This window comes from Hyperolius riggenbachi, chromosome 7, assembly GCF_040937935.1.
Source record: "Hyperolius riggenbachi isolate aHypRig1 chromosome 7, aHypRig1.pri, whole genome shotgun sequence".
In the NCBI taxonomy this organism is placed as follows: Eukaryota; Metazoa; Chordata; class Amphibia; order Anura; family Hyperoliidae; genus Hyperolius; species Hyperolius riggenbachi.
Window position 1 is genome coordinate 111,598,883 of NC_090652.1, and position 67,417 is coordinate 111,666,299.

General features: G+C 45.6%; 1 protein-coding gene across 1 annotated transcript; it reads right to left on the bottom strand.

Moving 5' to 3' along the window:
• Positions 1 to 10,152: 10,152 nt before the first annotated feature.
• TSR3 (TSR3 ribosome maturation factor) lies at positions 10,153 to 60,610 on the bottom strand. The gene is made up of 7 exons (XM_068246775.1): positions 60,482 to 60,610; positions 54,517 to 54,678; positions 53,470 to 53,686; positions 43,198 to 43,391; positions 17,485 to 17,658; positions 15,106 to 15,169; positions 10,153 to 10,461 (listed from the first exon to the last, which is right to left on the bottom strand). Exons 2-7 carry the CDS (start codon positions 54,629 to 54,631, stop codon positions 10,278 to 10,280), a joined length of 948 nt encoding a protein of 315 aa, XP_068102876.1. The 5' UTR covers positions 54,632 to 54,678; positions 60,482 to 60,610; the 3' UTR covers positions 10,153 to 10,277.
• Between the last annotated feature and the right edge of the window lie 6,807 nt (positions 60,611 to 67,417).

Consider the following 67,417-nt stretch of genomic DNA (forward strand, 5'->3'; position numbering starts at 1 on the left):
AACCTTGTAGAAACAACTCACCTCCTTCCAGGCCCAAGCGACCCACTTGCCGCTGGGCTCCTCTGTCTGCAACGCCACTTACTCTCACTATTTCCTGATTAGTGGAAGTAGTGAGAGTAAAGGGCGTTGCAGAAACAGGAGCCTGGCGGCAAGTGAACTTCGCTTGGAGCCCAGAAGGAGCAGAATTTTTTGTTCTAAGAGTTTTCCCAGCGCTATATCTCTTCAGCTCCAACCCTCGGCGCTGCCTGGCACTGATTGGCCAGGCAGCGCACGGGGTCTGGGGGGGGCGCGCGCCGCACCGGATAGCGGCGATCGGGCGCGCGGCGGCGATCGGGGTGCTGGCGCAGCTAGCAAAGTGCTAGCTGCGTCCAGCAAAAAAAAAATTATTTAAATCGGCCCAGCAGGGACTGAGCGGCACCCTCCGGCGGCTTACCCCGTGTCACACACGGGGTTACCGCTAAGGAGGTTAAGCGAGCTTAAGCGCGTTAAAGCGTAACCAAGAGCCCCTGTCACTGTTTTCTTGTTGTGTGCTGCAGCCCCTCTGTAATTATATATTTCTTATGGAGGTTGGGGACCTCCTGTGCTGCATGCATGCTTTACATAGAATAGCATAAAAATTTGGTTTGTGCTGCTTACCCCTTGGTATTTATTTATAATTTTCCCCTGTAAGCCTGCATAACCACGCCCACCTCTAGCACAGTTAAGCATATAAATGAGTGCATTGCACATGTTCAGAGAGTTCATTTGGTAGCTAGTGAAAGGTAAGGTGTTTTTAATTTCCTTTTTTCCCATTTAGTTGACTCTTGGGTTTTTGGTTTAGTTCCCACTAGACTGCTTATAAAAACTGACATTTTGCATGGTAGAGTAGGACTCACCAGATTGGGGACACTTTGGCGCAGTTGGTGAGCTTAAGCGCGTTAAAGCGTAACCAAGAGCCCCTGTCACTGTTTTCCTGTTGTGTGCTGCAGCCCCTCTGTAATTATATATTTCTTATGGAGTTTGGGGACCTCCTGTGCTGCGTGCATGCTTTGCATACAATTGCATAAAAATTTGGTTTGTGCTGCTTACCCCTTGGTATTTATATATATATATATATATATACTGTGTAATATATATATATACTGTGTATATATATATATTGTGTATGTGTATATTGTATATTGTGTATATATATATATATATATATATATATATATATATATATATATATTATATATATTTTAAGGTGTTTTTAATTTCCTTTTTTCCCATTTAGTTGACTCTTGGGTTTTTGGTTTAGTTCCCACTAGACTGCTTATAAAAACTGGCATCTTGCATGGTAGAGTAGGACTCACCAGATTGGGGACACTTTGGCGCAGTTGGTGAGCTTAAGCGCGTTAAAGCGTAACCAAAAGCCCCTGTCACTGTTTTCCTGTTGTGTGCTGCAGCCCCTCTGTAAATATATATATATATATATATATATATATATATATATATATATATATATATATATATATATATATATATATATATATATATGAGATTCCTGTGTACAAACCAGATACAGTGCTGCCCATAATTAATCATACCCCTGGCAAATTTTGACTTACTGTTACTTTTATTCAAACAGCAAGTAATTTGTTGACGGAAGATGACATAGGTGTCTCCCAAAAGATGATAAGACAATGTACAAGAGGCATTGTTGTAGAAAGAAAAAACATTTCTCAGCTTTTATTTACATTTGAGCAAAAAGTGTCCTGTCCAAAATTATACATACCCTTCACAAACTGTCACAGTCTGTGGGAAAAGCCAAAGTTCTATGCCATTCCAAATAGTCCAAGCTGCTCTAAAGCATCCTAATTACCATGATTACATTGAGAACAGCTAGTTTAAAGGGAACCTAAACTGAGAGGGATATGGATGTTTCATTTTAAACAATACCAGTTGCCTGGCAGTCCTGCTGATCTTTGGCTGCAGAAGTGGCTGAATCACATACCTGAAACAAGCATGCAGCTAATCCAGTCTGACTTCAGTCAGAGCACCTGATCTGATTGCTTGTTCAGGAGCTGTGGCTAAAAGTATTAGAGACACAGAATCAGCAGGAGAGTCAGGCAACTGGTATTATTTTAAAAGGAAAAATACATATCCTCCTCAGTTTAGGTTCCCTTTAAATCTTCAACAGGTGAAAAACAGCAGCTCTCTGCAGTTGGTTTGTGGACAGTCATGGCTAAGACAAAAGGAGCTCAGTGAGGACCTGCGGCTGCGCATTGTGGCTGCTCACAAGTCAGGAAAGGTCTACAATGCCATTTCTAAATGTTTTCAAGTTTCAGTGGCTACAGTGCAAAGTATTATTAAAAAATACAAGATGTTCCGCACTGTGGAAAATCTCAGAAGACACCTGTGCTGGCCAGGAGGATAGTGAGAGAGGTAAAAAAAAAAAAGAATCCAAGCATCACCACTAAGGCCATCCTGGTAAATCTGGGCTCTGCTGGTGGCAATGTCTCAAGGCAGACAATCCAAAAGACACTGCACACTGCTGAGTTCCATGGATGCAGACCAAGGAGGACGCCACTTCTCCAGATAAGGCACACAAAAGCTTACTTGGCCTTTGCATATGCTCATCTGGACAAAGAAGAAGACTTCTGGTCTTCTGTGTTATGGTCAGCTGAAACAAAAATTTAATTATTTGGTCACAATGATGTTCCTTCATTTGGTGTAAAAAAGGAGAAGCATTCAACCAAAAGAACACTATCCCCACTGTCAAACATGGTGGTGGGAACCTAATGCTTTGGGGGTGTTTTTCAGCTAATAGATCAGGGAACCTAATCACAGTAAACGGCACCATGAAAAAAGAGAAATACATGAGGATTCTCAACGGCAACATCAGGCAATCTGCAAAGAAACTTGGCGTTGGGCACCAGTGGACATTTCAGTAAGACAATGACCCAAAACACACAGCAAAAGTGGTGAAGAAATGGTTAGCAGACAACAACATTAATGTTTTGGAATGATACACACATTATTACAGCGCTAAGAATCAAACAAATGTCTTTAGGTGGTGCGCGCTATATACAGTTACCAATCCGTCATGTAAACTTATGGTCCAAAAAATAGCTGGCGCTCAATTCATGCATCCAGAGGTCCATACGTCTCTGTAGTCTTTCCCCTTGAGCATGGGTACACCTCAAATATAAACACACAAAAAAATGATAGTGCAGACTGTTTATCACAAACAGACACCCCTCTGGTGTGAGCACGTCCACAGGCTTGCTTTACTAGTGAAGGTTAGGGGGGCTGGGGATACCACCACCAACAAAATCATACTCTCCCCACCAATGCATATATCTTCCCTGCTCACCGTCAACCAAACTGGTACAGGGCTGGCAGGGTCACCTCCAATCTACCTTCTTTAACTTAGGATCAATACTCCACGCGTTTAAGTCTATTCAATAGCATAGCCGTTTATCCAACCTCAGGGCAAACACAAACACTTTCAATGTGTAAAACCGTACATTTAATAAAACATTTAAAAGTATTGCGCGTACATCAAAGATTCTTTAAAACACATGTCACAAAGTAAATACCGATCCCCAGTCTAGGGCCACGGCAGGACTCGTCTCACGTCGTCTGATCCGGCGTTTCCCGTATCCTCCTCCAAGCCACGCCCTACCGGTTTCGTCACACCTTGTGACTCATCAGGGACTAGTTGAGCATGTGCGCGGAGGATCATCTTATACCGTCTTCCCTTATCCGGGCGGAAGTTCGCATGGTACACTGCCCCTGTTTCACTTCCGCCCATCTCCTTGCTGTACCTCCTGGTTTACGTCTGTCACGAGACCAACAGGTCATGACGCAAGCCAGTTTTCAAACTATACGTCCCCGTATCTAGTTCCCTCTCCCAATTATATCGTAACACCACACATCCCATAGTGCACCTTCTGTGGTGCAATTGTGGATATAGATATGTGGGAAGGACCACCTGGACATTGCAAGAAAGGGTGGGGGAAACCATTTATAAGATCACAAAGGGACATGAGAACCACAGCGTATCTAGGCACTTTAAAATGAAACATGGGTGCAACCCGAAATTATTAAAAGCATGCACAATTGAAAGGATACAACCAAACTGGAGGGGGTGTCATAAATTGCGCAAATTATGTCAAACAGAAACCAAATGGATTTATACACTTAAAACCATGCACCCGGAAGGATTGAATATTGACCTGGACATGAATTGCTTCCTGACTAACGATTAGGCCCCTAGACTTAAAGAGAATCTGTATTGTTAAAAATCGCACAAAAGTAAACATACCAGTGCGTCAGGGGACATCTCCTATTACCCTCTATCACAATTTCGCCGCTCCTCGCCGCATAAAAAGTGTTTAAGAAGTGTTTTAAAAAGTTTGTTTATAAACAAACAAAATGTCCACCAAAACAGGAAGTAGATTGAGGTACAGTATGTCCACACATAGAAAATACATTCATACACAAGCAGGCTGTATACACCCTTCCTTTTGAATCTCAAGAGATAATTTGTGTGTTTCTTTTCCCCTGCAGCTATCTTCCACTGAAGTGTCAGGCTGTTTCTTCCTGCAGAGTGCAGACAGCTGTGCCTGTATGTAATTCCTCAGTATGTGAAAGCCCAGCCAGCTCAGAGGAGGATTTATCCAGCTTGTAAAAGATAATAGAGGAGAGAGAAGCTGCACTAATCTAAATAATACACAGGCAGTGTGCATAGAGGGGCCTGGAAGGGGGAATTCATAGCAGAACCACAACACTGAAGAACTTGGCAGCCTTCTAGACACAGGCCTGACAAGTCTGACAAGAGAGATAAGTTGATTTATTACAGAGATGGTGATAGTAGAACGTACTGCAGTAAGCCAGAACACATTAGAATAGCTTTTGGAACTTGCAGGATTAAAAAAAACAGGATGCAATTTTTGTTACGGAGTCTCTTTAACAGCGAAAGCTGTGTTGAGATTGATATGATAAATAACAGTGGTCTTATACACACAGAACCTATATGTGAGCCTACTAGCTAGAGTGGGAGATGATGTAATGGATGACTATTGAACACACACTATGTCAATGAATAGGAAAATGTTCGCTGATAGGTGGGGTTTGATGTAGCGCATATACCTGTGACCATAGGATCTGGGTCACAAATAATATAATGATCATGATGCTAGAAATGATAGGATATATGATAAACAATGTGAACTATAGGGGTATATATGTCTATTAACCTCAATGAGGGTTGCCATATAAGGGGTGTCGTCTATGTTATGGGATGAAATGCCCCCATGAGGAAGGGGCTTATGATATGGTATCCATATACATAGATTTACTTCAGTGACGGACACTCAGGACGCTGCCCATGGGGTATTAAATAATGGCGACTCAATGAACTAATATCCCTGATACTAAGAGGGGAGATTAATCCCTAAATGATCTTTATATGTGCTGGAGCTGGTGTGCTCTAAAAGCTAAGATACGGGCACTTGAACTAGTGAAATATAGGTATGGAATACCAGACTCCATGCCGAAAAATGCAATTGGTAATCCGATCTGGGTATAAATAAATCCCTTTGTGGAAAAGGGGAGGTGGAGTACCTCCTTAATAGTGAAGGCTACAAGCTTAATATGTAACAATATGTTAGCAAATAACCATATATTCTCTGTTGTGTCATAGTATGCCCTGAGGTTGGATAAACGGCCATGCTATTGAATAGACTTAAACTCGTGGAGTATTGATCCTAAGTTAAAGAAGGCAGATTGGAGGTGACCCTGCCAGCCCTGTACCAGTTTGGTTGACGGTGAGCAGGGAAGATATAGGCATTGGTGGTGAGAGTATGATTTTGTTGGTGGTGGTATCCCCAGCCCCCCTAACCTTCACTAGTAAAGCAAGCCTATCGACGTGCTCACACCAGAGGGGTGTCTGTTTGTGATAAACAGTCTGCACTATCATTTTTTTTTGTGTTTATATTTGAGGTGTACCCATGCTCAAGGGGAAAGACTACAGAGACATGTGAACCTCTGGATGCATGGATTGATGATTAATGTTTTGGAATGGCCCAGCCAGAGTCCTGACTTGAGTCCAATTCAGAATCTGTTGAGGGAGCTAAAGATCTGGGTGATGGCAAGAAGACCCTCCAACCTGAAGGATTTGGAGCTCATTGCTAAATATGAATGGGCAAAAATACCTGTGGAGACATACAAAAAGCTGGTCTACAATTATAGGAAAGCATTTGATTGCTGTAATATCTAATAAATGCTTTCTAATTGATTATTGAGAAGGGTGTGAATAATTTTGGACTGGACACATTTTGCGAAAATGTAAATAAAAGCTGAGAATAGTTTTTTTTCTACAATCATGCCTCTTGTACATCGTCTTATCTTTTGGAAGACACCTATGTCATTTCCCATCAAAAAATTACTTGCTGGTTGAATAACATTTGCCAGTGGTATGAATAATTATGGGCAGCACTGTATCTGTAATGTGGTAGGGGAGGTACATCGACGACCTTCTGATTTTCTGGGGGGGGGGGGGGGGGGGGGTGATATTTTGACCGCAGGTAATCTAGTTGACCACTTTAATCAGAATAATTAGAATTTACAATTCACCTATTCAGTGGATAAAACCACTAGTAGCTATTTGGATATTACACTAAGTGGGGATATAGACATTGGGGTCGTTAACACGAGCACCTTTAGGAAACCGTGTAGTGGAAATGCCACCCTCAGAGCAGACAGTTGCTATCCAGCCCACACAATACATGGCATACCTGTTGGCAAATTTATTAGAGCTAGGCGTAATTGCTCAGAGGAAGCCAACTTTTCACGTCAGCTGGATATTGTGGAAGATCGTCTGAGGGCATGGGGTTATCCATCATGGTCTATTAGTAGAGGGAGAACAAGAGCTTTGGAGAAGTCCCAAACAGAATTACTACAAATTAAGAGATATCTGGATCCAGAACAACATAGGCCCACTTTTGTAACCACTTATTCTGTCGAATATAATAGTATTACTAACATCATTACCAAATACTTCCCGGTTTTAGAAGAGGATGCGGGACTCTCCCCGATTCTTAGGAGTGGGGTCCGCTTTTCAAGCAGGAGGGCCCCAACTCTGGGACAAATCCTTTCCCCCAGCCTTTTTAGTTCTAAAGACAGTTCGGGGACGTGGTTGTCAGTGACTGGGTCATATAAGTGTGGCACATCGACATGCAGATATTGTCACTTGCATTGTAAATCGAGAACGGCTACCTCTGTCTCAAATGGTCGTCGCTTTAATATTAAACAGTTTATCAACTGTGGTACTAGATACGTTGTTTATCTGGTAGTTTGCACCTTTTGTTCCCTACAATATGTGGGGTCTTTGACGAGACCTTTGAGACAGAGGATAGCCGAACATTATTTGGGGGCAGGATGGGCTACCACAAAAATTTCAAATGTCGCTAAACACTTTAGAGATCAACATGGGGGGGGGGGGAGACATGAGGGGTGTTTCATTCCAGGGGATTGAACAGGTTACACTGCCCAAGAGAGGCAGAGATCTTTATAAAAACTTTTGAAGAGGGAAGCCATGTGGATTTACCGCTTGGACACCAGGGTTCCACGAGGCTTAAATGGCAAATGGGACCTGGCTCTCATCACTTGAACCACTGTCTAAGTCGGTTTCTCCTACATGACGTCTACCCTGGGTCAATCCCTGGGGCTCCAGTCGGCATTCTCAACCACTATGGACATGCTCATTACATTATGTTTCTGTTTCTAGGCAGAGTTTGAAGGATAAGGTGTAGAGACATCCCCCTATATATGGGAGGTTTTACCAATAGGAATGGTCATTGAAATGAAGATTCCTGCATTAATGCAGGTTTATGCAAATGTATGCACTTCCTTTGCTCATGAAATCTATTAATTTGATGTTGTTAAAATTGGGTTTAGTGACTACGAATTAAAATGTACCAGAAATGGAAGAAAAAAAAAAAAACATACCTGGCGCTTCCTACAGTACCCTCCACGCTGATCACTCCCTCACTGTCCTTCTCAGCCGCCAAGATCATTGGCAACTTTCCTTGGAAAGTCCTTCAGTCGGGGACAGTTGGTGCAAGTGCAGTCCGGCTGCGCTAGTGTCTCTGGGAACATTGTATGCCTGTGCAGTAGTACTACACAGATGCAGAACACTCCCAGCGATGGGAGCATGATGGGTGAGCCCGTGCGACCGGGCATGCGAAGAACACCCCAGACCGGAGGACTTTCCGGGGTGAATTGTGAAAGATACAGGCAACGGAAGATGGCGAGGGGGTGTACAGCCTGGAGGAAGCCCTAGGTATGTATAATTTTTTTTCCCCCGTCTCAGGCTCACTTTAAGCTACACAGTAGGACATATGCACTCCCCACAGAGCTGTAGTGAATCCACTGAGAATGTTGTGCACACTAATCGCATCACCTATAAACCTGGTTCAGATTGTGCATGAAGAATGTGTAATAAAGGAAGAATCCCCTCATTCTCCTGGAGAGTACCTGCACATCACTTCTAGATGCACCAACAATTAGATTACTTAGGGCCTGATTGATGTTTTGTTCCTGTCTGCACACTCTACAACTACTCTTACCAAGGATTAGTTTTGGGATATTGCTGTAGAGTAGCTGTTAAAAAGAAATCAAGTTTAGTTAAAATGCATCTCTGGTGTACATAGGTACGCCAATGCTTAAAAGTTAGTGTCCCAATGCATTGTCTGTTTAATAAGATTCACTGGTACCCCATATCAGCTAGGTTCCGGTGCATAGATCTGCCCCCCTACATCAGATATACAAAAGGTAGAGGTCTTTTTCTGCAAGGTGGCAGGGCTACACGCTGGTACCAAGCAGATATGGGGCTCTAATGAATCTTATTATACAGACAACGTATTTGGGCATTCACGCTGACAATGACAGGTCAGAATGGCTGACAGAGTAAAGTGGCAGTTTGCTGGCAAGGAGCTTTTTGTTCCCAAAAGCAGATGCCATCTTCATATAACTGTACAATTCCTAAGTGTTGGCAGTGGTGAGATACCTGTTATGTTAAATTCTTTCAATCAACAAGATTGTAATATACAAATTAGGGGAGTTGAGGAGTCTGAGAAATCCTAAACTGAGAAGTCAGAGGATTTTTGGACCAACTCCACAGCCCTGTGCATGCCTTGACCACTTAATATATTTGTAAATCAGTGAAACATTGTAAATCAAAACATTGGGAAAAAGCAAAAAGTGAGACTGTCCCGGAAAGTATGTGGCAGTGAGGGTTAATTTACCTATATTGCTGCCTTGTCTCCATCCTCCCTATTGTGAAGACAGAAAATGTCAGAAAAATGGGGAGCAACCTACAGCAGGAATATAGTCAAGTTAACCCTCTGTGTCGTGGGCCCATTTCCCTGTATCCGCCCAGACAGGTTCACTTCTCGAGACTCTAATCTCACTAGTCCCTAGAACACATCTGATGTTGGGAACTCTGCAGTGAATTTTATGGCAGCAATTTCTTATTTATGACCAACCTACAGAAGAAGCTACTTAAAGGGACCCTGAACAGTCAATAAAAATAAAATTAATACTTACCTGGGGATTCCTCCATCCCACCGTAGGCTGCAAGGTTCCCCTAACGTCCTCCTGGCTCCTCTCCAGGTCCCGGCAGCGGCTCGGTTACTGGCGACTTTCGGGCTGAAGGTCAGCAGTACACTTCCTGGACGGGCACTCTACACGTCAGGCGGCGTGACAGTCCTGCGCGGTTTTCTAACTCTGAACCGCGCATGCGCAGCACTGTCACACCAGCCAGCGTGATGACGCGTAGCGACAGGCATGACGACGCATAGCATGCCCGTCCAGGAAGTGTACTGCTGACCTTCAGCCCAAAAGTCGCCGGTAATGGAGCTGCCAGCGGGAGCAGGAGAGGAGCCAGGAGGACACTGGGGGACCTCACAGCCTACAGTGGGCTGGAGAAAGCCCCAGGTAAGTACCAATTTCATTTGTATTGACTGTTCAGGGTCCCTTTAATTGTATTTCATGGTGTCAAACAGTCCTGAAAAAGACAAATAGATGCAAAGATGATGTGAGTGGAGCGATGTCTATGCCTATTCCTGAAAACAACAACTAATCCTAATAATTGTTGAAAAAAAAACAAAAAAAACATCCTACTTAAAATTTTCCAATATATTTATTAGATTTTTATACAAGTTGTAACAAAGTTTACATAAATATAAGATTCTTGCTAGGCGATTCTCATCACTACTCAATGCTGCTATCACTGCATTGGCAAGGGTTTAGTCCCTCAGTCTTTTCTTTACACCTTTCCAAATCACAGGCTTGCTGGCTGCTGCCGCTTCTCCCTCTCCCTCTTCCTCATCATGAGATTCTTCATCACTTCCACCTGTCTCATTAGCACTGTCCTCTTCTTCGTCTGTCTCATCTTCATCAGTCTCCTCCTCCTCCTCCTCATTTGTCGTCCTGCAACCAGGAACAAACAAAGAACTCACCATTAACATTCAGACATAGGCTCACAATGCAGAGACTCTGAGAATGAATTCTAAACTCGATAATAGGGATGGTAAATGAAATACAAATACCGTATTTTCCGCCATATAAGACGCACATTTTTTTCCTCCAAAAATGGGGAGAAAAAGTCTTATACGGCCAATGCAGGGAATCCCCAACTTACGAACTCCAGCAGATATGATCCACACCCACATCAGGGATTCCCTGCATTAGCTCCCCTTGTGGTCCGCCCCCCGGTGTATTTATCTGTGTAGCGGCGTGTCTTAGTAGTGTGCCACCTGTGTGTATCCCTGGCTACCAATGTGGTCCGCTCTCCCCCGCTTGTGTGTAATTGTCAGGATAGCGGCAGTTTAATCTACTCCAGCGCTCTCAGGGATCACAGACCTGTCTCCTTTCTCACCGATCCTCTAGTGATGACTTCTGCTATATGCGTCATCAGTAGAAGCCATCGCAAGGAGGAGCGTCGAGAGAAGAGACTGGACTGCGATTCCCGAGAGCCGATGTAGTAGGTAAGACTGCCACTATCCTGACAATTATACCCAGGGGGAGCGCACACAATAAGGGGAAGGAGGGGGGGGGGGGGGGGGAGTGGACCACACGTGGAGCCAGGGACACACACAGGTGGCACGCTAATAGTTACATAGTGCTACATACTTAAACCGGGGGAACGGACCACACATGGAACCAGGGACACCTTACTAGATATATCCCGCTACATAGATAATTACACTGGGAGAGTGGACCACACAGGGAGCCATGGACACGCACTGGAAGGGGACGAACTGGGGACCCCAAAGGACACATAGGGTACACCTAAGGAAACATAGGAGACACATGGAGGACCCCTGAGGACACATGGGGAACACTGGAGGATATTAATTGGAGGAGAACATCAACAAGACGCTCCTGGAACATAGATGCACCAGTTTTAGTATATATGTATATTTTCCCCTTGTTTTGCCCTCTAAACCTAGGTGTGTCTTATATTCTGAAGCATCATATACAGTTGCAGCTTGAAAATGGACCAATTGAATACTGCCAAAGTGGAATTCAATTGGTCCACAGATGTCTAAAAGCATTTAGTACAAAAATTTGTCCATTTTACAATATGTTTTTCATAATAACTAGCATAATTCTGTATCAAAATAATTACTGTAGCATAATTTACATTTATCTCAAATTTATTGGCACCTGAATGACATCCCTACTGACGAATGCGGACTTTGGTACATGTAGATTTTGGCAAGACATTTAATGAACACAATTTTAACACAGCTGGCACTGGCATGTAGCCATTTTAAAAAACAACTGGCAAGCTAAGGGTTAAGGTGGCCACACATGATAATAAAATGATCTGATTTTACGGCAACTCAAAAATAATCAGTTTTCCAATAAAATCAAAAGCTTTTTTTTTTTTTCTTTTTTTCTTTTATTCGAGCAAGAAATATGATCGGATTTCCAGTTTTTAGTCAATTAAAGTCCATCGGGAGTGCTGGATTTTTCTGATCATTTTTTTGATGAAAATTGAATGGTGTAGGGTACATTATCAATGTCCTTATATATACTTCCAAGCAATTTTCTCAGAGTTTTCCAAAAAAATTTTTATAATTGTGTAAAAATTGACCACACGTGTATGGTACATTGGTCAGATTTTTTTTAAATGTTACCAGTCAGAAGAATTGATTGAAATTCTTATGCCGGGAATACACGGGTCAACCGGCAGCTCGATTAGCCGCCGGTTCGACCCCAGCCGCGTCCCCGCTCCTCCGCGCGTGCGGATCGATTACCGCTCGCCCCCGCCTCCTTATCAGCACTCGATTCCCTGCAATTGTCCGCAGGCGGGAATCGAGCGGGCGCGGGTCGAGCGGCTTGATCGGGCCAGCTGAATATAATCAGCTGGCCGGATCAGCTGGTCGATACACGGTACAGAAACGTACTGTGTATCCCCAGCATTACATTGAAGAGATATTTTAAAATTTGTATGGCGTTTGGCCACCTTTAAAGAGGATCTGTGAGAAATAAAGGTAGATTTTGCTACAGTGTGTACTTTTCACTTAGAACTGAGAAAATAACAGTAATTCTAATGTTAAAATTAGGGAGAAAAGGTTAATGGGGAAGGTTAATTAATTATATTATGTAGAGGGTTTGATCTTAAAAGAGGATATGGTCTTAAAAGTGGGCGTGATTAAACAGTATTTTATTGTAATGGTTTCCACTGCATCCCCATTTGCACATTTTTACCCTACTACATTTCCCCACTTGAACTGTGGTCCCGCTCCCTTATACAGATTACCCTGGTAGTTTAGTGCCCCCCTGTATGCTCCCCTGGCAGGGCCTGCCAAGGTTCCCCAGCAATAGAAATTTCAAAGTGCATGGGCACTTAGGTTCCCCCTCAGTATAGATAGGCAGATGTGCCGCCAGTATAGGTAGCCAGATGTGAATCCCCATATTAGCCCCCCTATAACTACATGTATGTATTAGGTCCCCCCCTCCCAGTATAGATGTTCCCCCCAGTATAAGGCCACTCCCCCAAGTTTCAGCAGCCAGATGTGCCACCACTATTATCCCCCCCATATAGCCAACTGTGCCCCTAGTATTAAGCCCCCCTGTACAAATGGCCAGATGTGCCCCTCATATTAGGCCTCCCCCATTGTAGTTAGATATCCAGTGTGCCCCTCCCCTGTATTAAGCAGCCCCCCCCCCCCCTCCATGCAGAGATCATGGCAATCAGCTGTTTGGAAAAGTATCTCTGACCTACCAGGATCCAGTGGTGATCATACAGCAGGAGCCTCTGTGTACAACACTGCAGTCGTCACTGCTGAATAGATCTGGTCCCTGTTTGATAATATCATCAAGTTGGGACCCTGCTGGCTACAGAGCTGATTAGAGATGAGAGAGATGCTTTTCCAAAGAGCGGATTACTATGATCTGTGCAGTGGGGGGGGGGGGGGAAGAGAGGAATGATCACTGCTATTGGCTATAGCAGTGATCATTCATTAATGGAGGGGGGGGGGGGGTTTACACATATTCCCTTTCATTAGTGCTGAAGCAGGCTGTGATGGGAGCGCGCCCGATCGTGCACAGCTGTGCTTCAGGGAAAAATCATAAATCTAAGTCCACATGGCTTGGATGAAGTTACAGAGGATGTAGATATGCTGTACTTGTGGCTAAAGTGGTTAAAGATGAATCTGTCTCTATATAAAGTGAAAGCAAAGCAATAATATTAGAGTGCAGATGCCAGTGGGAATCCATTTTTCTGAGTTTAAAACAAGTCCCGACAACCATTTAGCAATCCAGCCCTAAATCCTTCACAGCCAGTAAAACAGCATTACATGGCTGGTCATGAGACTCAAATTTACAATAGTAGACATGTACTTGAAATGTGTGTCGTAATATTTGCATGAACAGCTGTCAGCATAGAGCAGTGCAGCAATTGTTGGCAAATACAGAAAGATTTACCTACCACTGTGACTCTACCTTAATTAAATAAACCATGTCTTCTCCTGTAACCTGGCATTGACACCCACTAAAGTTAAATAGTATCCAACCCCCTTCAAAATAAAGCATTAAAGCACACGTAACTTCAGGGTAGAGTAATTGAATACTTACCTAAGTAGAGGGAAGCCTCTGATCCATCCTCCATGAGCCACTGCTGCTGTGCAGGGTGCCTCTGAACATATCCCACAAGAGCTCGTCAGATATTTTCTAGTGGCTGCACTCCCCACAGTGTACAAGCGCTGTAGTACTGCCCATACACGAGTACAGCAACGCCTGCGCAGTAAGCCGCTGCAGCTCATTCACAAGCTGCTCCGTGCTACTGCACAGGTGCGGCCGTATTCGTGCATGTGCTGTACAGCCATGCTCATGCACGGAGCGAGCTAGAAGAGGGTGCTGGTCAGTGGGGTTGAGGGAACATGGGAAGCCTCTGGACCATCCACAGTCTTTCCTCTACTTAGAGTATTTCACTTTTTTTCTGACATTACAGGTTTGCTTTAAAGGGAACCTAAATCCCCCCCCCCCCCCCAAAAAAAGCCAGATTTACTTACCTGGGGCTTCTACCGACCCCTGCAATAGTCCTGTACCCACGCTGGTACTCCATGATCCTCTGGTCCCCTGCCGTGGCCCAGTTTAAATTTCACTAACTGAGCCTTTAACCGAAGCTGCGCAGCCCTGGCCGCACGTGTCCTTATTCGCACTTCTATTGCCGGGAGTGTCCTGCGCAGGCGCAATACGAGAAAGTCTCTACTACACCGGAGCAGGAAACTCCAGGCGATGGGAGCGTGAACGAGAATGCACGCAGGCAGGGCCGTGCAGGCGCAGTGGCCGGCTCATTCAACAATATCGAAACTGAGCCGGGGCGGGGGAGCAGAGGATCGTTGAGTAATGGCGAGGGCACAGGACGACTGTAGGGGGCCGGTAGAAGCCCCAGGTAAGTAAAACTGGCTTTTTTTTCTTAGACTTTAGGTTTCCTTTAACTCCTGCACCTACTGAAGATTTAATACTAAACTCCTTCCCGGTGTTTCATACTGTACCTCCCCTGAAGCATACATTTAATGGTGATGTGAAGAGGTTTAGGAATACAGAGCTTGGAATTACCTTCCAGAGCAGATGACTCTGTTAAGGTTGGAAAATTCTCGTCCAGACTCAACATCAAATGGATCTAAAAGACAAACATCAATGAGTAAAGCTACATATACACTTCCAATTATTGTCACCCAAAGGGATTGGGACTGGCGGCAGTTTAGGGCAGACTTCTATATAGATGTGTCACTAAGCTGGCAATTCGTCTGTTGCTAAGGAAAGGAGGAGGGATGACCCCAGCTGTCAGGATATCAGGATTCAATGGTAACCGTGAAGAAGAAAAATGTGAAACTGCAACAGGCCAAGTACAATAACCAATCAGAAGATAGCCATTAGATTGTTGACATAGCTGTATTATGATGAGCTAAGAGCTGCTGGACTAATCAAATCACAAAAAGTCATTGATTAAATTATTAGAGTTATATGGCCACAAAATCCACCCTACCGTAGTAATCTCCACCCAATAGGTGTTAGGGTTTCTCAACATTTTTTTTGGTATGTACCCCTTTTAAAACACTGTAGTCACCAAGTACCCCCTAGCATAGTAAACATTATCACAAGTACCCCTTGAAAAAAATATATTAAATCGTAATATATGATAATTGGTTCTAAACCATATCCAAGCATTTAAAATTTCTTTTAATTAGCTAAAACACTAATTTTTAAATAAGATTTATCATTTTCTAAAACTCTAAATTTGTTATTTTTGATTAAGTATATCAAGTCAGAGTACCCCCTGGAACCATCAGAAGTACCCCCTGGGGTACGTGTACCACACGTTGAGAAACTAGGGTGTACAGCATAAAAGCTGAACTGCCAGGACATAAACCTGGGGGAACTGCCTAGACTTTGCATGCTGACATGTGGCTAAATGACAGTGTATGTCTATTTTGTTAAAGCCCCCTCCAGGAAAAATACAGTTATGGATAAAGTGGCAACAGAATTCATCATACATTGTATATTTATACAGGGCATGGTCGGGACCTGGGACTGAGTTTACTATAACCAGAGGTTTACTAAATCAGAGTTTACTATATTGAGATTCTACAGTGTATAGCACTTTAGACAACGTGTTAGATCATGCATTACCTCTTTCTCAGGTTCCTCAGTCCCCAGACATTTTAGTGTGAGCCTAGTGCTAGTGCTGCCACTGAGCGAGTGCAGTAATTGGCCCAATGACTGAGCTCTGCTCCCGTCCTCGGGACTGTTGGGTCCTGTTAGAAGTGCAGGCAGCAGAGATTGGCACATTCAATGCAGCGCATCCCACCTGATTGGCTGCACGCATCTCTCTGCTAAATCGAGTCCTTGGAAGCTGGAGCAGTGGAGTGCACAGAGGGAAATGGTGTGTCCACGCTGCTCAGAAGCTCACCCCCGGGACTCCACTCCTGCCCCCTTCAAGCCAATGTGGGATTCCACTCCTGCCCCCCTTTAAGCCGACCCTGACAAAACTCCTGCCCCCCTTCAAGCCGATCAGTAAGTATATAGAAGGCTAAATGGGGGGGGGGGGGGAAGAAGCACACATGCGGGGGGCATTAAGGACAGAAGGCAGCACAATGGGGGACAGAAGGTAGCACAACAGAGGACAGAAAGCTCCACAGAAGGCTGCACAACGGGGAAAGAAGCGACACAGGTAAAGGTCAAAGGAGACCACAGGGGGACAGATGGGACACAGGAGGACATTGGACAAGCGAGACATAGGAGGACATAAAAGGAAGCAAAGACAGAGGAGACACGGGAGGTCACAAGGGGGGGGGGGGGCAAAGGAGGACACAGGAGGAACAGAGAAGGGCTCAAGAGGTACATAAGGAAAATAAAATTTGGAGGGGGTTTAGGGGAGAAGATCAACAAGACTTCCCTGCACCATGGACGCAGCAGGTTTAGTAATTTATTTATTTTTTTACCTTGGTTTTGTCCTCTAAACCTAAGTGTGTCTTATGATCTGGAGCGTCTTATGGTCTGAAAAATGTGGTACTCACTCTGCTACCAATTTCCACCAACCAAATTGCTTATCCTGATATCTCATCCAGTCCAGCCTACCAGTTATTTAATAGCTGGTGCTACACTCCACCTAGAGCCTTCTTCACCTGAACATAAATCCAACCCTCCTGCTATTCATTGCCCAGCGTATCCTGTTCCAACTAGGGACTACGTACTGTGGTTTTCAGGAGAAACCGTCCTCTACTAACTGGTCTCTGAAGACTCAGGTAAATTATTCTGACAGAACCGTTTTCCATGAATTTCATAACAACCTTTTTACTTGAAAAGGGACTAAAAGAACCAAGTTTGATTGGAGATACCTTCAACTTCTACTTCCCACCCATCTGTATAATGGTGGTCTGGGAGACAGGTTGTTGTTACCTCTAAATCTCACTAATTGATATATAGGTGACAAACCTATTTCTTCCTCCTCTTTAGACTGTGCTCCGGACAGAAACTCCTCTTCCACCTTCTTAACTTCCTCCACATTCTGGCAATTGCTGTACTTCTCCAGCAAATCCTTATTCAGATCAAGGAAGACTTTCCCCCATTTAAACTTCCTCAGCAGAATTGTGGCCAGATCTGGAAATCCTGAAGAGAGATCAAAATGTAAATGTACTCTCCCCTTCAGACAAGAAAATGTTAGTCTCAAACGGGAGCTACAGTCAACTGTTTGCTCTACAAACTGTATTGCTCTACAATACTAAAAGACTAGGAGAAAATGTGTGTATGTGGCTAGAGAACTGCTTAAGGGATAGAAGGCAAAGAGTGATGGCAAACGGAGCATACTGAAAATGGGAAACTGTTAGTGGGGTACCACAGGGGTCAGAACTTGGACCTATTCTTTTCAATGTATTTATTAACCACCCTGGCGTTCTATTAAGATCGCCAGGGCAGCTGCGGGAGGGGTTTTTTTTAATAAAAAAAAACTATTTCATGCAGCCAACTGAAAGTTGGCTGCATGAAAGCCCACTAGAGGGCACTCCTATACCATATTTCTAGTCGCCTCCGGCGATCCGCAGTAACAAGGAAGGCCGCAATGAGCGGCCTTCCTTGTTTCGTTTGTCGCCATGGCGACGAGCGGAGTGACGTCATGGACGTCAGCCGACGTCCTGACGTCAGCCGCTTCCGATCCAGCCCTCAGCGCTGGCCGGAACGGTTTGTTCTGGCTGCGCAGGGCTCGGCCGGCTGGGGGGACCCTCTTTCACCGCTGCACGCGGCGGATCGCCGCGCTACAGCGGCGATCAGGTAGCACACGCGGCTGGCAAAGTGCTGGCTGCGTGTGCTGCTTTTTACAGGGAGCAAATCGGCCCAGCCGGGCCTGAGCGGCAGCCACCGGCGGTAACGGACGAGCTGAGCTCGTCCATACCGCTAAGGTGGTTAAAGAGAACCTGAGGTGTGTCACTAGCACGGCGTTTGATTTATGGGGGCATAGAGCGCAGGGGGGGGGGGGGGGGGCCTGGGAGGGAGCAGTATAGCAACAGAGGCTGGGCATTATATGCAGACCCAGCCTCTGTGTGCTGATAGCATTCTTAGAACCTACCTCAGGTTCTCTTTAATAATCTATTAGACGGAATACAGTAATATAGCCATCTTTGCTGATGATACAAAATTATGCAGAATTATCAACACCAAGACTGATAGTGACATATTACAACAGGACCTTAACAACATGGCCATACGAGCAGGCATGTGGCAGATGAAATTTAAGGTTGATAAATGTAAAGTCATGCACTCAGGGCCGTCCTAGACTTTCCGACCCCCCTCCCCGCCGCTCTAGCCAATACCCCCTTCCTGCACGCTACCCCCTCCAGCTCGGCGTCCCCCCACCCACGGCTGGGGGGGGGGGGGGGTACGGCGAAAAAGTCTAGCACTGGCTCTGGGAGCAGGGCACTACTTCTAAGATAGATAGATAGATAGATAGATAGATAGATACGGCTGCAGCTGAAGTTAAGCTAGAGGGGGAGCACACATGGGGGTCCCAGGTGAGGGAGGGGGGGGTCCGACACCCCTCCCCGCAGCTCTGCCCAATATCCCCTTCCTGCACGCTTCCCCCTTATGCGGCGTATGCTACGCCACGGGTCGGCTAGTATAAAATAAATGGCATACAGCTGGGAACATCTGACTTGGAGAAGGACTTAGGAATACTGGTCAATAACAAGTTAGGTAATCGTATACAATGCCAAGCAGCAGTAGCTAAAGCAGATAAAATTCTGGGATGCATAAAAAAGAGAAATAATGTCTTGAGATGCTAGTATGCTACTCCCTCTGTATAAAATCACATGTGAGGCCACATCTGGAGTATGGAATACAGTTTTGGGCACCACACTATAGAAAGGACATTGACTTCCTGGACCAGGTACAAAGACGGGCAACTAAATTAATCAGAGGGATGGAAGATCTCACTTACCAAGAAAGGTTGGACTAACTGGGCTTATTTAGTTTGGAAAAAAGGCGACTGAGAGGTGACCTGATTAACCTGTATAAGTACATCAGAGGGCAATACAAAAGCTTGGCAGATGAGCTTTTTGTCCCTAGGGTTGTACGACGGATAAGGGGACATGATTTGCAGGTGGAGGAAAAAAGTTTTTGCCATCTATTTAGAATGGGGTCCTTCACAGTGAGAGAGTAGTTAAGTTGTGCAAAACGCTAGAGGTTTTTGAAGCAGATTTCAGAGCAATTCTAGGCATGTTTAGAGACGTTTTCTAAACATGCCTAGCGTTTTTTGGAGCGTTTTTGTGTAGTAGATTACAAATATTGTTACACACCTCTTTTCCCGTCTCCCTTTGCCGAACGCCAAAGCCTGAGGGCCTATTTGTCATATAAGAAATGTGGCCACAAGAACACCTGATCTAGAGGATGAACCTTTGTATCAGAGGGAGAGAGGAAAGGTGAGGACCCACAGCTCTGAGCCATCCTGTGGTTGCCGGGTCTGCTCCTCTATAGTTGCGTCCCTGGTTAGGAATATAATATACAATTTGTCTATCTTTCAGATTACACTACTTTGTACCAATAGATAGACAAGATTTAAGCAGAAATCTTGCCTAACCCCTTAAAGAGAGCCCCGTTTTTCTGAATGGGGGGGGCGAACATGTCGAATACATCGCAGGAGATTTGGGAGCAGCATAGACGATAATAGGAAATACAGCTAAAGCAGCGTACAGTAACTTTGGCGCCGTCAAAAGACGGACCTGAAGTTACTAGAAGAAAAGAAAAAAAAAAAGAAATGTTACAATAAAAGCGGTTACTGAACAGCTTCTGTAATAAAAACGCCTAAAAAACCGCTCTGATCTAGCGTTTTTCAGCTCGGTTTTCCACTTTCCTATACTTTAACATTAAGGCAGAAACGCCTCAGAAATCTAAAAAATGCTGCAGCCCCCAAGTTTGCATTTGTGGAAAAAACGAACCGCTCTGGTGTGCACTATCCCATTCACTTCTATTAGTGAAGCGGTTTTCCCCCTGCAAGCGTTTTAAAAACCACCCCAGAACTGCTCTGGTGTGCACCAGCCCTAGCCAGTGGTTTGCAAAAGTATTCAGCCCACTGGAAGTTTTCCACATTTCCACAAACATGAACCAATTTTATTGGAATTCCACATGAAAGACCAATACAAAGTGTTGTACATGTGAGAAGTGGAACGAAATTCATACATGATTCCAAACATTTTTTACAATTCAATGACTGCAAAGTGGGGTGTGCATAATTATTCAGCCCCCTTTGGTCTGAGTGCAGTCAGTTGCCCATAGATATTGCCTGATTAATGCTAATGACTAAACAGAGTGCACCTGGGTGTAATCTAATGTCAGTACAAATACAGCTGCTCTGTGACTGCCTCAGAGGTTAAGAGAATCTTGGGAGCAACACCACCATAAAGTCCAAAGAACACCCCACACAGGTCAGGGATAAAGTTATTGAGAAATGTAAAGCAGGCTTAGCCTACAAAAAGATTTCCAAAGCCTTGAACATCCCACGGAGCACTGTTCAAGCGATAATTCAGAAATGGAATGAACTGTAAATCTACCAAGACAAGGCCGTCCACCTAAACTCACAGGCAGACCAAGGAGAGAGCTGATCAGAAATGCAGTCAAGAGGCCCATGGTGACTTTGGACGAGCTGCAGAGATCTACAGCTTAGGTGGAGGAATCTGTCCATAGGACAACTATTAGTCTTGCACTGCACAAAGTTGGCCTTTATGGAAGAGTGGCAAGAAGAAAGCCATTGTTAACAGAAAAGCATAAGAAGTCCCATTTGCAGTTTGCCACAAGCCATGAGAGGGACACAGCAAACATGTGGAAGAAGGAGCTCTGGTCAGATGAGACCAAAATTGAACTTTTTGGCCAAAATGCAAAATGCTATGTGTGGCCGAAAACTAACACTGCACATCACTCAGAACACACTATAACCACTGTCAAATATGGTGGTGGCAGCATCATGCTCTGGGGGTGCTTCTCTTCAGCAGGGACAGGGAAGCTGGTCAGAGTTGATGGGAAGATGGATAGAGCCAAATACAGGGCAATCTTCGAAAAAAACCTCTTGAAGTCTGCAAAAGACTTGACACTGGGGCGAAGTTTCACCTTCCAGCAGGACAACAACCCTAAACATAAAGCCAGGGCAACAATGGAATGGTTTAAAACAAAACATATCCATGTGTTAGAATGGTCCAGTCAAAGTCCAGATCTAAATCCAATCGAGAATCTGTGGCAAGATCTGAAAACTGCTGTTCACAAACGCTGTCCATCTAATCTGACTGAGCTGGAGCGGTTTTGCAAAGAAGAATGGGCAAGGATTTCAGTCTCTAGATGTGCAAAACTGGTAGAGACATACCCTAAAAGACTGGCAGCTCTAATTGCAGCAAAAGGTGGTTCTACAAAGTATTGACTCGGGGGGCTGAATAATTACGCAGACCCCACTTTGCAGTTATGTATTTGTAAAAAATGTTTGGAGTGATGTATGATTTTCGATCCACTTCTCACATGTACACCACTTTGTATTGGTCTTTCACGTGGAATTCCAATAAAATTGATGCATGTTTGTGGCAGTAATGTGACAAAATGTGGAAACCGTCAAGGTAGACGAATACTTTTGCAACCCACTGTGTGTGTGTGTGTGCGTGTGTGTGTGTGTGTGTGTATATTTGCTCAGCTATTACATATAAATAATAATCAATACAGTTATTCTAAAGAAAGAAATTTTGTTAAACTCTATAATTACATATAATATAATTTAATATTTTGAATTACAGGTTAAAGATGGATTCTGCTAGTAACAGTTTCGAGACGCATATTACCTAGAATATAATGTCATATTTGACTATGAAACATTCTGGAATGTAAATATTAGAACTTTGCCAGGTTGTCCCATATTTAGGACAATTATGCCACCTGGCGGGTTCATAGTCTTATAATATTATTAATACTGCCATTTATTTACATGATGAAATGGTGACATCTGCCGGTGGAAAGGCAAATATATAGAACATGATTTTATATTATTACATTTTAATGTGCAATTATATCTTATATGATTAATTGTTTTAAGAAGAATTATATAATAAGCTTTATATTTAAATAAGTATATTAGAAGCCCTGTATGTTTCAATAAACCCTAAATTGCTGAAGACTTTTACAGGTCTGTGTTAGTGTCAACCTGACCAATCTTATGTCTGGGAAAGGACAGACACATTCCAAACTAATTAGCAGAAGGACACATTATCAGAAATGTGTCATGAATTACATGGTTTAATGTTTGAAAGTCCCAATGTCAAACAAGTCAACCAGCAGGCAAGATGGCTGGTGACGTCCATTTTTAATCAACTGCGTCAGAAATAACCCAATATCAAATGTCAGAATGTATAAACATTCCAAATGATGTTAATTCTCACAAATAAAGGTAATTAAGGAATTTATAAACAAAAATGTTATGGTTATTTTAAATGTCAATTATTTACGGTATTCAAAACATGATAGCATTTGACGCACAGAAGTTTTAGCCAATCAGAACCTGGGATTTAGGGAAATTCCAGATTAGGCAGCCCACTGTCAAATATGGTGGTGGCAGCATCATGCTCTGGGGGTGCTTCTCTTCAGCAGGGACAGGGAAGCTGGTCAGAGTTGATGGGAAGATGGATAGAGCCAAATACAGGGCAATCTTCGAAAAAAACCTCTTGAAGTCTGCAAAAGACTTGACACTGGGGCGGAGTTTCACCTTCCAGCAGGACAACAACCCTAAACATAAAGCCAGGGCAACAATGGAATGGTTCAAAACAAAACATATCCATGTGTTAGAATGGTCCAGTCAAAGTCCAGATCTAAATCCAATCGAGAATCTGTGGCAAGATCTGAAAACTGCTGTTCACAAACGCTGTCCATCTAATCTGACTGAGCTGGAGCGGTTTTGCAAAGAAGAATGGGCAAGGATTTCAGTCTCTAGATGTGCAAAGCTGGTAGAGACATATCCTAAAAGACTGGCAGCTGTAATTGCAGCAAAAGGTGGTTCTACAAAGTATTGACTCGGGGGGCTGAATAATTGCGCACACCCCACTTTGCAGTTATTGATTTGTAAAAAAAAATGTTTGGAATCATGTATGATTTTCGTTCCACTTCTCACATGTACACCACTGTGTATTGGTCTTTCATGTGGAATTCCAATAAAATTGATTCATGTTGTGGAAGTAATGTGACAAAATGTGGAAAACTTCAAGGGCGTCGAATACTTTTGCAAACCACTGTATCTACATTTAAAGAGGGCTTGGATGCTTTTCTTGCATCGAAGGGCATCCATGGCTATAATTTTTAGGTAATTCCTGGAAGCATTGATCCAGGGATTTATCTGACTGCCTTCTGGAGTTGGGAGGGAATTTGTACCCTTTTAAGGCTAATTGGCACAAGCCTTTTAAGTTTTTTTTGCTTTCCCCTGGATCAACTGGGATATGTGCAGGTTTAGGATGGGGTCTTATTTTTATTTTATTTTTTTTCTGGTTGACTTGATGGACGAATGTGTTTTTTCAACCAAACTATGTAACAATAATGTTAATGTATGCAATTGTAAAATGGGCCTCACAGCCTTTGCTCAATACTATATCGATGCACTTTTGGCAGCAATTACAGCCTTAAGTCTTTTTGATTATAATTCCACAAGGTTGGCACACCTATCCTTGGCCAGTTTCGCACATTTTTGTTTGCAGCATCTCTAGCTCCATCTGGTTGGATGCCAAGTGTTAGTACACAGCCATTTTAGGATCTCTTCGGAGATGTTCAATTGGGTTCAAGTCTGGGCTCTGGCTGGGCCAAAGACATTCATAGAGTTGTCCTGAAGCCACGCCTTTGAAATCTTGGCTTTGTGCTTAGGGTCATTGTCCTGCTGAAATATGAACAGTCGCCCCAGTCTGAGTTTAAGAGCGCTCTGGATCATCTTTTTATACATGATGTCTCTGTACATTGCTGCAGTCATCTTTCACTTTATCCTGACTAGTCTCCCAGTTCCTGTAAAACATCCCCACATGCTACTACCATGCTTTACTGTAAGGATGGTATCGGCCTGGTGAGGAGCGATGCCTGGTTTCCTCCAAACATGATGCCTGGCATTCACACCAAAAAGTTCAATCTTGGTCTCATCAGAGCAGAGAGTTTTGTTTCTCATGGTCAGAGTTCTTCAGGTGCCTTTTGGCAAACTCCAGATGAGCTGCCATGGGCATTTTACTAGGGAGTGGCTTCCATCTGGCATATTTACCATACGGCCCTGATTGGTGGATTGCTGCAGAGATGGTTGTCCTGGAAGCTTCTCCTTTCTCCACAGAAGACCTATGGAGCTCTGACAGAGTGACCATTGAATTCTTGGTCATCTCCCTGACTAAAGGATTGATTCATTAAACATTGGTAATATTACTGTGTACGCACAACGCACGACAATATTAAAGTTACTTCCGTGCATAAGTACAAAGATATACGCTAGCAGCATGACCCGTGGTACTGCAGTAGCCTGACTGTTACTATGGTGGGTCATGCTACTAGCGTATCTTGCGGTACTTACGCGCAGACGTTTCAGTAATATTACAAATGTTTGCTCAGATTAGATGGCTGGCCTGCTCTAGAAAGAGTCCTGGTGATTTTTAACTTCTTCCATTTTTGGATGATAGAGGCCACTGTGCTCATTGGGTTTGGGGTAAGGTATGATCTTTCCCCATTGGCAGACTTGGCTGCGGATTTGTCTCTGGCATTTATATGTCAGGAGGTGGCTCCTTTTGCAGTAAATTTGCTAAAATGTTAGAATATCCTTTTTCAGGTGTTTGGCACAGGTGCCAGCTAGCAGTTCCTATGGTATTGTAAAGCAATTTATGCGCGGTCCTAGTAAGTATTTGCAACGGAGCCGTGTAGGGCCCCTTTATCAAGGCAATATTTGCTTAGAGAAAAATCTGTCTGCCGCTACAAATCAGCTTCTGTCAGGGAGGTGGGACTCTGGCTCCTCTAAACACTCGCGGCCAGCGATGTGTTCTCAGTGGGCAGCAACAGCAGATGGCGGAGATTTGTGTGTTGAGGTTTACATGATCAATGGGTATTGGTGATAATAAATTCATGATTTCTTGGTGTTTTAAAAGCGAGGTTTACTTACGGTAAGGCCTGTAACATCTGCGGCTGCGGGCACGCAGGGTGTCTCCGCAGCCGCCTCAGTTCCCTGCTCGGAGGATTTTTCCGTTCCGCCGGCGTCTAGCACGCCGGGGACGGAATGGTCATTAGCACATAGGGTTGCTGTATCACGCGGATGCGCGCGTAGACAGGATCTTTATGCTGGGAGGAGGCGCGTCAGCTGACCCGTTGGTCGGCTGACGTCAGAGGAGAATCATGCCGCTCAGGATTGGCTAATTGTAGTGGGCACGGCTGTGAGCTCTCCTCTGCTTCTTAAGCCTGCACGATTCACTCGCAACCTGTCTGCTGTTGCGAATACATACGTGTTAGCGCTCAGACCTTAGACTAGTATACGGTGTGCTTTAATCTGGGAGGAAACCAGGGATTTCACACAAGACTAGGACTATTGTTTATTGTATTATTATTGATATTCTGTGTATGACTCTGGCTTATCTCTGACTCCGCTATTGCTTAACGTTTCTGTACCTCTGCCCATCTGATCTAGTTGCTGAACCTCTGCCTGAATACCTACTACTCTTTTGCCTACTGATTCTGTACTGTATCTGCCTCTCAGTTGCCGAACCTAGCCTGTCTGACCTCTCTACTCACCAGTGGGCCCTTGCCACTGGTGAGGTGCTTTTCTGATAGTACCCACCAGCTCCTCTGGTGAGGTTTAGTTAAATCTACTCAGTTACTGTTTCTGATAGTACCCACCAGCTCCTCTGGGGAGGTCTCATTAGACTAATCAGTAACTGTTGCACCAAGCACATCTCACTCTGTGTTCCTGTTAGCTATACTTGCATTATTGGTGATTCTGCAGATCACCACATAATCAGAGGTCTGTGTTGCTACACCAAAACATTATTACAATCGTTACAGAACAGCAGACCAGATAAAATATGGATACACTGTGCAATCGGATTGAACTTTTGACCACGACTGTTACCAATCTCGTCAAGACGGTTAACGTACAGAAGGCCCAGATAGATCATTTGCTTGAGTCAGTTAATCGTCTGAAAAGTCCGAATGCACAAGTGTCATCCCCTCCTGTTAATGAGCCCAGGATGCCCCCTCCTGAAAAATTTTCAGGGCATCGCTCTGACTTCAGAAACTTTAAGCACCGATGCCTTTCTTATTTTGAGTTACGCCCAGTATCTTCAGGCACAGAGAGTCACACTGATAAAGACCTTATCATCAGGTGATTCGCAGTCCTGGGCCTACAGTCTCCCTGATGGGCATGAGGCCTTGGCCGCTGTTCAGGACTTCTTTAACCTCTTGACGACCAGCTAACGCCGATTGGCGTAAACTGGTCGTCTGCGGGTTACCATGGAAACTTCCATGTCAGTTCACGGAAGAAATCCCCGCTGTTTACATCATACGGCGCTGCTGCGCAGCAGCGCCGTAAGGCAGCTCGGCGATCCCCGGCCTCTGATTGGCCGGGGATTGCCGGCATATGATAGGCTAAAGCCTATCCTTCAATGCGCAGGACGAAAATCCGTCCTGCGCAGCTCACAGGGGGAGGGAGAGGGAGGGAGCGGGAGAGACGGCGGAGAACGCTGCGGAGGGGGGCTTTGAAGAGCCCCCCCCGCTAAGCAACTGCAGCCGGCGGCGATCAGACCCCCCCAGCAGGACATCCCCCTAGTGGGGAAAAAAGGGGGGTAGTCTGATCGCCCTGCTGCACTCCTGATCGGTGCTGCAGGCTGTAGAGCCCACGCAGCACCGATCAGTGAAAAATCCCCTGGTCGGCAAGTGGTTAAAGCGATGGCAGTTATATATGATGATCCGGATTTAGCAATGACGGCAGAGAGGAAGCTTAAGACTCTCAGGCAGGGGCATAACTCAGTTGAAAATTATGCCGCTGAGTTCAGAAGGTGGGCGGTGTCAGCCAGATGGGGGCAGTATGCATTATTAGATTGTTTTATGTCAGGATTATCCGATGCAGTGGCTGATCTTATGTTAGGTCACCCTGAGCCTAAATCAGTTGATGAGGCCATTTCCCCGGCAATTAAAATTGATCGCCGAGTGCGATACCAGAAGCAGACTCGAGGCAGAACTCCAGGGAGACTTGCTTCTGGCATGTTCTCTCCTCCTGTTCCTCCCTCTCCTCCGCCAGATGAGCCGATGCAAATTAGACAGTCCAAGCTCACTGAGGTTGAGACGAACAGGAGGCGTACCGAGAGATTGTCTTTATTGTGCAGAGAAGGGGCATATCGTAGCAAATTGTCCCAGGAAGGCGGAAAACTCCATCGACTAGGTGTAGCTGGAGGTACTACCCTAGGCGATCCAGTCTTACCTCTAAAGAATAAGCGTGTACTGCTCCCGTGTTCTATTACCTGGGAGGATCAAGTCCATTCCACCCAGGCCTTTGTAGACTCGGGTTCTGCAGTTAATGTAATGGCATATGACTTCGCCATTTAGTTTGGTTTTCCTCTCCTTCCTGTGGGACGTCAGATTATAGTGACTGCAATGGATGATTCACCGTTGCAAGGGAATTTACCACTCAGACTCCATTATTGTTGTGTCAGTTGGGGGTGTTGCATAAAGAACAGATACAGTTTTTGGTTCTAGAGATGTCTACCTTCACAGTGATTCTCAGTATGCCGTGGCTTAGAAAACACTCCCCTCAGATTGACTGGAGTTCCAGACAATTGTTAACCTTGTCCTCCTACTGTCATCATCATTGTTTGGAGAAAGTCACAGTAGGAGCTACCGAGATCCAAGTGGAAGGGTTACCATCTCACTCCTCTGGTTCCACTGATATTGAGGCCTGGAAGGACTGGGCAACTATGCTGAGTCCATTTCAGCAGGAAGCCCCAGAAGGGAAACCAGATTGAGTTCTATTTGTACCTCTTCAGTTCAGATTTAAGATTCTTCATATGTTTCACTCCCATAAGAATGCAGGTCACCCTGGTGTTGCCCGTACGCAGGAGTTATTGGACAGATGTGTTTGGTGGCCCTCCATTGTATCTGACTGTAAGGACTTTGTGGGGGGCTGTTCTGTTTGTGCCAGGAGCAAACCCTCCAGACAAGCTCCCGTTGGCACTTTACAGTCACTAACCGTGCCAGAGCAGCCATGGACACACTTGTCTATGGACTTTATAGGGGAACTGCCCAGGTCTCAGGGAAATATGGGTGGTAGTCGATAGGTTCAGTAAAATGGCCCATTTCATTCCTTTGGATGGACTCCCCTCTGCTCAAGAACTGGCAGAGCTCTTCATTCACCACATTTTTCGTTTACATGGTATCCCGGAGAATGTGGTGTCAGATAGGGGAGTCCAGTTCGTCTCCAAATTTTGGAGGGCCTTTTGTAATCATCTGGGCATGAACCTATAATTTTCCTCCGGCTACCACCCACAGACAAATTGGCAAACGGAAAGGGTTAACCAGTCTCTGGAACAGTTCCTGAGGTGTTATGTGGCAGACGCCCATACTGATTGGGCCAAGTTCTTGCCGTTTGCAGAGTTTGCCCATAATAATTTGAAGAGTTCCTCCTCGGGGTTCTCTCCGTTTCAGGTTGTGACGGGGAGATCTCCTAAGTTCTCTTCTTTGCCTGTGGTGGCATCTCCTTTTCCAGCACTGGAGGAGTGGCAGGGAACCTTAAAGGAGATCTGGGCCTTGGTTCAGAAAAATCTCAAGGAGGCTTTTGTAACCCAGAAAAAACAGGCAGACAGGAGACGTTCGGGAGAGTGGAACTTTGCACCTGGGGATCTGGTGTGGGTGTCTACTCATCATTTGGCTCTGAAGCAGCCCTCTGCCAAATTGGGCCCTAGATATATAGGCCCATGCCCTGTCTCCAAGAGAATCAATAAGGTCACATATGCTGTTTCACTTCCGTCCAGTTGGAGAGGTGTTAAGACATTTCATGTGTCCTTGTTAAAACCTGCAGTACATGTGGATTCCCCCCCCCCCCCCCCTACCCGTGGTAATTGATGGGGAACCTGAGTATGAGATAGAACAAATTTTGGATTCTCGGTTTGTGCGCAACACTATACAATACCTGGTTCATTGGAGGGGGTATGGGTATGGGCCTGAGGAGAGGTCTTGGGTTCCCACTCATCGTATGCATGCGGAAGAACTTAAAAAAAGAGTTTCATAGGTTGCATCCTGACAGACCTGGTGGCCCGTGTCCGAAATCCACGCCTCAAAGGGGGGGGGAGGGGGACTGTAACATCTGCGGCAGCGGGCACGCAGGGTGTCCCTGCCGCCGCCTCAGTTCCCAGCTCGGAGGATTTTTCCGTTCCGCCGGTGTCTAGCACGCCGGGGACGGAATTGTCATTAGCACATAGGGTTGCTGTATCACGCAGCTGCGCGCGTAGACAGGACCTTTATGCTAGGAGGAGGCGCGTCAGCTGACCCGTTGGTCGGCTTACGTCAGAGGGGACTCACGACGCTCATGGTTTGGCTAATTGTAGTGGGCACGACTGTGAGGTCTCCTCTGCTTCTTAAGCCTGCACGATTCACTCGCAACCTGTCTGCTGTTGCGAATACATACATGTTAGCGCTCAGACCTTAGACTAGTATCTGGCTTATCTCTGACTCCGCTATTGCTTAACGTTTCTGTACCTCTGCCCATCTGATCTAGTTGCTGAACCTCTGCCTGAATACCTACTACTCTTTTGCCTACTGATTCTGTACTGTATCTGCCTCTCAGTTGCCGAACCTAGCCTGTCTGACCTCTCTACTCACCAGTGGGCCCTTGCCACTGGTGAGGTGCTTTTCTGATAGTACCCACCAGCTCCTCTGGTGAGGTTTAGTTAAATCTACTTAGTTACTGTTTCTGATAGTACCCATCAGCTCCTCTGGTGAGGTCTCATTAAACTAATCAGTTACTGTTGCACCAAGCACATCTCACTCTGTGTTCCTGTTAGCTATACTTGCATTATTGGTGATTCTGCAGATCACCACATAATGAGGTATAGCGTCTGTATTATTGGTGATTCTGCAGATCACCACATAATCAAACGTCTGTGTTGCTACACCAAAACATTATTACAATCGGTACAAGGCCTTTTCCAGAAGTCAGGAAGGACAGCACCCCTCATGAGACTTGTCTCTCTTCCCTTACCATGGACAGGAAGCTAAAGATTAGATTAGAATAAAAAAAATAGGCAGACAGTATATAACCTGCTCCTCTGCAAAGTTACCTCAGTTATAAAAAAAAAAAAAAAAAAAAAAGACGACCCGGAAAAAAATTCTATACATCAACCTTATATATTAGAAACCATATACCACAAACATTAGGACGGGTAGTAGGGGTGCTGTCCTTCCTGACTTCTGGAAAAGGCCTTACCGTAAGTAAACCTGGCAGAACATCATGTCAGGACAGCACCCCTCATGAGAGGATAAACTAGGGTGGGATCACAGCTTGTAGGACCTTTCTTCCGATGGATAGATCAGAACTGTCCAATATGTCCAGTCTATAATGCTTAACAAAAGTGTTATGACTGGACCAAGTTATGCTCTGCAAATCTGCTCAATAGAGGCTTCCGCCTCCTCTGCCCAGGATGCTGAAATACTCTTTGTTGAGTGAGCTTTCACTGAAGATGATAATGACTGTCCTTTGGCTAGATAAGCTGTCGAGATCGCCTGTTTAATCCATCTTGCTAAAGCAGGTTTAGAGGACTGCTTTCCCTTGAATTTGCCTGCAAACAAAACTAACATAGCGTCTGATCTTCTCCAAGATCTGGTCTCCTCTAGGTAGTGTAGAATACATATCCTAACCAGGGGTGCTCGGATACCCCTTTTCAAAATCCGAATTGATCCGGATACCCAGATATCCGAATCCAAACTTTCAGATATTCACTTTCATGCGGATATCCGAACGCATTATCCGGGCTACCCGGGTGGATTCGAATATCCAGATAGAAAAACCAGAAGTGCCCTTTAAATTGCTTTAAAAATGCTTTTTAGGGTAAATGAGGCATGTAGCAACATTATTTTTTAAAGGGGAACACTAATTGATGATGTGGGGACTTAAAATCCCCTCCCCCCCCCAAAAAAAATGGCTGTCAATTAACATTAGGCCTAGGTTCCAGACAGCGGTCGTGCAGCCCACATTGTGTCCAAAGTTCAACCGCACAACTGGGACATGACAGTTTTCAGCCAAGACACATCCAAAAACGTACGCAGCAATTGTGTTTTGGGTTAAATATAGGTGGTATCAGTGGCCTGTGGCACCCTGGCCTGGTGGTGGGAGCTGCACAGGCAGCAGCAGCAGGTGTAACGTGTGCCAGAAGCATGCCGGACGTGGCAATTACCACTTAGCACGTGCCACTTGGCAAGTGTCACGTGGCACTTGGCAAGTGGCATGTGGCAAGTGACACGTGACATGTGCCAAGCGCCACATGACACGTGCCAAGTGACACGTGCCGAGTGACAGTCAGACAGCAGAGGAGAAGACACTAGTGCACACTAAATGTCACACTGGCACTGCTCACAGCACAGCAGTTCTGTAGAAAGCCAACACAGTAGTACTACTACTCTAACAACTACTAGCACTGACTGCAGTACTACAGTACTAACTACACAATAACACAGTAATCCTATCCCCTAATCCCTAACCTATACCTAAGGCTAATAGCTGGCCAGCAGGCAGCAGCTGGCCTGTGCACAGCACACACACAGACACATAGCAGCTGCCTGCAGCACACACTGACTGTCGCACAAATGACATCAAGCTAATTAATGATTTAACAATAGTGTAGTGATAGTGAAGGGATTAATCACTGAACAGCTTATTATGTACAGCCCTTGCTAGGCCCAGCAGCACTGGAGCACACACTCTGTCACACTATGACATCAATCAAGCTAATTAACGATTTAACAATAGAGTAGTGATAGTAGTGAAGGGGTTAATCAGTGAACAGCTTTAGGTTTATAACTGTGTACAGCCCTTGCTAGGCCACCAGCACTGGAGCATGTCTCTCAGTGAGCATTCAGCATCAGCAAGCTAAGACGATAGGTCTCATCATGGCAGCCCTCATTATACAGGGGGGCTGGCCAGTGTTCCTTTCTGTGATTGGGTGCCAGGGTTTAGGCTGGGAGCCCTCTGATTGGCTCAATGAGGTCAGGTGGGGCTGGCCAGGGTTCCCCTCTGATTGGTTGCTAGCGCTTCTGCTGGGAGCCCTCTGATTGGCTCCAGGACGTCATCTCCTTACAGTATTTCGGATCCGGATATCCGCAATATCTGCGTTATGCGGGCAAATATCTGCAGATAGCTATCCAGATTTTTAAAAAAAATCCGGAATCCGAATCGGATAGCGGAAAAAAGTTCGGATATCCGGGTTACCCGGATATCCGGATGAGCATCCCTGCTCCTAACATCCAAACAATGCAATCGTTTCTCCTTTTCATTAGCTGGATTATTGCATTTCATTAGCTGGATTATTGCAAGGACGGGAGATAAATTTCCTGAGTCCGGTGAAACTTAGACACCACCTTGGGCAAAAAAGAAGCGTCTAACTATAAGTGACTGTCATCAGAAATGATATAATAGGGTTCTCTGATAGAAAAATCCTGTAGCTCACTAATTGTTCTAGCCGTTGTTATGGCAAGTAAGAAAACAGTTTTCAAAGTTAATAATTTTATAGATCTCTCATCTAAAGGCTCAAATGGTGGGTCACACAAAGCCTGAAGGACTGCATTTAGGTCCCAAGAAGGTACCTTTGATCTAACTATTGGTCTTAGTCTCTTCAAAGCCTCAAATAATCGGATGAAATATTCATCCTGAGCTAACTTTTGCTCCAAAAAAAACGCTAATAGCAGAAGTCTGAACTTTTACGGTACTGATACTAAGTCCTTTTTGAAAACCACAGTGAAGGAATTCTAGGACTGAGGATGAAGAGTGCACATCAGCCGAATTCGTTACACACCATTCATTGTAAATTCTCCAAGCTTTCTGGTAGATTTGTCTCGTGACCTACTTCCTACTCTGAATTAGTTTATGATAATTTATCCGAAAAACCCTTATTCTTCAGAATGCTCCATTCAGGCTCCATGCAGAAAGATAAAGCATCCTTAGATTTGGCTGGAAAGCTGGTCCCTGTAGAAGAAGGTCCGGACGGTCTGGTAATAATATTGGATCTGTACTGGCTAAACTCTTTCGAAGAGTGAACCAGGATCTATTTGGCTTCATGGGAACCTGCGCTTGATCCTTCCGTATTTTTATCAATACCTGGGGTAGAAGCGATAGAGGTGGAAAACAGTACATCAGACCCAGATTCCAAGTCACTGAAAATGCGTCTATTACATCTGGATTGTCCTGCGGGCACAGGGAGCAAAACCTTGGACATTTTGAATTCTCCCTTCTGGCAAACAGGTCCATAACTGGAATTCCCCAGCGCTTCGTTATATCCACAAATACCTCGTGGTTTAGTGTCCATTCGTCCTGATGTATGCTGTTCCTGCTTAGATAGTCAGCTAGATGATTTAATGTTCCTTTCAGGTGAATGGCTCTCAAAGATTTTAGGTTGATCTCGGCCCAATGAAGCAGACGAGATACCCGATTCCATAACGAATAACTCCTCGTTTCTCCCTGACGATTGATATATGCCACTACACAGCTGTTGTCTGTCCGAATCAGTACATGCTGATGGGAAACCTCTGTGCTGAAGTGCTGCAGTGCTTGCCAGACTGTCTGTAATTCCCGACTGTTTAAAGATTTCTTCCTCCAGACCTTGCTCCAGTGACCCTGAGCTGGAATCAAATGCAGGTGTGTTCCCCATCCCCTGGTACTGGCATCGGTTGTGATGATTGTCTGTGATGGAAAATTCCATAGACGACCATCTGAAAAATGTTGCCGGTCCAGCCACCACATTAGGGAAACTTTTATGTTGCAAGGGATTTTTACTCTCTAGTCCAGAGATCTGAGATCCTTGTTCCAAGTTTTTAGGACCCATAACTGCAGAGGTCTGGAATGGAACTGACCCCACAAGATTGCCGTTATGTTAACATTCCCAGAATCACCATGGCTTTTCTTAAAGTAATAGAACCTGCATTCTGAAAAGAAGAAAATGTTAAAATATTGTTTATCTTTATTTCAGGAAGAAAAAGTGTCTCACAGTTTGAGGAAATCAAAACCCCCAAAAATTCCATGTTCTGTAAAGGGACCAGGGAGGATTTAGACCAATTAATTGACCATCCCAGTGACTGCAAACAGCTAAAGAAGTGTCTATCTGAAAATTAACAGATTCAATCGACTGTCCCCATATCAAAAAATCATCCAAATAACCCAAAATGTTGATGGATCTAGCCCTCAGAATCACTAAAACTTCGGACAAAATTTTTGTAAACAACCAGGGAGCTAGCTGATGCCAGACCAAAAGGTAAATTGAAAATGTCTTACCTTCCAATGAAGCTCTATGGCAAACGTAAGATACTGTTGAGATCTTAGGTGAATTGGTATATGCAGGTAAGCATCTTTTAGATCCAATGAGGCTAGAAAACAGTATTTTTGTAAAAGATTTGTTACCGATTGGATGTTGTCCATACGAAACTTTCTGTATTTCACCGACTTGTTTAGGCGTTTCAAACTTAGGATGAATCTGTATTCCCCTTGTGGTTTCTTTACCAGAAACACTGGTGAATAACACCCCTGACCCATCTGACAGGTAGGAACTTTCCGAATGACTCTATTTTGAAGGAGTGAGGCTACCTCTTTTTGAAGGGCTATTTGTTGAGATAGATCCTTTGGGGCTAGAGTGACTGTAAAGTTTTTTACTGGAGCCTGGTCGAACTCGATGGTGTAGCCCTCTAGAATGATGTTTAACAACCACTGAGTCTGAAAAACTTGAACCCAGCTTTCGTAGAAGTGGGAAACTTTCCCTCCCACCGGGCTGCTGGAGTCATTGTTTAGAGGACTGATTGACAGAAGTGGGTGTGGTTTTTCCCTTCTGTGATCTATTAGGGGCCCACTTTCTTCTAATGGAATTTTTGTTGTCAGATTCTGTTCTATTGGAAATACGAAAGGGCCGTTTATATTTAAACTGTCTCCTTTTAGTTGGAAAATTCTTTCTTTCCAGAATGTCATCTAATTTTGAACCAAAAAGTAAACCTCCTTCACAAGGAATTCCACATAATTTGGATTTTGATGAGTTATCTCCCTGACAAGTTTTAACCCAGATACCTCTTTTAGATGAATTAACTAGAGCGGATGTTCTGGCTGTTTATTTAACTGTGTCGTCAGCAGCATCAGTCATAAAGTCTGTTGCATTAAGAAGATTAGGAAAATCATTGAGAATCTCTTCTTGAAGTACTCCTGAAGCAATCTTATCCTATGTCTGTAAAAGCCAGGTTTTCAGAGATCTACCCACAGCTGTGGAAGCCACGGCTGGTTTAAAGGTTGAAGTAGAAGACTCCCAGGCTCTTCTGAGTAAATTTTCCATCTTTTGGTCTATGGGATCTTTAAGATTTCCAAAATCTTCAAACTGCAGATCTGTCTTTTTGGACACCCTGGATAATGATGGATCAAGTCTAGGCACAGGCCCCCAAAATTTGTGGTCGTCAGGGTTGAAAGGATAACGTTTAGAAAGCGAACGAGGCCAGAACGCGCGTTTTTCCGGCGCATCCCATTCTTTCTTGATCATGTCCTTCAAGGAAGAATGAACCGGGATAAAAGAAGTTTGGATTTCTGCCAGACTGATACATTCTAGGGGAGTCAAAGATTTTTCCTCCACACTGTAATACCCATGGTAGTATGCATAGCTGATAGTAAATCCTTCATTAGATCAGGTGAAAGAGCAAACTTCTGTACTTTATCCTTTCTAACAGTTTCCTCTGAATCGGATTTCTCTTCCAAGGAAGATATAGCCAATTCTCCTTCAGATAACTCTGAACATTCAGAATCCATAGGTTTCCTTTTCTGCGTCTGTTTCACATAATCAGGCGGAGGAGAAGGAGGAGGTAAAGAAGATGCTTCTATTGCAGCACTAGCAGGAATGGATACTGAAGTAGCGGGTTGTTCTGTGGAAGCTGGGGAAGAAATAGCTGAATCTTTAACCCTCTGGGGGATAATCCCGAGCTGAGCTCGGGGTAAGCCGCCACAGAGGTTTTCTCAGGCCCTGGTGGGCCGATTTGCATAATTTTTTTTTTGTTGCACGCAGCTAGCACTTTGCTAGCTGCGTGTATATACCGATCGCCGCCGCTCCACGCTGATTCGCCGCGCCGTGCCGCTCCCCCCCCCCCCCCATGGCCAATCAGTGCCAGGCAGCGCTGAGGGGTGGATCGAGACTCCCTCTGACGTCACGACGTCGTTGACGTCGATGACGTCATCCCGATCGTCGCCATGGCGACGGGGGAAGCCAAACAGGAAATCCCGTTCTGAATGGGATTTCCTGTTTGCTTTGTATGCCGGAGGCGATCGGAGGGGGTGGGGGGATGCCGCTGCACAGCGGCTATCATGTAGCGAGCCCTGGGCTCGCTACATGATTTAAAAAATAAAAAAAATTTAAAAATAGTGCTGCGCCACCTCCTGGGAGATATAATTGTATCCCCCAGGAGGTTAATCTCTTTAATGACAGTGGACATTTCAGCTTTCATCCATCCCATTAAATCCTTAAAGACCATAGGTGACTCATCCTTTACCACCTTATTAGTACAATATTGACATAGCTTTTTAGAATAGGATGATGAAATACGGGTGTTACAAATAGCACAACGTTTTTCTTAAAGCTGGCCATACACTAGGCCGATTCCCCGCCAATCGAAAGCAGATTCGATCACTGGGATCGGATCTACTGTCACATCGTTCACGCTACACGCTAAATTTCGATCTATTTCGTCCCGAAATAGATCGATCCAGTCGATCGCTTTGTGCGGGAAATTACCGTCGATCACCCGCGGGTAGGGAGCGCGTCGCTAGCGGCGTTCGAGTGCCCGACGACCGGCGCAATACATTACCTGCTCCACCGCCGCGACTCCCCAGGTCTACGCTGTCTTCTTCGCTCTGGTCTGGTCTCCGGCATGCTTCACTTCTACCTGTCCCGGCAGGATGTTTAAACAGTAGAGGGCGCTCTACTGTTTAAACTTCCCCCAGACAGGAAGAAGTGAAGCATGCCGGACCCGGAGACCTGGGGAGTCGCGCCGGCGGCAGCACCACCACAGATTGTGAACAGTTTCATGCTGAAATCGATTCACAATCTGTTTGCAGTAAAGGCAGCCATTCGATCCCTCTCTGATCAGATTCGATCAGAGAGGGATCTGTTGGTCGAATCTGATGGCAAATCGACCAGTGTATGGCTACCTTTAGTCTCAGAATTAATTTCAGATTTAGTTTTATCCGTCTTGTCAGATTTTGCTGGTTTGGGCTATAAGACAAAGCAGAAAAAAACTAATCAGTATCCACCCCTTCTATATACAAATCAGATTGTCTCAAAAGGAAGCCTGCCTTGCAGCTTACCAGAGAAGGGTCAGAGCCAGACTCCGCAGACTGCAGAGGAGTAGGGCCTGTAGCGTCCTCCATGGTCTCAAACAAACAGAGACCAAGGAAAAAGTAAATCTTTTAAATACCTGCTGATCATGTGCCAAAATAATTCCATAATGAGTTGCAGCTGGCGCTCCTCACACACTGCCGAATCGCATGATTTCCTGGTGTGGGCGGTCATGTGGGACGCTGTCATGTGACCTGCTTCCGTCACTTCCAGTTGACGGACTTCTGCGCGCCCCTGCACTCTTAAAACTGCCTCTGAGTGGAGAGAAGCCTCCGATGCGCTAAAGGAAAGGAACCCACCAGCCACATGACCGATTCTGCTGGTCCTCCTCTCAGCGCTGCTCCTGTCTCCAGACATGGTTGGCCCCAGCGAGACTCCGCCCCCCCCCCCCCCCCCTCCCTCCTGTCCATGGTGAGGGAAGAGAGACAAGTCTCATGAGGGGTGCTGTCCTGACATGACGTTCTGGGAAATTAAAGATTGTTCAGTTCAATTAAGAGGGATTGAAATCTATTAATCTGTATCCATTTATTGGTTGTCTGTTTCTTTGTTATTGTATAGATGATAATTTGGTAAATATGGTGTAACGGATAGCACTCTCGTCTTGAAGCACTCGGTCCCTGGTTCAAATCTCAGCTGGGCACTAGCTGCACAGAGTTATACAAACTGTTCTCCCAGTGTCTGTGTGGGTTTCCTCTGGGCACTCCAGTTTCCTCCCACATTCCAAAAACATATAGATAAGTTGAGGCTTTCCCCTAAATTGGCCCCAGACTACAATAAACATACGATAATGGTAGGGATTACATTGTGAGCTCCTCTAAAGGAAAGCTAAGTGACATAACTATCAACTCAGTAAAGCGCTGCAAAAGATGTCAGCGCAATATAAATACTAAATAATAATATACTTTGGAATGAAAAGTTCAGATCAGCACCAGAACTGTAGCAAATGACCTTGTGAAGATACTGGAGGAGACAGGTAGACAAGCATCTGTATTCACATTAAGCAACAGCCAGGGCAGGATTGGCACTTTTTACCACCCAAGGCCACTATCACCAGCCACCCCCTTTTATTATACGTAGCAAGATGCGCCCCCCCCCCCACCTTCCAGTATAGAAAACCAGACATACCTCCTGATGCCAACACTAGGGTTGCTTTGCGTACTCTAAGCGACACCATCTCAGCATGGGAGACGTCCCTCCCAGATTCCCTCTTAATAATCTGTGGTGACTTCAACAGCGCGAACCTCCGCCAAGAGATGCCTCAATACAAACAACACATTACTTGCCCCACCAGGAACCAAAATACTCTGGACCACTGCTACACAGTCCTCAAGGATGCATACAAACCTACACGATGGGCTGCCCTAGGCAACTCAGACCACTGCCTAATCCACCTAATACCATCCTACAGAAGGCGCCTCGAGACATCCAAGCCAGTCATCAGGACTGTGAGGAAGTGAACCGATGAAGCTAAGCTGCAGCTACAGGCCTGCTTCTAATGTACCAACTGGAAGGCCCTGGAGGCACCTTGCCTGGAGCAATGGACTGAGAACATCACCTCCTATATTAGCTTCTGTGAGGAAATGTGCATCCCCAAAAAGTCCTTCAAGGTCTACCCTAACAATAAGCCCTGGTTCAATGGCAAGCTCCGCTGGCTCCATAAAATCACGGAAGCTGCACACAACTTCGGCAAACCAGAGGAATTCAAGGCAGCCAGGTACACCCTCAAGCGAAAGCTTAGCTCTGCTAAGAAGGTCTACTCCTACAAACTGGGCCTCAGCCTTAGGTCCAACAACTCACGTGAAGTCTGGAAAGGCCTCAGAGCAGCCATAAACCTTAAAGAGAACCTTAACTGATTATAAAAAGTAAAAATAACCATACACAGGTCATGCTTACCTCTCGTGTAGTCTCCTCCTCAATCTCTTTCTCCTCTCCTGCATCCCATTTGTCCACAGTGATCAATGGAATTCTCCATCCTCCATTTTAAAATGGCCATTACCCCATAACAGCTTCCTGGTCAGCATACTGTTAAACTGTAATATCACCTCCTTGAGCCATAGGGAATCATGGACATTACCTTGCACATGCAGTTGTAACTGGCAGCTGCTGATATATAACTGACAGTAACTGGTATATTTCAGTTCTGACAAAATATTGTCAGAACTGAAAGGGATCACTGTAAGAAGAAAATGGTGAGCTTCAGAGAGATACTGATGGTGAGGTTAGTATGTAATATTCATTTGCAGCCACATCACGTGTTTACTTTAAATAATTCTACTCGCTACAGGTTCCCTTTAAACAGCCACCTCAACATGCGCCTCCGAGCCTTGCTCTAGCTGAAAAACTCAACAAATTCTATTGTAGGTTTGAGCACAAACCTAATCATCCAGCGGTCCAGGTGGCCACACCTAGCATGCCTCCAGCATCCCCCTCTCTGGAAACGGACCTCGGCCTCTCAGAGCCGGTTGCAGTCCAGGAGGCTAAGGTACTAAGGCACCTCCAAAAGCTGAACCCCAGGAAGGCCTCAGGTCTGGACGGCGTGTCCTCTGCCTGCTTGAGAACCTGTGCCAGACAGCTGGCCCCTGTCCTCACCTCCATATTCCAGAAGTCCCTGATGGTGGGTACAGTTCCCACCTGCCTTAAAAAGTCGACCATCATACCAGTCCCCAAAAAAACTGGCATCACAGATCTTAACAACTACAGACCTGTTGCCCTCACTTCAACGGTCATGAAGATCTTTGAAAAACTGGTCCTCACTCATCTGAAAGAGGCCACTGACACTCTCCTAGACCCACTTCAATTTGCATACAGAGCAAACAGATCCATAGAGGACGCCATCAACATCAGCCTGGCCTTCATCATGGAACATCTAGACAGGCCCGACACCTACGCCAGAATCCTCTTCCTGGACTTCAGCTCTGCCTTTAACACAATCTGTCCAAACATCCTGTATGACAACCTAGTGCAATTAGGGGTCAACCACACTCTCTGCGCTTGGATCAAGGACTTCCTCACCAACAGGAAGCAACTATTCAAGTTTGGTGACTGCTCCTCCCAGGTGAGAACCACTAACACTGGTGCCCCTCAAGGGTGCGTACTGTCCCTGATCCTGTTCTCCCTGTATACAAACAGCTGTGTCTCTTCCACCCACCGCGTTAAGGTCATTAAATTCGCTGATGACACCACTGTCCTGGGCCTAATCAAAGGAGAGGACGACTGCGCCTAAAGTAACGAGATTGAGCGTATCTTCAATTGATGTAAGAGCAACAAGCTTGCCCTAAACACTGCAAAGACTGTTGAGCTGATTGTGGATTTTAGAAAGCGCCCTCCCACTCTCAATCCAGTCCTCATCGAGGGCACTGAAGTTGCCAGAGTACCAAACGTTCGGTTCCTGGGCACAATCATCACCAATGACTTAAAGAAATACTTAAGTCAAAAAAAAAAAAATGACATTTACTCACCTGGGGCATCCCTCAGCACCCCGAAGCTGGATGGTGCCCTCGCAGCCCCGCTCCGATCGTCCTGTCCCCGCCGGCGGCTACTTCCGGTTCGGCGACAGCCGCCGACAGGCTGGGAACGCGGCTGATTTTCCGCGTTCCCAGCCGCTGCTATCACTCTCTATGCTGCTATATATATATATATACGCTATAGCAGCATAGAGAGTGATAGCAGCGGCTGGGAACGCGGAAAATCAGCCGCGTTCCCAGCCTGTCGGCGGCTGTCGCCGAACCGGAAGTAGCCGCCGGCGGGGACAGGACGATCGGAGCGGGGCTGCGAGGGCACCATCCAGCTTCGGGGTGCTGAGGGATGCCCCAGGTGAGTAAATGTCATTTTTTTTTTTTTGACTTAAGTATTCCTTTAAGATGGGGAGAAAACACCACCAAATGTCATAAGAAAGCCCAGCAAAGGTTGTTCTTCCTGCGACAACTGAGGAAGTTCGGCATGCCCCAGGAGTGGATGACAAGCTTCTACACGGCTACCAATGAGTCTATCCTTTGCTCCTCTATCATTGTATGGTATGCAGGCGCTACTGAAGGCGACAAGCACAAACTACAAAGAGTGATCAAGGCTGCGGAAAGAATCATTGGGACAGCCCTGCCACCACTGGACCTCCTTTATGCATCCAGACTAATAACCAGGGCAACCAGGATCGCGCAAGATCCCCACCACCCTGGCAGTCGCTTCTTCCACTGCATGCCTTCAGACCGCCGCTACAGAGTCATCCCCACCAAAACCTCCAGGCACAGGAACTCTTCCCCCCCCCCCCCCCCCCCCCAAGCAGTGCTCCTCCTCAACTAGGGCCCACCATTCAGCACAACCTCCTAGCATGGCTCCCAGCCCCCTTGCTTACTGCCACATAGGCCTCCATATCCTGATGTTTTGCTTGTATATTTTTCTACATTGTCTGTGTCTTATGTACTTTTGCACTGTGTGTTATTTCTCCACGTTTTTGTAATTTGTCTTGTAATTTTGCACTATGTAAGTACTGTTTTGTAATTTTTGCACTATGCCCACAGCTGGTGTGTACCACAAACAATTCTGGGTGTGGCATCTGTCACACTTGGTGAAATAAACCTGATTCTGATTCAGATGATCCCTTCCCTCCAGTATAGGTAGCCTGACCACACCCTTACCTATCAGCTGCCTCTGTAGATCTGGCATCATAGATATGAGACACAGCGATTGCCACACAGGAAGAATCCCCGCTGACTCATTGCTGGCACACTCCGCTCCACAAGCCAGGGGACACAAGTAGTCGCACTCTGCACACCATGTTGCAGGGGATGGGGGGCACGGACACAGCAGGGAGCCAGATGGCGAGATCAGGTTCACTAGTGCAAGATCCATACGCTCCTCTGCCAGTAACAAAACCGACTCCACCATCCATTCTGATCCACTGACTTGCATATAAGCCGAGGGGGTAACTTTTAAGCACATTTTTTTGCACTGAAAAATTAGGTAAGCGCAAAGACTAGTAACCTATCGGACGGGAGAGTAGTATAATATATGCTTTCTGGCTACAGAGGGTTTGCAGAATTTTTTCTGAGCTTCTGACATTGGCACAGGACTCATTTACACACACACTTACCCACAATGCAAAATGTTGCAGCAAAAGCTTCCACACAAGAGAGTTTGCATGGCCTCCCATAATTCACTGGGTTTGCTGCAACCAGGTAAGGCAATAAGCGAGGATGACTTCCTTTCATCTTAGCGAATGGCGTATCGTCCAGCTTGGCCCAAGAACAGTCAATGACGGCGACGCCACTGTCAGCAACAAGCTGCCTGTAAGAAAAACATACATTGCAGTATGAGGGTGGAAAATGAGTGCTCACTGCAGTGCATTGAACAATGACTATTATAAATGTAATCACGCAATTCATTTTTAGGTGGAATTGTGGGAAAATATTGAGAATTGGCACATACCATAAGCAATGTAATTAAATATATGAAAAAGACAACTTTACTTACGGTAAAGTCTTTTCCAGTAGTCATGAGGACAGCACCCCTGGATGAGACTTGTCTCCCTCCCCACTGTGGACAGGAAACTGTTAAAAGAAGAATTTGCATAAGCAATAGGCAGCCACATATAAGATACTACACCTGCCACAGTACCTCAGTTAATAAAAAGATGACACGGACATTTAATGATGCTTACACAAACTTATTTCTCTTTCCTACCCAAATAAGGGCGGGTTGCAGGGGTGCTGTCCTCATGACTACTGGAAAAGACTTTACCGTAAGTAAAGTTGTCTTTCCCAGAACGTCATTTCGGACAGCACCCCTGGATGAGACGATATACAAGAGTTAAAACCTTAGGGTGGGACCACAGCTTGCAAAACTTTCCTTCTGAAGGATAAACCTGCAGAGACAGATACATTAAGGCAATAGTGCTTTACAAACGTATTGTGACTTGACCAGGTCGCAGCTCTGCAAATCTGATCTATAGAGGCCCCTGCCCTCTCTGCCCAAGAAGTCGAAATTCCTCTTGTGGAATGAGCCATGATAGAATTGAATTGCTCCCCCTGTGTCTGATATGCTAATGAAATAGCCCAAACAAATGTATACCGTAATCTGTGTAGGATTTAATTAAGGAAGATTTCTCCCAATTAATGATCCAACCTAGATCTTGTAGTAAGACTACTGTCGTAACAATCTGATCTCTTACCGAATTGGGAGATGTCCCCCAAAACAGAAAATCAAGGTAACCCAAAATGTTAACCTTTCTCTGTCTAAGTGTAGCCAGAACCCCAGACATTACCTTCATAAACAACCCTGGAGCTGAGGATAATCCGAAGGGCAAAGCATTAAACTGATACATTCTTACCTCTTCCTCCATCTGGATGGCAAACCTTAAGTATTATTGAGAAGACAGATGTATCGGTAATTGAAGATACGCATCTTTTCAGTCTAGAAAGGCTAGGAAATCGTCCTTCTGTAAGAGATGAATAATAGATCAAATCCATCCTGAATTTTCTGTATTTTACCTTCTGGTTTAGACTCTTTAAATTTAGTATGAACTGACAATTTCCCTGTAGCTCCTTTACTAGAAAAAACACAGGGCAATAGAATCCCTGTCCTCTGACATTTCGGTACTTCTCGAATTACCCTTTTTTTTTCTAAACAGGGAAAGGACTTTCGATTGTAGGGCTGAAAACTTTATTTGGTCCTGCAAGCGGGGAGTAATGCAAAAGCTCTTAAAAGGAGGCTGGCTGAACTCTATTCTGTATCCCTCCAAAAAAAAAACACCTTAAGGGCTCTTTCCCACTAAGACGTTGCGTTAGATGCGACGCTAAGGTCACATAACGTGCCCCCAACGCAACGCATGTGAGCTTTGAAGTTGGATGCTATTTAGAGCCACGTTATGCGTCTCCTGATGGGTCTGTGATGCGTACTTTTTGACGCATACTATCGGACGAAAACGGCGCATGCGGCAAAAGACTGGAGAGCACATGATCGGAAAACTCCGCATCACGTGGTCCTGCCAGCCAATAAGCGGCCGCTCCAGGAAGTTAACACTGCAGTGCATATTAATTAGTCATGTGGCTGGCCACAACAGCGGACTCTCCCCTCCTCTCCTGCAAGAAAAAACAAAAAACACACATTATTGAGCATATGCAAACAGTCTAATGCGGCTAAAACCGTGTATAACGCACAGCATGATGCACTTTCTTTAAACGTCCAGCGTTAGAGTGTAACACAACGTGGGCACTGTGAACAGCCCATTGATTTGTCATTACTGTGAGCTGGGCTGCGTTACAAGCTGCTCTAACCTGCGCCCGTAACGTCCCACTGTGAAAGAAGCCTAAATAACCAATATTTTGTGCACTGTAGTTGCCATGTTTTGAAATTTGCAATTCTCCATCTCACTGGAATACTAGCGTCATTGCTTATCTGACTTCTTGGTAAAAGTGAAGTTGGACTTAGGGCCGGTTCACATTACAAACGCGGACGGCCACGCATGCGGAACGCAACGCGTACGAACGCACGCCATCCGTGTTTGCATGCGTTGCGTGGCTGATCCCATCACTGAAAAGTGAATGGGACAGCCGCGCGTTTTTGCTAAATCTGCGTGCAGCATGCGTTCCCGGACCGCACAGGTCCGGAACGCATGCAGTGTGAACATCAGACAGTGCACTCTGTGCACTATCTGATGTCGTGCGTGTTGGCCTTCTGCACGCGTTTCCAAAACGCAGCTGGAAACGTGTGCAGTTTGAACAGGCCCTTAGGCTTCTGTGACTTCTAGAGAGCCCATCTCCTGCCCTTAGAGGACTAGGGATCTGACTTATTCTTAGAAGGAGGGACGAAAGGACCGTTTACTTTGAAAAGGTCCTTTCTTAAAGGAATACTATCGATACCCAAGTGTTCTAAAATGACAATGTACAAATAATGTCTAAGTTGCTGTGTAAACATTTTCCTACCTTTCATGTTAAATATCAGAGGCAAAAGCTGTAATTTACTGAGGGTAGGATTAGCTATATTGGGACAAATCAATTGCAGAAGGGGTGTCTACTTCAATGCACAGCCAGAGTTGCATATCGGACTACAGAAAGCAAATATCAAACAAACTCTGAAAGCAAAAAACAGTATGAAAAGCTGTAACAATTAGTTACATTTCCTCTGCTCTCTACAGACACTTCAGTCCGAAACAGGACACAGAAGCTGCAGCTGTTCTCTCTGTCACACACAGTTACACAGAGTTATCTGATCAAGTGTGAGGGGAATTTCCCCTTTCCTCATGGCTCAGAGTCAGTTTTGTCAGTAAAGTTTGAAAGCATTTTGATAACAGTAAACAAAGAGGTTGCTACTAAAATGTATACACCAGTACTTAGCAACACTTCCCAACAATTCCTGTGTCAATTGAAAATATGTGAATCGATAGAATTCCTTTAACAGGAATACTTTTTTTTTTTTTTTTAATGTGTGTCTGCCGTTCTGTTTAGAGGGTTGTCTAACTGACTCAAACAGCAGACCCCCTTCACAAGGTACACCACATAACTTGATTTTGAAGAATTGTCATCATTCCAAGTTTTTACCCATACACCTCTTCTGGCTGAATTAACTAATGCCGTAGTTCTGGCCATAAGTTTAACCGTATCATCTGAAGCGTCCACTAGATAATTGGAAGCATTCCAAACTTTAGGGAAATCATTCAAAATTTCCCAGAAATCCTCAAAAAAAGTAGGTCAGTTTTGTTTGATACCCTTGAAAAATATGAATCTAATTTAGGCGGGGTTCCCCAAAACCCTGATCTTCAGGAGAAAAAACAACATTTAGATAATGATCTGGGCCAAAAAAAAACTTTTCCTAGATTATCCCACTCCTTAATCCTAATCTTAAGAGTAGAATGGACTGGAATAAGGCGAGAATGAGGATCCGCCAAACTCTCATACATTTGATCCAAAGGTGTCAAAGATTTCTGCTCAGACTTAATACCTATTAGTAAGTCTTTCATTAATTCAGGAAAAAAACATTGCGGTTAGGGCTCTTTTCCACTATGAAATGCGATCGCAACCGCATTTGCGATCCCAATCGCACTTCAATTTCCACTATGCGATTGCGCTACTATACTTATAGTACAGCTCAATTGCATACAATGCAGGAGGATGACGATTGTGCTTTGTCCAAATCGCATCGCAATCAGATTGCACTAATGGAAATTGCTGCTGCAGTTTCCATTGGTTTAACGTACCTCGTGATCAGAATCAAATCGTAACTCGCAGAGTAATGAAAAAAAGGCCCTTAGTCAGTTTTACTCAAATCTTCCTCCTAGTTTGATACATTTTCTCTGTGCAGAGAGAGTTACTATAAAGGAGGCAGCCCCAGCATTCCTTTACATGTGCATTTTTGTTTAAATTGCCTCTCCTTGCCCTGAATCTGTCTAGTTCTTTTAAACAATCTATTTAATTGCTGCAGCTTAGAAGAACTTCAAGAATGTTACACATGCAGGCTTTCTAATGTGAAATTTATCTGAAAACAGGTACCCAAGGGGTTAAAAACACAGCCTGGGTATTCTGGGATGCAGTTTGTTCTGCTCTCACTGCAGCTGCCTGGGAGGTCTGTCTCTCCATTAGCTTGCCTGTTATGGCTGGCTTATCGCCTTCTCTAAACAGCCAGGGTTTCTCTGCTCACATTTGCCTGCTTTAATTTTTATGAATTAACCTTCAGTGACCTGTGTTGTGATAATCTCCGCACAAGTTGTTAATTTCCCGCACCTGCTCAGGAATTATAGATTTTCATGCGGACACAGGTTTTATGAATGCACACTTTACTAAATGGTGGGTAAAGTCAGCTGTTTTGAGCATTACCGCATGCAGGAATGCTCAATAAATAGAGGCCTATGTCTCTTGGAAGCAGGAGGCATAGTTAGAGGTGCAGACAACATAGGAGATGATGGATTAGCTATAACAGGTAGATAAGCCATAGCAGTACTAGTCCCAGGCCCATCTGAAGCAGCTGAGGCGGTAGAAGCAATAGCAGAATCTTTAATTTCCTATTGCTGTGGGCCTTCTCTGTACAATACTGGCACAATTTCCATTCAGAGTTGCCAATCCATGCTGACTGGACTGAGTAGAAGATTTTTCAGACTTTTCAACCTTCTCAGTCTTATGTCTTTTGGGGTATAAAACATAATAAACGATAGCCAGCCATTAGACAAATCCCTCTATACATAACATACATCCAGCCAAGCAGAAGAAACATAATCACATCTACTTGCCAGAGAGGGATCCTGGGCAGATTCAGCAGATTGTGCAGGAGCTGACCCAGAGGCGTCCTCCATGATCCCAGCCACAAACCAGAGTGCATCATGGACTCTACAAACTTATACCTGTGCTGCTGATTTGATGCAGCTGATCCAATTATGCATGCGGCCCCTGCCGGCTAAGCATATGCTTAATCAGCTTCTTACCTTAAGGAATCAGCTGTATGCCGATTCCTAATCACCGCCGCAGCCCCTGCCGCCCGGCTCAGACTTCAGATCACGCGGGACGCCAGCGCGTGACTACCTCCGGTTCAACTGGAAGTGAACTCTCTCCAATGCACGCACCTGCGCGCATAAAGTTGCTGCCTCCGATGGAGAAGCCTCCTCCACGCTGCAGGGCTCCGACTGTTCACTGAACAGTGCTGCTTGGAGCCCTGGAAACCGCTGCCCCTGCCGCCTGACATGGATGGCACTCCTGGAGACCTCTCCCATGCATCCCGTCCGGGACAGGAAACTAAACTGAGGTACTGTGGCAGGTGTAGTATCTTATATGTGGCTGCCTATTGCTTATGCAAATTCTTCTTTTAACAGTTTCCTGTCCACAGTGGGGAGGGAGACAAGTCTCATCCAGGGGTGCTGTCCGAAATGACGTTCTGGGAAAAATACAGTAAAATAATAAACTATCAAAAGAACCATGAGCTTTTTCCTTGGTCTGGCTGGACAAGATGTCGCTTAAGTGAGAGAGATATCAAGGCTGCCAAATGTATTTCCTTTTAACCACTTCAGCCTGACAGCAATATCATCACTGCTCCTATTCACTTGCCAATAACTGTATTACTACTTATCACACCTAATATATTGGTTTTTTTTCAGGACAAAATAGGCTTTAAGTGAATGATATTTTTGTTTAGCAATTACAGGTAGTGCTCGGGTTACGAACGCTCGACTTACAAACGACCCGCCGATACGAACGGCCCAATCCCGTTGCGATGACGTCATTTTTCCGCGTGGGGAAGTTTGAAGAAGAGGCTTCAAACTTCCTCCAAGTGCCGGCGCATGCAGCAACAGCATTAGACTCACCTCCGAACCAGACCAACTCTGTCTGTCCTCCTCTCGCCGCATCCAGCTTCCTCTAGCCGCGTACAGCACCGCTTCCTGTATGTCATGTGACTCATGACAGGCAGGAAGCAAAGCGATGCTGTACCGATAGAGGGAAGAGGAGGCGGAGTGGCTAGACGGACAGTGTTGGACTCGTGGTGGAAGGTGAGTCCAGCTCTGCACGGGGGGGGGGGGGGGGGGGGGGGGTCAAACTGAGGCACATGGGGGGCAAACAGAAGCACAGCAGGAGACAAACAGGAGGCACAGCAGGGGACAGAGGCACAGAAGGGGGGGGGGGAAACATGTGGAGGCACAGAAGAGGGACAAACGGAGGCACATGGGGGGACAAACAGAGGCACGTGGGGGGGGCAAACAGACACAGTGAGGGACAAACAAGCACAGAGGGAGGACAAACAGGCACAGTGGGAGACAGAGAGGCACAGAGGGGGGCACATAGGAGGCAAAGGGGGCAGAAACTGCATAGCGTTCGACTTAAGAACGGATTCAGGTTAAGAACAAGCCTACAGTCCCTATCTCATTCGTTAACCGGGGACTCCCTGTACTTTATATTCTATGCATTTTAAAAGGAAAATAAGGGAAAAATTATTTAAGAAAACCCACACTATTTCTTTATTTACATCCATTATAGCTTTACGATAAACAGTGCTAACTGTAAGTTAAACCCAAAAATTGTATTTGCTTATCCATCCTGGTTATTACAACAATTAGATTATGTTCCTAGTACAATGTATGTTGACAATATTGAATTTGGAAATAAAAAGGTATTTTTTGTGTTTTTTTTTTTGCTTTCTCATTGTACACCATTGATGACTACAAGACCTTATTTGCAAAAATAATAGTAATATACCCTCATAGCATACATATTTAAAAAGCCAAGTTTCTAAGGTAACAATATATGTATTTTCTTTTAACCGGTTATGGGTGACCCTAGTTGAAATCTACGCCCTGTTATGATAGGGCGTAGATTTCAGCTCACCGATGCCGCGCATTCTTGCTCAGCTCACTCGTTCTGTGGTGTCTATAACAACAGAAGAGAAAAAGAATACACAAAACATGGATCTGAACCCTAAACTCTATTCTACTACTTATTAAGGTTAAAATTTTACCACGTGTCTCTTGCAGGTTTGCTAAAACTTGCCAAGTTTTATCATAATTTTGAAAATGACTTTTTATGTTGGATAGAGTTTTGTCCATACCTATCTTTTATGTGATGTGGGCTTGAGCTTTAAAAACACACAAAATGTATTCTACAACTAATCACGGTTAAAATGGTACCACATGTGCCTCATTTAATAACAAACTGGCGGTGCACTCTCCACAAATACACTGGATGTATATTTATGTCTAGTTTGCATTAAGTGGTTAAACAATACCAATTTGCCTGGAAGCCCTGCTGATCTTTTTTAGCATCAATAATGTCTGATTCATACACCTAAAACAAACATGCAGCTAATCCAGTCAGACTTCAGTCAAACATCTGATGCTTGTTCAGGGTTTATGGCTACAGGCAGAGGATCATTAGGAATGCCATGCAATTAGCATTGTTCTAAAAGGAAATAAATATGGCAGCCATCATATCCCTCTCACTTCAGTTGTCCATTAAACACACCACATAATATTTTTCTTGGACAACCAGTAGGATAAAGCAAGCTTGGACTCAAACACAGGGCAACCATGATAAATAATATATTTAGTTAACTAAAAGGGAAACATAGTAAGCAACTACTACGGGAAATAAGAAATATTGACAAAGTGTAAAGCTCAGTAAGGTTTTATTTCATGAAACCTAAAACATTTGAATATATCAAATAACAATTGTGACATGCACAATCGCTAGAACACCCTAGTGACAGTACTTAAAGACATCAAACTTAAGATAACTGGAGTTGCCCTCACTATACCAGAGTAACCCAGCACGTCTGTTGTACTGGTCCAAGCCCTATCTCATACAGCCTTATCAATTCCTGCCATGTACTGATGAGGACCAAAAGTCCGAAACAGGCTGTCTACATGTGGGTTTGATATGGCTGTGTAAAATGTAAAGCTATAGGATTGCTATACACCAGTGGTTCTGGATGCTTGCTTGGCTTACCAAGGGCAAAAAGGGATAATTTGCATATTCAGTAGTAGTGTATTGTAGGTAACCACAAATGTTCACTTATAGCTGAATTATTGCAAATTTCCTTCTGTTTTAAGAAGGCAAATTACACCAAACCTCACTATACCGTAAGTACAGGCATCCCCCGTTATCTGTGCCCAGCTTGTTGAAAGCAACAAGCTGAGCATTTTTGGCCGATACTTTTTCCCCAGGATGCATCCTGCCTTCTTCCCCTTTCCATAGGACAATATGCTATGTGAATGTCATGACCTGGCTAAACTGTTGGGAAAATGAGCACATATGATTGATTCAGCTAGCATAAGTAAACTTATTAACCTTTTCAAGGTCACATCAAATGACCATTAATAAGTGGTTGTTTGATGATAATCCAGACATTTGTATATCGCTTTTCTCGTCAGACTGAAAGCGCTCAAGGGACGCAGCCACTGGGACGCACTCAAAAGTGTTAGGGAGTCTTGCCTAAGGACTCCTTACTGAATAGGTACTGACCCTAGCCAGGATTCAAACCCTGGTCTCCCATGGCAAAGGCGGTGCCCTTAACCAGCACACTATCCAGCCACCATGATCATATTATCAATATTGATTATCATATTATCAATATAATTTTATTTATACGTTTGTATGTGCGTCTAAATAGAGGTTAAAGCGGACATGTACTCTGAACTTCTGAACAATATAACCTTTAGGGGCCTTTCATACTGGGCTGATGTAATTTTACCACAACCCACTGAAAGTCTATGGGGCCATTCATACTGTTGCGGTGCGGCGTGACAGAAGTGATGTTTTCGTCGCATCCACTATGCACCAAAAGATCTACGTTACCGAAAAGTTCTACGGCGACGTGTGGCGGACCAGAAGTCATATAAGTCTATGGAGCCGTGTACGTGTGAAAAGCTGACGCAATTTTTTTTACACCTCGTGCATGCGCAGATGCGTAGTTTTAGCAATACACTTCCGTGCATGTGATAGCTTCGTCCACAGGAAGTGAGTGTCACTTCCTCCTTGGCCGGCTGACAGATGAGGATTCCTGCGTACTAACTAGGTAATCCTCGGAGGCCTGCTTTGTGTGGTGCGGTCTCTGGTAGTCTGAAACCGGCCTCACGGAAAAAAAAACATTTCATTGTTACAGCTTACAGAACTCCTACTGAGATTCTTCAGTGTGGTTATTTCCTGGTTGGCTGGGAGCAGAGAAAGGGATAAATTCCTGTGTTTACATATTAGGTCAGACTTCATCGGCAGACAGTTCACAGCTCAAATTACACTGGCTCATTACTTGCTGAGAAAAGAGAATTAGACAGGCTGTTCTCTATAAACACACAGGATGGACACAGGGTGGATTTCCCTGTGTTTTCCTTCTCTCTTGTGCAAGAGTTCAGGTCCATTTGAAGATGTTTTAGCAAAGTATTCATAATTGTGGATGTGCAGCAGAACATAAAGGAGTCATCAGGGGATATATCGTAAAATAAGTGGTACTTACCGGGGGCTTCCTCCAGCTCCAAGCTCCCAGGAAGTCCCTCGCCGCAGCTCTGCCCGCAGCTGTTCGCCGCAGGTCCGTCCCTGTCCCCGGCGATGACATCAGAGTGACCTCCAGGTGTCAACCACCGCAACGTGGGCCGGAGCGGACTGCGCAGGCGCAGTAGTACTGCGCAGTCCGCTCCGGCCCACGTGACGGTGATTGACAGCGCCTGGAGGTCGCTCTGACGTCATCGCCGGGGCCCGGGATGGACCTGCGGCGAACGGCTGCGGGCAGAGCTGCAGCGAGGGACGTCCTGGGAGCTTGGAGCTGAAGGAAGCCCCCGGTAAGAACCACTTATTTTACGATATATTCCCTGATGACTCCTATAAGGAAACAATGATAATAGTATCAAGGCATTAATGAGTATAAGGAAATAACTTTACACACAAATAAAAGCATCACGTACTTGTCAGCAGGGGAGACATATGACGTCCCCATTGGACTCAGGATGATCCCATTGAACCTCTGATTTAAGCGAAGGGTTCTGACAAGACCTTTCCGACCGAGCTTTCGGCCTGTGCATCTCTTGGGGTCACAGTGTCCCAATTCCCACATAGCCAGAGGGCAGGGAAACTTCACCGTTGTCTCTTCACCATCTGCTGCACCATCGCCCTGAAGGCACGCTTCCAGGAAACAAACAATACTTAGAAAAAGGGACTTTAAAATCTGTAACAGCAACATTGAAGACATCCCTGTCATTGCCGCATGCAGGCTTTGTATTAAAGTATATGCCCAGTCTCCATTGCAGTTCACACTCATTATCATGCATGCAATATGCAACTGACCACTGTAAATCCAGCATGAGACTCATTGTGAATAGAATTTTTTGAAAAAAAAAAATCTCCCTAAAAAGGAGGACAGCCACATTTAAGACAGGTGTCATCATCACAACCTGCGTCCCCGTTTAATAACCAATTCCCAATATCTGTTCCTAAGTTACTTGTCAAAGGGACCCTGAACACAAAAAATAAACGAAATCCGGACTTACCTGGGGCTTCTCCTCCAGCCCTCCGTAGCCCGCGAGTATCCTCTGGGTCCCCTTCCCAGTCCCACTGGTGGCACCATTAACCCGGCATTATCAGCTAAAGTCACGCATGCGTGGCCCATTCGTGCATCCAGCACATCATCACGATGGTTGACATAAGCATCCTGCGTGGTTCTCAAAAGATTGTACCGCGCATGCGCAGGACGCTTACGGCAACGGGCACATAATGGCACTGGGTGCGCAGACATGATGTGCGCATGAGTGACTTTAGTCGAAGCCGCCGGGTTAATGGAGGCGCCAACAGGACCATGGAGGGGACAGAGAGAACACTGAGGGACCTTGCGGGCTAAGGGGGGATGGAGGAAGCCCCAGGTAAGTCCAGATTCTTTTTATTTTTTGTATTTAGTTCTGAAATTCTGTTATAGGCTGTTAATTGAAGAGGTGAACTGAAAATGAGCTCAGGATTACCATCTAAAGCTTCATGGACTTCACTGGTGAAGCTCTCCAGACTTTTGGATGGTTTCTTGAAGCGGCTTTCTTTCTGTTTCGGCCTGACATCTCTCTGGGGTTTCTTCCTCCCCATCTTAATGCACTGTTCGCATCCAAAAATAAACTGCAGACATGGATTCCCTATAACATGGATGAAAGTGCAAACAGAATAACAAGGCTTACATTGCATCAGGTGCTTTGCATTCAAATGCTGTATACTGGATGCTGCATTACGCTAGCCATACATTCAACAATGCTTTCAGGCAACTTGATAATCCGTTCTATAAACCCATTGATCAGATTCAAATTTGATCAGAATTTTCTGTCAATCTTGATTGATCCAAACATCACTCTAAGGCCCCTTTTACACTTGCATTTCAAGTGTACGTAGCGCACCGTTTTACCGTAAGGTAATGCAAGTCAATAGGGCCTAGCACACTTAAAGCGTCTCATCTGAAGTTTCCCAATTGCCGCAAAGCTGCCACAAACAGTGCATTACGGCCGGACTGCTGTGGCAACGCCAATGAGCAACACAACGTTTAAAAAGGTTGGCAGCGGCATTGCGGTGAGCATGCGCAGAATGTTAGGGAAAAGACAGTGATCCCCGGGAATCCCAGTGAGGTACTTCCTGCCCAGCAGGGAGTACGTCACTGGGCAAGGAGCGACAACGCTATGTATATCACCCTATCAGCGTACTCTGCCGCAGGGTCATAGGTTTGATATTTGTTGCGGTGCAATGTGGCAGGAGCATCGGAACGCATGGCGGCAGCAGCAGCAGCAACACATATTTAGATATACAAATGAAGGAAGAGAGGCGCTAGTCTAGTTTAGGGGACCCAGCAGGAAACCTTATAGGGAAATTCTGCTAACATGTTTGAGTGGATGGTACTCTCCAACTGGTAGGGTTTCAGATTAGTTGTAGCAAACTATGCTTACATTATTCATCCAACACTTCGTGCAGTAGAGGGTGCTGTGATTGGAGAACTGTTTCCTAGGAGGTTTTCTGCTGGGTCTTCTAAAAAAGCAGGAAATTTGGGCACCCGCTAGCGGGAGACGTTTGGGCGCCCATTCTAATTAACACAAAGGAGGGGAAATTTGGGTGCCCAGTGCGCCCGTTATTTATCAGGCCTAGTGAGCGGCCAAATTTCTCCTCCATGGTGATAATTATAATAGGCCCCTATGGCGGTGCCTGAAAATGTAAGGTTTTTTTGTTTGTTTTTTTATACCCGTGGCAGTAGGCGTGTGTGTGTTAAAGTGAACCCGAGGTGAAAATAAAACGATGAGACAAACAATTGTATTTATCTTCCTACTCCTAAAAATGACTTTTTCTAGTTATCCCATGGTTTTCTTTTATATTAAAACATTTACAAAGTAGATTCAATGTTTTGTTGTCTCTGCTTAGTGGCTAAGTGTCCCTAATTGAAAATACATAAAACTATTGACCTTCATCTCTCTGCTCTCAGAAGTTGTATTCTGCCAGGAAAACTTTTATGGCTGTAATTTGCTTATCAGGGATGTTTACTATTTTCCCGAAAGGGTACCGACAAGACAGAAGCTGTCACTTCCATGCCTAGAAATTAACTCTTTCAGACAGCAAAGTAAAACAAGCGAAACAGAGTGGTTATTAATTTAAATATCAGAATGTTTGCTGCAAACATATCACTATTTACTGATGTTCAAATACAAAATGTGGTTGCGGTTACAGTTGAGACCTCAGGATTGGACTAGACCTATTGCCGGCCAGCTTCCAATAACTCCCGGGAGTAATACTATAGAAGAGATTGGGCTCTATTCTCAAAGAGCCAAAAGTTCTGCAAAATTTTACCGCTATATTTCCGCCAGCGGTAAACCCCGCATTTTTTCCACATTCACTAATATTTTCCGCATGTTTGCCGCATGCGGAAAAAAAGATGCGGAAACAGCCATTAATCATGCGGGAATCATGCGGTAAAAAGGTCGCATGAAAAAGTGTTTAAAAAAAAAAAAAAAGAAAGTCCAGCAAGCACAGCCCTTAAGCCTCTAGACTTCATTAACCACCCTGGCGTTCTATTAAGATCGCCAGGGCGGCTGCGGGAGGGTTTTTTTTAAATAAAAAAAAAACTATTTCATGCAGCCAACTGAAAGTTGGCTGCATGAAAGCCCACTAGATGGCGCTCCGGAGGCGTTCTTCCGATCGCCTCCGGCAGCCAGAAGTAACACGGAAGGCCGCAATGAGCAGCCTTCCGTGTTTGGCTTCTCCTGTCGCCATGGCGACGAGCGGAGTGACGTCATGGACGTCAGCCGACGTCCTGACGTCAGCCGCCTCCGATCCAGCCCTTAGCGCTGGCCGGAACTATTTGTTCCGGCTGCGCAGGGCTCAGGCGGCTGGGGGGGACCCTCTTTCGCCGCTGCTCGCGGCGGATCGCCGCAGAGCGGCGGCGATCGGGCAGCACACGCGGCTGGCAAAGTGCCGGCTGCGTGTGCTGCTTTTTATTTTAGCAAAATCGGCCCAGCAGGGCCTGAGCGGCAGCCATCGGCGGTGATGGACGAGCTGGGCTCGTCCATACCGCTAAGATGGTTAAAGTCAATGGGATGCGGAATATATCACCTACTACTTGTAGGTGATAAAAAAATCGGTAATTAACGACGAAATGATGCACCTGAACATTTTTGAGAATTGATCTTTTATTGCGGAAAATACCGACTTTTGCGGAAACTTTTCCGCATGAATCCCGCACTTTTACCACACTTTTTCCGCATGCGGGAAAAACATGCGGAAAATTTAGAGAATGCAAAATTGACGGTATTTTGGGTGCAAACTTCCCGCATGTACTTTACCGCATGCGGGAAGTCTTTGAGAATAGAGCCCATTGTGTATGAGCGTATGGGATGCTAGAGTGAGTGTCACACAATCAGCTGTGATGTAGGGCATATAGCAGATGACGCACATGCAAAGTTGCTTACTTTTAATGGGAGGGATTCGTTTTTGTATTTGAGCATCAATAAACTGTGATATGTTTGTAGCAGACATTAGTGGCAATTCTAATATTTATTTTATACTTTGTGCTAACCACTATCTGGCTCCCCTTGAAGTGTAAACATAATTAAATTATAGCCCGAGTGCTTGCTATTGTTTAAATTTGGATTCTGGTTATTAAAGTTTTACTTGCCTGGAGCTTCTGTGTCCCTCGCCTCAGTGAACAAGCCTTCTGTAATCCCCGCTGTAGCTGCCGCCGACCCGCAAAACGCTCCCAGCCATGGGAGCATGAGCATGTAGGATGCCTGCACGCATGCATAGAAGCCACCGACCAGGCCACGTCGAGCCCGCTATAGAGAGCATCACAGAGACTTAAGGTGCATACACACATCAGACTATAGTCTTTGTAAAATGAAAGATCACAGACCAATTTTACCCCCTTTCATGTAGTATGAGAGCCATACCTACACAGTCTATTCTATGGAGCTGAACTCCCCATCAGATAAAAATCTTTGTAAGATGCTGCACACACAGATGCTGTACACACTCAAAAGATCTGTAGCTGCAAAAGATCTGTTCCTGCCAAAAATCCATTCCTGCAAATTGCAATGATAGTCTATGAGATCTGCAGATCATCATACACACATGATTTAACTGACATTCATCTGCAGATCAGATCCACCAGGATGGATTTTCAGATCTGCGGATGATTGCTTGATCTGCAGATGAATGTCAGTTAACCTCCCTGGCGTTCTATTAAAATCGCCAGGGAGGCTGCGGGAGGGTTTTTTTCTTATAAAAAAAAAAACTATTTCATGCAGCCAACTGAAAGTTGGCTGCATGAAAGCCCACTAGAGGGCGCTCCGGAGGCGTTCTTTCGATCGCCTCCGGCGCCCAGAATAAACAAGGAAGGCTGCAATGAGCAGCCTTCCTTGTTTTGCTTATATCGTCGCCATAGCGACGAGCGGAGTGACGTCATGGACGTCAGCCGACGTCCTGACGTCAGCCGCCTCCGATCCAGCCCTTAGCGCTGGCCGGAGCTATATGTTCCGGCTGCGCAGGGCTCGGGCGACTGGGGGGACCCTCTTTCGCCGCCGCTCGCCGCAGAGCGGCGGCGATCAGGCAGCACACGCGGCTGGCAAAGTGCCGGCTGCGTGTGCTGCTTTTTATTTCATAAAAATCGGCCCAGCAGGGCCTGAGCGGCGACCTCCGGCGGTAATGGACGGGTATACTCGTCCATACCGTCAAGGAGGTTAAATCATGTGTGTATGATGATCTGGAGATCTCATAGACTATTATTGCAATTTGCAGGAATGGATTTTTGGCAGGAACAGATCTTTTGCAGATACTGATCTTTTGTGTCTGTACAGCATCTCTGTGTGCAGCATCTTGCAAAGATTTGTTTCTGATGTGGAGTTCAGCTCCATAGAAAAGACTGTGTAGGTATGGCTCTTATACTACATGGAGGGGGGTAAGATTGGTCTGTGATCTTTGATTTTCCAAAGACTATAGTCTGATGTGTGTATGCACCTCTAGTCACTGCATCGATTTAAGGTTAAAAAGAGATTTAGGGAGGAGTCTCACTACAGCTTTTTTACTTACTCGGGCTTCCTCCAGCCCCATAAGCATAGCTGTGTCCCTCGCTGACCTCGTACTATGTCCCATTTAGCCGCGGTGAGCCCCGGTAAGCGGCTCAGTGATGTCAGCGTTGGACCTTCTGCGCATGCGCGGACCTGAAGGCCACGGCTGATGCCATTCAGTCCGACTGAGCAGTTTACCGGGATTTAACTGTGGGAGAACGGTGGCACTGAGGGACACAGCCATGCTTATGGGGCTGAAGTGAGACAGAGACAGACAGAGACAGAGTTTTTACAGAAATTCTAGTGTTGTAAACCAGTGCTCCCCACCGTTTTACTGCCTGTCAGCTGCTCTCTTGCACCAGGTGGGCGCTTGTTAGCATTCATGGACAGGCGCCCTTCTCCATGGAGTCATATCTGAGCGCAGCCATGCTCAGACGTAACATGTCGTGGTTCTCTGCCGTCGGGTAAAATCGTCACCAGTCCAGCACTGACACACCTGGTGTTTTAAACTCTGCCATTTGAGTACATTTGAAGGGAACCTAAACTGGGAGGGATATGAATGTTTCCTTTTAAACAATACTAGTTTCTTGTTGGTCCTGCTGATCTCTTTGGCTGCAGCAGTGGTTGTATCACAAACCTGAAACAAGCATGCAGCTAATCCAGTCTGACTTCAGTCAGAGCACCTGATCTGCATGCTTGTTCAGGGGCTGTGGCTAAAAGTATTAGAGACACATAATCAGCAGGAGAGTCAGGCACCTGGTATTATTTGAAAAGGAAAAATCCATATACCTTTAGTTTAGGTTCCCTTTAAGTGCACCCGAATGGTACTTGTGTGCGGCAAATGGGGAGCTGAACTGCCCGATAAATACGCAGTTCAACCTCCTGTCTGAAAATAGGCCTTCACTTATTATTCAAGTTGTCAGGCAAATAATCAACATCATCATCATCATTATTATTATTGTCAATCTCATTAACCATGTGCAAAGTTTTGGTTCAGGTGCTGCTAGAAGAAACATATCTGTGTACTTTGGCAATCTGAGCTGTTGATGGTACAAATAATCTGTGCTGCCCTTAATAAACATTAGGGGCAGCACAGTAACCCTAATGTTTATGGGCATATAGTGTGAAGACATGTTGGCAGGCACTTGTGTTATTTCAACTGCCCTCCAATGCCTCCTGATACATGCCTGTGTGCGTGGAGTCTACTGTGCAGCATGGACACCTATCTGCAGCTCACATGTCTCCTACAATGTTTCACCTCCCCGTCTGTGCAAGGATTCCTGAGCCGTCTCGCCTGCTGTTATAAATGCTAGCAACTCCAAATAATAGCCTTGGCTGAAGCTGGCACTATTTTAGCTTCGATATAACCCGCTGTTTAGATCTACATGCAGGCCGTTTGACTCAGTACCTTTTGTGCCACATGCGCCCTCCCGCTCCAAGACAGTAGACAGTCGGTTATGTGACACACAAAATCACATAGTTCTTCTCTGCTTCCTGCAGAGATCCTCCTGGTTCGGACTGTTTCCTGGTCGTGAAACTACCATTCCCAACATGTCTCATCCTTGCAAAGCATGCTGGGACTTGAAGTCCTTCCAACACATGAATTGCCTCTGACAGTGGTGTCTATTATGCTCTCAGTCAGTAGAGGGCGCTCTGGTTTCTTTTTATACAGTACAGAAAAAAAACAAGCTCAATCCAAAACCTTCTGTGTAGAGTCCAAACTTCTGTTTCGCATAGTTTTTTTTTTTTAGTATGAGGGCTAGGGATGGTCGGAATGCCAAATTCCGATTCCGTGGTAATTCCGCATTCCGTCATGTACCGATTACCGATTCCGCTTTCCGCTACCAATTTCCGCATTCCAAGGCGGAATTTTCGCCGGAAATCGCGGAAATTCCGCCCAACTTTAACATCGATTTTCTCAAAAACTATAAGGTCTTTTTGAAAACTTTTTTTTGCATCTTGCTCAGAAGGTTCTGTTTAATAAACCCTGAAAATTTGGTGTTTCTAGGACTTACGGGGGCTTTGCTATTAACTGCTAAAGTCGGCAGATTTTTACTGTAATGTAAAATGCAGAAAATAGGCAGATGCAGATTTTCTGCATTTTACATTACAGTTAAAATCTGCCTACTTTAGCGGTTAATAGAAAATCCCCCTTAAGTCCTAGAAACACCAAATTTTCAACGTTTATTAAACCGAATCTTGTGAACACGATGCAAAAAAAAGTTTTCAAAAAGACCTTATAGTTTTTGAGAAAATCGATGTTAAAGTCGGGTGGAATTTCCGCGATTTCCGGCGGAAATTTCCGCGATTTCCGGCGGAAATCCGCCTACAGCACTTGCATTACCGATTTCCGGATTTCGATGCGGAAATGCAATTTCCGATCGGAATTTCGGAAATTGCATTTCCGCGGAATCCGAATGAGCATCCCTAATGAGGGCTTTTTAATTTGTTTCAGCCCCTTAAGATGGTCATACATCAGAGGACTTTGGCAGCTGATCGACCATCCGATTTGATTGTTATAATCGTAATTTGATGAAATTCGGTGCCGCCAAGTGCATGTCTGACAGACAATGCGACCAATTTTGGGCCGAAATTGGTTGTATTGGTCGCATTAATCGATCGGACATGGTGCAAGATGTTAGGCTGACTAGCTTGATCAGGTGTGTGTGGCGGTAACAGCGAGCAATATTGGGACAAGCGATGAACGCTACAACCCCCCCGTCGCAGTCCCTCTTAATGTTTAATGTCTCACACAGTGCCCAGTGCACTATACATCACCTGTCCGCGGCCACCGCTTGTCCTCCGCTGGCCCTGGGAGCACTCCTCGCTCCAGGGGCATAGCAATAGGGGGTGCAGAGGTTGCGTCCGCATCGGGGCCCTTGGGGTAGGGGGGCCCACCCTCGATTGCAGTATTAGCTCTCTATTGGTCCTGTGCTCATAATAATCCCTTCTATAGATACTTTGAATAGTGATAATCATTAACAAACTGATCCCCATCCCCTGCTAGCAACTCTGACGCTGTAGTTGCCATTGGCAGGTTTTGGTGCGCCGTATCAATTGTTATACTGTATATAGAGTGCTGGGGGGCCCCAATGTAAAACTTGCATCGGGGCCCACAGCTCCTTAGCTACGCCACTGCCTCGCTCCATACACACTCCCTACGTATTTGACTAGTAACGAGGATGTTTGTGATGTCACACGCTCCCGCACGTATGCCGGCAGCCACATGGGGAGTGTGTATTGAGCAAGGAGTGCACCCGGGGCCAGCGGAGGACAAGCAGTGGACAGGTAATGTATATGTTACGGCCAGAACCCGAAGTTTGGCCACTTCGCGTTCTGGCTGGCCAATGTGCGAAGTGGCCGCTGCGCTGCGGCCAGTGTTAAGGTGGCCACTAACTGTCCAATTTCTAGCGAAAAATCGTTCGAGCGATCAGAAATTCTGATCGGACGAAAAATCGTTCACTACACCATCAACTAACCAATCTTTGCTTCCTATCTATCACGACCACCAAGAAAATCCAAATTTTCGTTCGACGAAAATTCATTCGAGCGACATTTTTTTCACTCGTTCATAATCGATTGTGTCCACCAATGGAGATTATTTACAAGCAATCCGATCAGAATTTCAGATCGCTCAAACGATTTTTCGCTAGAAATTGGACCGTTAGTGGCCAGCTTTAGAAATTAAATGATTAGTGTAAGATGAATGTATTTTCTGGCTGTCTCGCTGCGGCCGAATGTATGAAAAGTTAGTTAATGAAATTAAGCCGGCGGCAAATGTAGCAGATGAAGCCGCCGGCTTTAGCTTTCTTTCCTCCCCCTGCCTCTCTCTCCTACTGGCAGCCGGGGGAAACACGCGTGTCCCCGAGAGTTGTTCGTCGCGCCAGTGAAGCAGAGCGGGAAAGGCTGCAGATATTGCTTCTGACAGCACCCGCTGTGCAAGAAAGGCAGGATTCCCTGCTGCGACGAACGACACGCGTGTCCCCCTGCTGCCAGTAGGAGAGAGAGGCAGGGGGAGAGGAGAGAGAGGCAGAGCTGAAGCTGGCGGCTTCATCTGTTACATTGCCGCCGGCTTCATTTCATTCAATTAATTAACTTTTCATACATTCGGCTGCAGCGAGACGGCCAGAAGATACATTCATCTTTCAGGAATCATTTCATTTCTAACACAGGCCGCAGCGCAGCGGCCACTTCGCACATTAACCGGCCAGAACCCAAAGTGGCCAGCCAGAATGCAAAGTGGCCAAACTTCGGGTTCTGGCCGTAACATATATTATAACACTGGGGACCGGGGGGCGGGCGCTCTCATTACACATTGGGGGGGGGGAGGCGTCAAACAAATCTGATTCCGGATCAATTTCAGCATGAAATTGACCGGGAATCGCTCTGCTGTGTATGGGAAGCTGACATCTTTCTCTAATCAGATTCATTTAGAGAGATATTTCTCTCTTGGTCGAATCTGTCCATCATCGCTACCATAACACACTCCTAGGAGTTCTGGTTCACCATGAGCTTGCTGACATCGAAGTCACTCCATCATCCGTCGTCCCTCTGCCCCCTTACATAGTAACAAAACACATAATTAGCCTGAAGGCTAGTGATGAGTCTGTACAGCATCATTCAAAGAATTGTCACCCGAGGTATTGTTTCTCGATCTAGGAATCCCTGCAGCACTGTGTGGATCGATTACTAGGGCTATTGCGCTTTCATTTCCTGGCGATTAGAAGCGCTGTACAGTAAACAGTAAACCGTACAGCGCTTCTAATGAACTATTCTGTTTTTTTTTAAAGGATACCAGAGCCAAAAAAGGTTGGAGAAACGGGGGGGGGGGGGGAGCAGGCATTTAGGGGGAGCTGTCCTGATGGCCACCGCTCCCCCCTCCCCCCATTCTCCACTGGCACCCCTCTTTCTCACCTAAAGATCTCTTGCAGCTTCTTCCAGGTCACCATCCCTGCGCAGACATTGGCCCAGCTGCGCCCTTCCTAAGGAGCACGACAGCGGCCTGTAAAATAGGGAAAACTGAGAACTCAATATGGTGTAGTATGTTGAAGACAAATGGTAAGTTATTTAGTTTAAAAAGTTATACTCACAAACATGGGTTACCGTTCAGGCAACCACTATATAGGCAGGTGAGGAGATTAGACCTGTCCTCACCAGAGCCGGATTAAGGCTACATGGGGCCCTAAGCAAAGTAACTGATTTGGGCCCCCCATCATGTCGTAATAGAATCAGAAGATGCAGCTGCACAGCAACATGCCACACACACCGGGGCAGCCGAGCTACTGGTTGCTATGGGCAACAGCCCGCTTTCCTCTGTGGGTGCACAAAGCAGGGAATAGCAGCGGCAAAATGCAGAGTGAGAAATGAATGGCTGGGACATTTGCACTCAGGGGCTGGGGCACCCATGTGAAGAATATCACAGCAGCAGCACTTTCCCCCTGCATCTCCAGCCTGGCAATGGCAGAAAGCTCTGGACACCGCCAAACCGGAAGCCGTTCCCCAGACAGAATTACATAACCACCCCCACCACCGAACAACCGATTTCCTCCCAAACTAGACAGCCACCATGCAGCCTCCATCCCAGTGAATACGATATTCCAGCAGAGAAGGCAGCCGCAGCGGGGGAGAATGACAGCACCAGATGACTCACATTCACCTATTGCGATCCAAGCAATAGAGGTCCCGTCATCCGGAGCCCATCTGTATCCTCTAGAGTGCTGCCGCTTTGTTACTACTACTTTTACTACTTCCTACTTCCTGTCTGATCTGAAAATCAGGAAGTTCAGAGCGAACGGCTGCACTGTAGAAGAGACAGATGGGTTTCAGATGACGGGATCTCTATCGCTTGGATCATGGATAGGTGAGTGAGCGTTTGCCATCTGCTGCTATCATTCTTGCTGCAGCTGTGGTTCTCTGTGGGAAGGGAGGGCGGAGTGGGCAGCGGCAGAGCGCACAGTAGCAGGAGGGGGACCTAAGAGGAGAGCCTGGCTCTGAAGACAATAAGCAGCGCACGGAATCATTTGACAAGACAAGACAAATAACATTTATATTGCGCTTTTCTCCTGGCGGACTCAAAGCGCCAGAGCTGCAGCCACTAGAACGCGCCCTATAGGCAGTAGCAGTGTTAGAGAGACTTGCCTAAGGTCTCCTACTGAATAGGTGCTGGCTTACTGAACAGGCAGAGCTGAGATTTGAACCCTGGTCTCCTGTGTCAGACGCAGAGCCCTTAAAGGGACTCCGAGCAGTGCCTGTGGGTATGCCTTTAAGCAAGTGGGCTTGCCTCCTGAAAGCAGACATGAGATCCTGTCTCAATATAAATAGATACATTTATTATACGGTACCCCAAACAGTGCACTGTTTGGGGTACCGTATAATAAATGTATCTATTCTCGTGTCTGCTTTCAGGAGGCAAGCCCACCACTTCCTCCAAGCAATTTTTTAAACATTTTATTGAATTTTATCCTGCTGGCGCCTCTGTTCCACATACTAATATGACAGCGGCCTGGAGCGACCTACGCATGCCCATGACATCATGATTGACGTCATGTACATGCGCAGAGCCCTCCCAGCCGTGCGCTGTAGGACGCGCACAGCCAGGCCAACATCTGCACAGTGATGGCGACCCCCGGCAGACAGCGCGTCCAGCAGTGATGGCGACTCCCGGCAGACAGCATGTCCAGCATACCTGACCAGGCTGCACCGGCAGTACGTCTGGTGTATGACACGTTGAAGTCCTTCTCCATGATCTACCTGCTGTCACCTTCCAGGACCGAACACGCTGAAACCAGCGCAGGAGATTTGGGCGCCACCATAGGCCATAATAGAAATTACGGCTATAGCAGTGCACTGGGAGTAACTCCGGCTCCGTCAGAAGACGGAGCTGAAGTTACTTTTAACCTCTTGAGGACCTCAGTGTTAAACCCCCCTAATGACCAGGCGATTTTGTGTTAAATGGGCCACTGCAGCTTTAAGGCCAAGCTGCAGGACCGCAAAACACAGCACACAAGTGATTCCCCCCCCTTTTGTCCCCACCAACAGAGCTCTCTATTGGTGGGGTCTGATCACCCCTGCAGTGTTTTTTTTTATATATATAAATCGTTATGGTATTTTTTTTTATTAAATGTTCGTATTTTTTTACATATTTTTTTCCCTCTGTCCCTCCCACCCCCCAGGCAGCCAATAACGGCGATCGGCTGTCATAGGCTTCAGCCTATGAGAGCCGATCGCTCTCTTGTCCCCCAGGTGGACAGCCGTGTCAATACAATCAAGCAGCGGTTTCGCCGTTACAGTCTCCCGAGCGGCAATTGCCGCTCGGAGACTGCAGGCGGAGCTCAGCTCCGCCCACCAAGCAGGACATGCGCGCGCAGCCTGTGCGCGATCTCCTGCAAATGCAAGCCCCAGGACTTTACGCCAATCGGCGTCAGCTGGTCCTGGGGCTGCCGCCGCGGCCACGCCCGTTGGCGTGACGCGGTCAGGAAATGGTTAAAACAAGCCAAATTATTTCATTCCCCACCATCCATGGCGGCCTGGAGGGGGAATAGTATTTAAGACATGGTACACTGGAGTGAAGGGTTACACCCGGTTACACCCGGCACACCCGGCACTGGGCTGATTATCTTGAGGGTCAGCCTTTCTGCAAGAGCTTGTATACAACGTAATAGCAGATACTTTACCTAATCCACACGCTCCTTTATTGGCTGTAAAGGTCATAACATGAGACGTGCAGCAAGTACAGTAGTGCAGAGCACAACTATAGGACATAAAGCACATAAAGAGATGACTGTGCACCTGTCTCTTTAAGACCTTTTATGCAACAGTTTGACAAATAGTAAAGATGCATCAAACCTGGGTGATGGAGGGTGTCTGGTGAGCTGGGAAGGGTGACCAGGGGATGAACAGGACGGCACTACAACAGTTTCATGCCAAAACCGGCGCTTGCTCACGTACAATGACATTGCCATCCACGTTCGTATGCGTTGCGTGGCTGATCCTATCACTGAAAAGTGAATGGGACAGCCGCGCGTTTTTGCAAAATCTGCGTGCAGCATGCGTTCCCGGACCGCACTGGTCCGGAACGCATGCAGTGTGAACATCAGACAGTGCACTCTATGCACTGTCTGATGTCGTGCGTGTCTGCCTCCTGCACGCGTTTCCAAAACGCTTGCAGTCTGAACGGGCCCTAAGGGCTGGTGCACGTCCAGAGCACTTCTGAGCGCTTTAAAAAATGCTAGAGCTTTAAAAACCGCTTGGCTAATGTATATGAAAGAGATGGATCACACCAGAGCAATGTGATTTATTCCCAAACGCAAACACGGGTCCTGCTGCATTTCTGCTGATTTCTGAG

What these genes read in the sequence shown, in the direction of transcription:
- TSR3 (XM_068246775.1), bottom strand. Translation starts at nt 54,631, where the DNA reads ATGGGGAGGAAGAAACCCCAGAGAGATGTCAGGCCGAAACAGAAAGAA. An exon ending in AGTCCATGAAGCTTTAGATG is followed by an intron (nt 53,687 to 54,516) that starts GTAATCCTGAGC and finishes GTTTCCTGGAAG; the next exon opens with CGTGCCTTCAGGGCGATGGT. An exon ending in TATGTCTCCCCTGCTGACAA is followed by an intron (nt 43,392 to 53,469) that starts GTACGTGATGCT and finishes TTTTTCTTACAG; the next exon opens with GCAGCTTGTTGCTGACAGTG.